At 36.7% G+C, this 54,981-nt stretch overlaps 4 protein-coding genes across 4 annotated transcripts; 3 read left to right on the plus strand and 1 right to left on the minus strand.

The window, feature by feature from the left end:
• The first annotated feature begins 26,703 nt into the window (after positions 1 to 26,703).
• LOC131957989 (uncharacterized) lies at positions 26,704 to 27,574 on the plus strand. The gene has a single exon (XM_059322869.1). The coding sequence runs from the start codon at positions 26,705 to 26,707 to the stop codon at positions 27,572 to 27,574; it is 870 nt and encodes a 289-aa protein (XP_059178852.1). The 5' UTR covers position 26,704.
• A 9,986-nt stretch (positions 27,575 to 37,560) lies between these two features.
• On the minus strand, positions 37,561 to 37,983 carry LOC131958000 (perlucin-like protein). The gene has a single exon (XM_059322880.1). The coding sequence runs from the start codon at positions 37,981 to 37,983 to the stop codon at positions 37,561 to 37,563; it is 423 nt and encodes a 140-aa protein (XP_059178863.1).
• Positions 37,984 to 42,163: 4,180 nt separating this feature from the next.
• LOC131958010 (uncharacterized) lies at positions 42,164 to 46,786 on the plus strand. The gene is made up of 5 exons (XM_059322892.1): positions 42,164 to 42,173; positions 42,406 to 42,645; positions 42,815 to 43,060; positions 45,736 to 45,800; positions 46,016 to 46,786. The coding sequence occupies exons 1-5, from the start codon at positions 42,164 to 42,166 to the stop codon at positions 46,784 to 46,786; spliced, it is 1,332 nt and encodes a 443-aa protein (XP_059178875.1).
• A 1,140-nt stretch (positions 46,787 to 47,926) lies between these two features.
• Positions 47,927 to 50,532, plus strand: LOC131957967 (uncharacterized). Its single transcript, XM_059322847.1, has 2 exons — positions 47,927 to 48,058; positions 49,444 to 50,532. Exons 1-2 carry the CDS (start codon positions 48,013 to 48,015, stop codon positions 50,433 to 50,435), a joined length of 1,038 nt encoding a protein of 345 aa, XP_059178830.1. The 5' UTR covers positions 47,927 to 48,012; the 3' UTR covers positions 50,436 to 50,532.
• Positions 50,533 to 54,981: the final 4,449 nt, after the last annotated feature.

A 54,981-nucleotide genomic window follows, 5' to 3' on the forward strand; every position in this document is an offset into this window, starting at 1 on the left:
TTTCTATATACGGTATATAAAAATAAAAGTCGATTTTGGTTTGGCATCGATTATCCGATAGGCATGAGACTTTGGGGAGTTCATTATAAAACTCTAGGGAAGGGTTCTGTAAAAAATCATTTTTAATTTCGCAAGGGCGGCGCACGGGAGGGTGCGATTTTTCTCTATATACGGTTTATAAAAACAAGTCGATTTTGGTGTGACACCGTTATCCGACAGCCATGAGACTTTGGGGGAGTTTATTAGAACAATTCAGAGAAGGGTTCTGTAAAAAAAAAACTTTATTAATTTCGCAAGGGCGGCGCCACGGGCGGCTGCAATTTTTCTCCTAATAGGGATTATAAAAATAAGTCGATTTTGGTATGACACCGTTATCCAATAGCCATGAGACTCTGGGGGAGTTGATTAGAACAATTCAAGGAAGGGTTCTGTAAAAAAAACACTTTATTAATTTCGCAAGGGCGGCGCCACGGGCGGCTGCGATTTTTCTCTATATAGGGTTTATAAAATTTTGTTTTCACACCGTTCATCCGTGTACCATGAAACTTTGGGGAGATGATTAGATCACTCAATGGTAGGGTTCTGCAAAAAATATTGTTTAATATTGCAAGGGCGGCGCACCATCGGAGGGAGCGATTTTTTTCTCTATACACGGTATATAAAAAATAAAACTCGGATGCGGTTCATCCGAGTGCCATGAAACTTTAGGGAGTAGATGAGAATACTCCCGAGAATATTTCTGCGAAAAAGAAAACTAAAGTTTCTTACGGGCGGCTCCATATAGGGTACAACTTTCGTCAATACACGGTTTTTCGCCCAGAGTTTTAGAGCGACTAAGTTGGCACTTGGCATCCGTTAATCGATTGTCCTGCATAGCGATTAAGGGGTACTACTAACTACTATATTCAGCGGTAAAACTACAACAGGCTTCTAAAAATAACTTTGTAACGCGAGGAAATCCTTCTGTACAGTTTCGTCACCTTGCCAAAAATGAAAAATAACTTTTTAAATATGGGGAGCTTACTGTAGAGTTTCGTCTATTTGCGAATGATGCAATAAGCATCTACTATTAGAAAATCCAGTCAGAAATTGAGATCGAGCATCTAATAATAGACCATTAGTAATGCTAGCATATTGCATCAGTCACACTGATGTTTAAAACACGTCACATACTTTTTACGTGTTAAAGATAAAAATCCTGTTCATTTTGTGGCACTTTAGCGAATGACGAAATCTGCATCATTATTAACAGGACGCTATTTGGCACGATGGCGCCTGTTACTTTTAAGGAGCCAGGGGTCGTACGCCGCGCCTATGCGGTAGTGTAGTCGGGGGGGTGGGGGCACTGAGAGCGCTCCTGTACTTCTCTGACACATGGGCGGTCACCGAAGTGTGTTCTAACATATTATTTCGGTGAGTGAGTACACTCAATGTTTACATGCGTTAGTGTTGGTAAACCTGTGTCCCGATATTTAGGATTTAAGCGCAGGCATTGTTTACATTTAAATAACTCACTTTTAGAAAAGACGGTCACGCGTCTAAGAACATATGATTGGTAACGCTTGGTGAAATCCTTCTAATACATTTCGTCAAACTTTTTTCTATCCCCGCGGCAACGCGCGGGAGACGGGTACGCTAGTATATATATATATATATATATATATATATATATATATATATATATATATATATATATATATATATATATATATATATATATATATGTTACGGTCAAAGCCCGAAGTCGGCCAATGCTAGGATTGGCCGGCCAATCCGCGCATTGGCCAATATCGCCTCCCATAGGTCGGTCAAAGTCCGAAACTTTGCTTGATTTCGGCCTTTGGCCGGCCAATCCGCGGACTGGCCATGGTGGACCGGCCAAAGTCTTAATTAGAAGATCATCTGATTAGGGACGACCGGCCAAAGTCCGAATTAGAAGATCATGAGCAGATTTTGTTTTTTTTTTACTGCCGTAAGGATCATGAAATTTAGTCTTTATTGATTATTAATTAAAGTAAATGACAGAAATATTCACATTTTTTATTGTACTATAGTCTCAATCTATCAATATTATCATTTGTTACAACAAGTTGAACTTTTTTGGCATTTAGGCCTGGCTTGCTTTAATCATAAAATGCCGTGTGCTACAGTGTCCATAATATACGGACGTACACGTACACGTACACGTACACGTACACGTACCCGTACACGTACACGTACACGTACACGTACACGTACACGTACCCGTACACGTACACGTACACGTACACGTACACGTACACGTACACGTACACGTACACGTACACGTACACGTACACGTACACGTACACGTACACGTACACGTACACGTACACGTACACGTACACGTACACGTACACGTACACGTACACGTACACGTACACGTACACGTACACGTACACGTACACGTACACGTACACGTACACGTACACGTACACGTACACGTACACGTACACGTACACGTGTGGCTTTTCTTGATGTCCCTCCTCCGCCCCCCCCCCAACAAGAAACAAAGAATATATGTATATGTATAAGCAGAGTAACGAAGGCGGGGCGGGGGGTGCGGACCGCACACGTTGATACAATTTGGGGGGGGGGGGGGTGACACGTGGGCCTGCTTATACATATAAATATTTAAATATTCTGGGCTCCTCCGCTAAGTTATTATTACACCATAGCAAAAATGTTATATATTATAAGACTTAATAGCTTAGTTTTTAATTTAATCTGTCATCTCATAAAACAAAATTTTTGGCTAAAGAAAATCATGTAATAGAATAAAATAATCGAAATTTTGAAACCTGAAAACTTTGATCCATCAGAGTGTTTTACTGAGATAAACAGGTATAGACAAGTAACAACACGAATAACGATTTATGAAAAAAAATTTCCTATGATAAACGTGTGTCCACTTTACAAGAAACCATATAATCTTATAACGTGGCAGTGTATAGATCAACCAGAGTGATTACAACAGCGGATTGTTATCGCAAAGAAACAGCTATGATCAATCTCCGAGTGTGCATCTTTTTCACGATCTGTACTTATTCAGGTATTACATGGAAAATTGCATTAATTTACTTACAAATCCTTGTATTTTTTTCATTATTGTTTTCTATGATTTATAGTGCTCATACAATATCCTGTTCAATATTGAATTGTTCATGTTATATATATATATATATATATATATATATATATATATATATATATATATACTAGGCATACTGCCTAGGTTCGCTTAGGTTTAAAAAAAAAACTGTTGAGAATTTGAATTGGTGATTGGATGTTATGTGAAGTGCTTATGTTTTTTTTTGTTTTTTTTTCTAATAAGTTTTTTTTGTTTTTTTTCAGTAATAATAATTTATTCGATTGATTTTACTCAGCATCAAAGACATGAAATAATCAAATGGAGAAAATAAAATGGCATAAGAACTAGACTAAAATAAGGTGTGCAAACTAGGTTTCTCTTGACTGCTTAGTTTACTGTGCTCTGTCCTTAGCTGCGGTGTCAAAAGTTCACATTGTAGCCACCCATGGACAGAAATAGAAACGACCGTTGGAGAAGTGTCTCTGTAATACACATACTGATCTATCATTCCAAAACTTTCCATGACATAAAATTGACCCTTGGTAATGAGGGCACGCCACCTTGAAAAATCCGCCAGTCCGGTTGAGTGGGGGGAAGTGTGTGTGTGTGTGTGGGGGGGGGGGGGGGTGAGGTGTGTATCTCTTTCTACCATTCAGGTTGTGCACTTTTAAAAACCTGGGAAACGGAAGACTGTTCTAATGTTAATTTACTTGAGGGCTGATCGAGTGATGTTTAGCTTGAGACTGTCGATATTAATTATGCATCTAGTTTATATGCTTCTTCTGTAGTTCCAATGTTAGTTTCCTGTAAAGTAGGATGTCAATATTGTGTTTATTTATTATGCTGTTTATATAATGTGTTTTGTCCCTAGCCCCCCTGATGTTCAATGTTGCCAGAGTTAGCATGAATTATTTGGGGTTTTCTTTGGAACATCTGTTTCTGGAGGGCTGGATGGTGGTGGTCTTTTAACGCCAAACTTTCCAGCCGTTGGTTTGCTATCCCGTTGGGCCCTGGTCACGACCCTTTGAGGTGGCTTTACTGTAGGTAATTGATTTTTACTTGAACTGGTTGCTTGACTATATGAAAGTTGACCTGATACCTTTGTTGCTGATATACTTTGTGAGCTTTTAATTTTCTTTAGCGGTTTCGTTAAATTTCTGAACTAGTGTTATCTTGGAGAATATCATTTAATGTTTCGTCGACAGCCTTCAAATGTTCTTGATTCCCATCTTTTTGAGACCCTGTTACTATGGAATTTCTGGTCGCTATTGTCTCCATGGCTTCGGCCTCTATGGTGGTTTCTGTTACGCTTTCTTTAACTTGCTGTGATGCTGCAGTAGTATGATGTGCTTCAGTTTGGCCATCTACTCCAAAGGCATCTTCTACCACTCTATGCCTTGCTTCTCTAAGCATTTCATTTTGTCTTTCTCCGTCAACATCATAACTGTCCCAATGCTTTAAGAAATTTCTATTTTTGCTTAGATGCTCCCTAACTACTTCTTTATCATTTGCATCCCAAGGCTCAATTGCCCTGTACTGTCCATCTATTAGCTGGACGCCGTCAAGAGCGCGAGTCCTCAAATGCTCACACATTTTAGGCAGGTGTCTGTCTGTGTTGCAGTGGCAACATTGCACCCTCCTCCCATTGAGGATTATAAGGACTCTGCTCTCCTTATTGGCCTCATTTGTAAGTGTAATATAGTGTGGGACACTCTCCCCATCTTCTTTCTCCAGAGAGATGGTGAATTGGACCACATTTGATTGGTGTTGAGTCCGGACTGCTTATAGATTTCAGAATCGCCATTATATCATCGTCGCCTGTCTTGAAAGGAAGCCATTTCAGCATGCCCCTTTGCCCAGATTTTTCGGCGTGGGTTATTGATATTCTCTGCACTCTGTATCTGGATGTTACCCCAGGTGGCAAATCTCTGTGAAATTCTTTCAGATGCATTTTCTCATATAGTTCCTTTGATCTAATGGTGACATACCATTTACGCAGTGTCCCATAGTTATACAGACCTTCAAATTCAGCTGGTGATAGGCTACATAACATACATAGCTCTCTTTTTAGTTCGTCAGCTGTGAGAGTAGCTAAAGAAAAACCCTCTTCTATGAAAATCTCTGGAGTTTTTGGCGCATGTCCTGCCATGCCAAACTTAGGCAGGAATAGCCGTTTGATGTATTTTTCCGACATAGTTGTACGTGAGGCCCATCCGGGACCAGGCAACATACACAAGAAATAAAAAAGAAAAAAAAAGTACTTACAATGTGTAAAATGTGAAGAAAAAAAATAACACACACACAAGGTTCCAAATGGAAATACACACGATATTAAATAAGTAGAGATGAAATTAATCCAAAGTCACTGATTCTTTAAGGCAATAGTCTGTTTAAAAACTGACCTAATTTGTAATGAAAAGGAAATATATCTAAGTTGCATTTGCTGAGTTTTATCTTATCATGATTCCAGAAGAATAAGAGTTGTATTTGAAATATTAATAACACCACCAATTCTAATAAGTGTAATGTTAATTTTAAATTGAAATAGGATGTGAAGTGCTTATGGCCTGAGATTAACAGTCTGAGTATTTTCACGTCTTGGAAAAGTAAGTGGAATATTCACATACTAATTACTCGCAAGGCTAGTAGAACTGCAAAGGCTTCCTTAAAAGTATAAATCAAATATTATATAAATTAACTTTAGATATTATGTTTTACAATTTCAATAACATTCATAACTTAACATATAACGAAATATTTATTTAAACGAATGCTAAACTTTGTGATTTTCGTTTTCTCTTTAAAATAATATAAATTTGTTTTTAAAATTATTACTTTAAAAAGTTACCTCCCCTGTACATAGGCCAAGTGACGTAATCTTTGTTTACATTTTCACAAACAAAATATAGCTTTTGGAAAAATTTAACGACTCTTAGGGTTTTTTCCGAACGGGAAATAAAGTTGTATTGTTACCCTCCAGGGTCGGTCTACGACCTCACACAAAATTAGGGGAATCGTTCGTCAATTTATTTATATATATATCTCATATAAGGAGAATTTTTACTAGCGGTGAATTTTTCGCCCTCGTCGAGGGATTTGAGTCTGACCAACAGTTCTTCAATACTCCCTAGTCATCTATAGCGAGCATGCATAAAATTCGACAATCGTACAGAAGTTGAGTACCATAAAATTTGTGTGGAAATTACCCTGTTTTTTTCCAGAAAATACAAAGATTATATAGGAAAATACGAATGGTCAGTTTTGTCCCATTTCCCGATTTTTCCCGGACATGGCGAGTTTTTATGACACCCCAAGGCGTTCTCCTACCGCCTCACAAAATTTCAAAGGGGGGTCGTCGGACGAAAGTTTTTTTTCGTAATAGAGCTCATATAAAGATAATTTTACTCGTGGTGATTTTTTGCCCTCCTCGAAGGCTTTGAGTGAAACCGACAGGTTTGCCATACGGCCAAGTCATTTACCTATAAGCGTGCCAAAAATTAGCCAGATATAAAGAGGATAAATGCCCTAAAATCCTTTTTGAAATGACCCTTTGTTTTCCCCATAAAATACAAAGATTATATAGGGAAATACAACTGGTCAGTTTTGACCCCTTTACGAAGTTTTCCCGGATATGCTGAGTTTTTTGTGACACCCCAGGGCGTTCTCCTACCACCTCACAAAATTTCAAGGGGGGTCGTCGTCGGAATTTGTTTTTCGTAATATAGCCAATATAAGGCGCCGGTCAGTCGAGGTCAGTTTTGACCCCCTCTCCGTAGACTTTTCGGCCAACCGTCACCGGCCCTCGTGTTCTATTGCCTCAAGGCACCATCGTGCCAAATTTGACGCTTCTGCGGCTACGGGAAGTGCCCTATCAGGCACTTGACTCTTTGCTTTATATATATATATATATATATATATATATATATATATATATATATATATATATATATATATGTATCATCAACAGAAGATAGAAGTTTAAAATAAGTAATTAAGTAATTATTTTTTCATCTCATGTTTTACACACATGTATTTAAATTGTTTATTATGTTATTAGGTACTGACACGATTACCACGTATCAATAGAATACTTTTTATTTATTTACTGTCAAACCAAGATCTAGAAGTCTAGATTCCAGATCTAAGCTTTGCTGGCGAAAAGTAGATTCTCGGCCGAAAATTATAAGTAATTAAAAACAAAGGAAAAATGATTATAACTTCTAGAATAAATGATTGTTTTTACTGAACTATTCAAGGCCTTAAAATCTATAACATAAAACTATGTTACTTAGCAATGGAATTAGATTTACAGGGGTCGGCAACCTGCGGCTCGCGAGCCGCATGCGGCTCTTTTGATGTCAAGTCGCGGCTCTTCAGCTCCTTGCACAAATATTTATAATTAATTTTTTTTTTAAAACTCACAAAAATATTGTTCTGCAACAGTCGGTAATGAATTATATAATAATACATATAATCAATAAACACTCGGTACTATATTAGAATATTCAGTTACTCAAGTTTAAAGAACTCAAGAGAAAGTTAGGAGAGTTGGAAGTAAAGAGAATTATGCACGTTTCGCTGCACAACTGGACAGCTCTAAAATAAATGCTGCGAGTTGAGGCATTCTTATGTGACGCATGGAATAGTCTTTCAGGATAGTACATGGAAGTAAAGAAGTTAGCATTTGGAATGCTGACGATCTTCGGGTCACTATATTCATGCGGGCAGGCGTTTTCTTGCATAAATATAATTAAAAGAAGCCAACCAGTGTTTCTTCCAGGCATCTCGTCGGAGGGGCTCGCCCCCCCCCCTCCAAAATGAAATGATGGAATTTATATAGAAAATACATACTTTTAAATAGTGTTCGTCCCCTCGGAAATTTTAGTCCGTGAAGTGCCACCCCCACCTGGAAGAAACACTGAAGCCAACCAACTAACAAATAAAAATATAGAGGCATGCTTTAAACTGAAAACAAATTATGAGCCAGGTTTAAACAAACTTTCAAAAGGCTTGCTAGTCCAAATTATTTTAAATATTATTCGATAATTATTGTTATAAATTTGATTATTGATTTCATTATTCTCGCAGAGCTAGTTAAAATACCAAAATATGTTTTGTGCGAAACGTGTATGTTTTTATATGAACAAATATTTCATTTTTAAAGCTATTTATTTTTAAAAAAATATATAGGTATATATATATATATATATATATATATATATATATATATATATATATATATATATATATATATATATATAACCCTTCTTCGTTCTTAATTAATAGTGTTGAAGGGGATTGAGATTTATCAGCCAGTGGGTTTGAACTCGAGACTTTGTTCGAATACATCAACCATGAGCTTTTTGCCGACTCCAACACAATTAAGCGTTACGTGTCATCTGGTTATGCGCCATTGAGGCCATTGACTCCGATTTCAGCCTACTTTTCTTTTTGGATTTGTTGTTTAATTTTGGAGTTGTCTCTCCTAGAAGAGTGGCTGTACCCAGCTAACTAGCCTCATCTGCCCGAGGGTTCGAACTCGAGACTTTTCGGTTTAGCAGCCATGAGCTTTACCGACTCGACCACGCCGACCCCTTATAATCCTAATCAAATATGATAATATTGAAATAAAAATATTTGTGGCTCTTTAAAAACTGGGAAATTTTGTAAATTGTATATTTTGGCTCTTCCCTCTGAAAAGGTTGCCGACCCCTGAATTAGAAGATAATTTAATTAAAAATATTATGCGTAATTTGCTTTCCTGTTACGAGCTGCTTCGGTCAGAAACACATACGGAGAGGAGTGGTATACTTCGTTTTTTATTCCATCTTACTTCTATTTCATATTTAATGTGGGTTTTTTTTTGCATATAAATCAAGCTTAAAGTAATTGATTTTATTGCAATATATATATATATATATATATATATATATATATATATATATATATATATATATATATATATATATACAATTATAGAATACAAACATTGGATACTCATTTTTGGCCTCATCGGGTTTTGAAAATAAAAATGTCTTTTTTTTCTTCATTCTTAGCAAATTACAAAATGTCATGTATGTGAGTGCTAGTCTGTTTTGAATTTATTTATGTTGTTAGATTTACAACAAATTTATTTAGTAAAATTTGCTGTAAAATAGTAAATATAGTATTTAGCCGGTCAAAAGAATGTAGTACGTGAAAGCGTTGTATGTGTAATGGTTTCTCGTGTTATGTTTATTTATTTTTTTTTGTATTTATATTATTTGTTTTAAATATATTTCCTTTTTATGCTATGGCATTCTTTAGTATGTTTTTTTTTCAAAAACAATAATCAAGAGAAGTAATTGCTTATTAATTTGTTTAGAACAAATATATTAAAAGGATCTTATAAGCACCCCTATTTAACTGTTAAAAAAAAGGGAAATAAGTCATGGAAGTGTTTTGAACGTTTGCCAATCTTTCACACTACAGCTAAGGCATATATATTTTTTACGCAACAGCATGTGTATAACATCACATCAAAAGTAGGTCTGTTTGTTTTTTACAAAAGCGTTGACTGTCAAGTCAAAAATGCAAGAACATTATTTTTTGTAACTATAAAAAATTTATTATGGTCGGCTATGGGCCCCTAAATGGCGTGGGTCCCCCGAATTGCGGGGTCTTGCGGTACCGTAGTTCCGCCCCTGGACAAAGAGATATCTCAATTTCTTTCTTGGCCAAAAGAAATTACAGTATCTGTTGCACATAGATGAGTGTCCTATATAAGTATTGGTATATGAGCACTGTATTGATTGCAGAAGTTTGTTACAATTTGTCGTAATCAATCATTTTTGCAGTTACACATGCAGCCATCAAACTCGATGTAACTCCCAGCAACATTGAGCATGGATTCACCAACACGTTTACCGTCCACTGTTCTGTGACCAACGACAGCAACGCCAACAAAATCACCATTGTATCAATAAACATCTCTAGAACAAAAAGCACTGCTGTAGACGAGTTCAAGGAACTTGCGTCAGTTACAATGTTTGGTGGAGATCCATTTGAGATAGACACAGAGAATGCTACAGTCTCTGGCGGCATCAACATCACTGGTGGATCATATCTGAGACTGGCGTGGAGAGATCCTTCGTCAGACAGGGCCGGCAACTACAAGTGTGTGGGGACTGGGATTGATGTATTGGGACACCACTATGAGTCTACCAGCATTGCCACAGTCACGGTTGAAGAACCCGATGTTAAACTCTTTGACCAAGAGGTTCAGGAAGTTTTACAGATGCAGGAGTGTCTAGGTAATATATTGCAATAAAAAATTGTTTCAAAGTAGATTATATAAAGATTTCAGATACTTAAAAGAAATAAATATATTGTCTTTTATCCTCTGTTAGAATATATAATTGTCTGAAAAATTTAAAACCAGATATTGTTCGAAATATAGTTCTAAATAGTTTCAATACGGATAATGATAAAAATATCAATTAAATATGTTAACCGTTTGTATTATTAGATTGTTTTCTTTAAAAACAAACATTAAAAGAACAGTTTTCCCGATTTTGTTTACATTTGATCGTTATATTAACAAGCTTTTATATATCTAATAGAAATAAGAAAATAAAATGATTGAATGATAAAAAAGCCATTACCTCCTCAAATCAAATACTCCCCAATATACGCCCCCCCCCCCCCTCCCCTTTCAGAAAACCCCCGTCCAAACAACTGCTGTAGGATATTAACTCACAAACAGTGACCACCCGTTCTTTTAGATAAAAAGAAAAAAAATAATTTGAAAAGGTAAAGTAACGTGTAGAGCTACAGTTGTAGGTATAGGTATATTTACAGTAATTGGTATGGGATACTAATAGCGATAGAAGAATGGAAATCGGATACGGAAATATATAGAGAAATTGATAGGGATAATGTTACGGTACATGAAATGGACAGAGATGAGGAAAATGATGTTCAAGAGAGACAGCGATATGGATAAATAAAAAGATATAGATAAGTAGTGTATAGGTAGGGATAGGAATAACGATGGGTAAAAACAAATAGGATAGAGACAGGGATAGAGATAGCGATAGCAAATGACATACGAGTAAAGATAGGCATAATTATAGGAATGGGGAGCGTGATAGAGATAGGCTTATGTTTATAATTATATTTGGGTTTTTGTTTGTGGTTAAGGTTAATGCAATGTATATTTTAAGCGTCCATATTTACACAGGCATTTAATGAAAATTGTATATATTTCCCAAAACCCATATATATATATATATATATATATATATATATATATATATATATATATATATATATATATATATATATATATATATGGTTCCATGACAAATGATCTCAGGACTAATGATCTCAGACAAAATATCTCAGACAAAATATCTCACGGACAAATGATCTCAGGACAAATGATCTCAGGACAAATGATCTCATGGACAAATGATTTCACGGACAAAAGATACCAGGACAAAATATTTCAGGACAAATGATATCATGGACAATTGATCTCAGACAAAATATCTCAGACAAAATATCTCACAGCAAAATTTTAAAAGTGTATTGGATAATTTTAGTTGATCTGAACATTTTTTATTGACTGTCATATGGTTTTGTTTACTATATTTAATATTGTTTATAGGCCTATATAATAATTGTAAGATATGTTTGCCGTATAAATTTGCCATATTGTACTAAGCATTTTAAAATCAAGATTACTTATATAGTATGCGAAGATTAAAGAATTTGTTTCTATAGACAGCGTAGGTGTGCTTGACAAACATGTGGCACTCCTACCACGTCAGGTGGACGAAAGTAGTTCAAATGGAATGAAATAACAATAAAGACACACCTTCGTATCAAGGTGGCCGCCCGCTTTGATGGCAGTGACATGCTTTATTCGAAAGACATCCGCCCTCCATGGACAATACAACTAGCATCCAAAGTCAATTGTTATGCATCGGTCACACCTTAGTGATCAGGTGACAAACGCTTATTTTAACGACAGCGGTCATCGATGAGCAACGTTTGTCGTAGTGGGCATGCAAACAAAGCAATATTAATGATGATTAGTCAGCTAAGGCCTCTTTCGTTACCTCGCAGATAGGGTATAGGGCATTAGTTTCTAATGAATTTCTGTTTATAAAAGCCATAAGTAAAGCAGCAGGCAAAGAGATTTGGAAATGTCAAGTAAGAACATGTAGGCTACAGCGAAAGTTCACACAATGCATGATCACATAGTATTGGAAATGTGTGATCAAAACAATGTACCTGCCAGCAAAGTAAGGTAAACTTTATTTTTGTGTTGATGATGAAGTAAAAACAACAGTTTTAAGTTACGAACCTGAAGACCTATTCACATTTTTTTGTTAAGTTTAAAAAATTCACTTTATAACAATCAATTATTATGCGTGAAAAGAGTAAACAAAACCATATTGACAATCAATTAAAAAAAAAGTTAAAATCAGCTAAAATCATCGTACATACTATTAAAATTTTGCTGCGAGATATTTTGTCTGAGATCATTTGTCCATGATATCATTTGTCCTGAGATCATTTGTCCGTGAGATATTTTGTCTGAGATATTATGTCTGAAATCATTTGTCCTATCACCATATATATCTATATATATATATATATATATATATATATATATATATATATATATATATATATATATATATATATATTTAAAATGGTAATTTCAAAAGCAATATTTACAGTTTTACCATTTTCAAAAACTATGTATCTCGTGGCATGGTATTTTGGTACCTGATTACGCGTTTTCCCAAATGTACATAACAGATCAGTTCGAGGTGGGGGGGGGGGGGTGGTTGGGGGGGGGGGGAGTTTCAACTTCATTCACTACTGTCGTGTCACTTAAGGTCATTTCCCCAACACAGCGTATACCTAGGTGGGACATTAATGTCGCTCTACGTAATTGTGGTGGTGGTGAAGTGTGTGTTTGGGGGGGGGGGGGGTGGGATAACCAACTCAGAGTGAACATAGCGTCAGTTTTTAAATTACTGTTCTAAACATACATATTCAATTATACATGTATACTGATGCAGAAATATATTTAAATCAGTAGCAGTGGCATTATGATAATAACTTTTTTACAGAGGGGTCCCCTAACCCCACCCCCTCCCCCTGCCTACGCCACTGTAAATAGTATAGGTGTTAGGATATACCTCCAACTAACTGCGCTTAAATAACTAGAAGGTTTAAGAAAGGTTGTGGTTGTGGGCCAACCTACATGAAAAGTTTAAGATTGTGATTATATTGTATTGGTGTTTAGTAGTGTTTCTACTATTTCCCGATGCTATACCGATGTACGCGATCGAATGCTTTTCCAAACTTGTCAAATATGTTACAAGGGGCACTGTTCCATTCCCCTGACTGCTTGCTGATCTGTCGGACAGGCAAAAAAAAATCAGAAAAGTTTTAGTTTTAGCTAAAGAGCACATGTTGTATTATTGTCTACTTATTTTTGTGTTATTATTTATACTGAGGTGTAGGCTTAGAATTAGCTTTAAATTTAGCTTTTGGGTTTGTATTGGGCTTAGATGAGTTGATGTTGAAGTCTACATTATTATTGAATCTTAAGTTATAGAAGTAGAGTTATAATTATAATGATATTTGCAGTTGATGTTAAGTTTATTTTGGACTAACAGTGCGCTTATGTTTTTTTTTTTTTAGATTAATGTTTCGTTTCATCAATGAATTTATTTTTTTAATTATAATATTTATTTAGTTGGCCAACATACTTCATCTAACAGGCAAATTTTATTAGTATTTAAAATATTTAATTTTTCCAGAGTCGCTCAAATCTGGTCAACTAATGGCAGCTATTGACGAGTCAAAGAAGTCCCTGTTTGAGACTCCCTCATCTCTCTACAACGGAACCAGATATTTCCTCTCTAAACTTGATTACTATGTTGGGATGTATCAGGCTCAGGCAACGTGTCAATTCTATGGCGGTTACCTGGCTGAAATAGACGACAGCCAGGAATGGAACTTTGTGTACAGTTATTTAAAGACTTTTAGTGGGGTGGGTTATGTAGTGATTGATGGGACAGATGAGGGGCTTGAGGGTACCTGGGTCTCTACAAGGACAAAAGTAAATTTAAAGTTTTTTAACTGGTACACAGGTGAACCAGGCAGTGGTACATCATACAATTGTATTTATTGTGCTTACAGCAAAGATCTCAAGTGGGAAGATGGAAATTGTATCAATATGGGCTATGTGAGATATGTATGTGAAGTAAAAGAAATATATTATTAATTTTCTAAATGGCAAATAAAATAAAATAAAAAATCGTTTTATTATTATTGTTACGGTTATGTGTTGCTGTGTGAGAGGGTTTGATTTACTAGACTCAGCCAGCTACCATTTCACTCGTCTCCAATACCAGGGAGAGAGTATTACACCTTGATAACCACTAGGTTATGTCACATTCAAACGAGTCTACAACGCTCAGAGATAAGAGGAGCCAAGTAATCCGTGTATAGTTCTTTTAATCTCGTATCTACAACAACACACGTCCTTCCACACCGACGATAAGGATTCAACTGCTCACACATAAACTCATAACAACCAACTATCTAACCTAAAACGTCACTATCTTTCCTATCTCGTCACACATTCACTTGTTCAATATACGGCAGCACCATCAATCATGCGCACCGATTTCCCCAGTCAAACATGCATCATAACATTACCCCCCTCTCCATTTAAGCTAATGCCATTAGCTTCAAACATTTTCACAAAGTCCAACGTATGTCTACCAACATATCATCTTCAACATACTTTTAACCTAACAATATCAACTAGGTGCTATACATGAACATTCATTCTATTTCCCAATTCTTATTACTATATTACATTGTAATTTTACTCCCACACAATTTAATTTTAATCACTCGCATTCAATTAATAGTTTCTCTTGAATTTCTCCCTCAGATAAGTATTCTTGGGTTTTCACACACTTCTCATCATCATCATCATACTCAGCAATGTCCATCTCTTGACACCAGTAGCTATAAAAGAAAAATTATACCCAACATCCCATTAGTTTAGACCAACACAACTTGTGATGGCGAACAGAGCCCCCAGTGCCACCATTTAGTGAACATCTGTGGTTGTTCCCATCTTTACATACAATATTACTAATACAGCTTAATCAACAAGGTGCTGGATCCCTCAGCTCCTGTAATAAAGTCTTATCATTACATGAAATAACCAAATCAACTCAGCATAAAGACTTCTCTCAACCTAGAAAAAGAATCAATTCAGTAAATCATTATAGTACAACATAATTTCCACATCCTAGATCAGGTAACTTAAGATTCTCATCAACCTAGAGAAGTAAACATAGTCCCATCAACACATATTATATCAGAAGCAATCAAACCCCATCAAAGTGACTATAGACATCATTAGTTCATAACATTAGTGTAATCATCATGCAACAACAAAAAAAACGTATCATATCATTATTTATCATTATCATAATTATAATATCTCTAGAACAACAACAAAGCTTCATCAACCCACATCGTCATGTATTAATCAACCAAAACTCAGAGTACTATCAACCAAGCACATCAACATATCAACATGTCTACATGTATATATATCATATCTTACAGAGTCTTTTCCTTGACAATTACCTCAGTAAAAAAAAATTCAATCACTAGCATCAGGCAAATTCGCTCTAAATATGTCAGCCCAAACACAATTTGGATCATTAATTTTTATAGTCTCAGTTCCATCAGCAGAAGTCATTAGCGCACACTGTAAGTCATTCACTACCCCATCCCCATCACTAGCCATAAAACATAGGGCCTTACTTTGTTCTGTATCATCTTTCTTACACCACTTTCTGTTTCTATTTCTATTCTGATTCCTATCTCCTATATTTACCTTAGTACTATCTACCTTGTCAGAGCCATCATACTTTATTAAACTGGTCAACTCATGTACTTTACTAACAAGTTTTCCTATTTCCTTTTCAAGGATGCTGATTTTGTTTTCTAAGTTCTGGACCTTACTACTATTATTGTCATCTCTCACCCCAGGAACATTTCCTATAATCAAGTCATACGGGCCTTTCCTAAAAACCACAGCATCTACATATCCGGTAATCTCTTTTGATCTGACAAAAACTCTAGCCACAGGCCAACTATAGCTTCTACCTCCAAACACATTCACCCGCTTCCTTTTTATTAGTGTACTGATGGGATTTCACAAATTTATCTCTTACAGCAATAATGGAGGCACCAGTATCCCTGATTGTCACTGTATTCATCCTATTCACAGAAGCTTTGAAAGTATTCATCCCCTGACAATTTTTATTTAATACTGCTATGTATACACTATCCTGGTCTTGATTATAACTATTTCTCCCTGACCCTTGGAATTCTCTACAATCTTTCCTCATATGTCCAGACCTATTACAACCAAAACATCTAACTTGTGGTCTAGTTCCTACCTCATCCCTAACTCTAACCCTATCAGGACAATTTCTCCATAAATGACCTGCCTTTTGACAATTATAACAATTATATGATCCCTGGGAAACTACATTTGGACTTGCATTATTCCTTCTAATATTCTTGTTGTCTACCATTTTACTACAATTCCTTTCTACTCCCTGAGCTAAAAACATATGACCAAATTCTGTCTCTTTCCTAATGGTTTTATTTGGATGGGCAGCCTGATATTTTTGACATAGGTCAGTACATGCAGCCAAGGTTCTGGGTTTCCTTTCTTGGAGATAACCAAATAAATCTTTATGGACTGAGGTCAAAACCTTGTTGACTAGAATAAATTCTTTCAAATTTTCCGCTGTCAAATCTAACCCCGAAGCATCATACCATTTGTCAAAACTTGTTCTAATATTATTTGAAAAAATCTTGAAATCCTCTGTGTTTTCTGGTAATAATTCCAGAAATTTTACTCTGTAGGCTTCTTCTGTTAGGTGGTAATATTCTAACAAAGTCTTTTTGAGAATTATATAGTCTTTCATCTCGACTTCTGTTAAACCCTGGCAAGCATCCAATCCCTTACCTCCTATCAAAACCAATAACTGTGTCCCCCACTGTGACTCATGAACATTGGTGGTTCGTGCTATCGTTTCAAATCTCCTTATGTATGAGTCAAGGTTGTCCTTGCACTCATCAAATTTTGGAATCTTCCCTAAAATGTTACTTTCATAATTTCTAACCTCCTTAGTTACTTGCTTGCCCACATTATCTAATTTAGCCTGTTCCAATTTTGCTTCATATTCCAACTTTACTTTTTCTATCTCTATTCTAGCTTGCTCATTAGCCTCAATCCTAACTTTCTCTATATCTAATTCCTATTTAGCTATTTCACATTTATAGGCCCTATTAGCTGTCTCCTCTACTAGTTTCATTTGCCTTGTTAACCAGTTCTCTAAATCTTCACCCTTATATTCCAGACTCTGTCCTAACTTATACATTTTCCTAATTTCTTCTGTGTCCATTCTAGATCCAACAAAAAGTATCCACCAATAGATTCAAATCAATCTAGATCTAAGCCCTAGATTCACCTGTTTAAGAAGTGACCAATCATCTTCTTACCACAACAACACAATATATGACCCTTCAACTTATGTAGATCTAGATCTACTAGCTAGATCACCATTAAATTCATTACATTAGACTGTGATTACACACAGAATCTAGATCTAGATCCAATTCCTAACGTATACAATTATTTTTATGCAACTAATATATAAATAATATATATGATAGCTCAACCAACAATGTGGTAAAACACCCCACAGATTTACTCTAAATAGTAAGAAAATGGTGGCACTTATCTTAGAAAACGAATTCACACAGATCCAGGTCCTACACACAGTGTCACACAGATCCCCTTGCAGCCGTCTTGCTTGTACAACACGTCTTGAAACTTGAAACACAGATCCCCTTGATTTTGACTTGTCCAATACGTCCCGTCACACAACACAGATCCCCTTGACTTTGACTTGTCCAATACGTCCCGGCACACAACACAGATCCCCTTGACTTTGACTTGTCCAATACGTCCCGGCACACAACACAGATCCCCTTGACTTTGACTTGTCCAATACGTGCCGTCACACAACACAGATCCCCTTGACTTTGACTTGTCCAATACGTCCCGGCACACAACACAGATCCCCTTGACTTTGACTTGTCCAATACGTCCCGGCACACAACACAGATCCCCTTGACTTTGACTTGTCCAATACGTCCCGGCACACAACACAGATCCCCTTGACTTTGACTTGTCCAATACGTCCCGGCACACAACACAGATCCCCTTGACTTTGACTTGTCCAATACGTCCCGTCACACAACACAGATCCCCTTGACTTTGACTTGTCCAATACGTCCCGGCACACAACACAGATCCCCTTGACTTTGACTTGTCCAATACGTCCCGGCACACAACACAGATCCCCTTGACTTTGACTTGTCCAATACGTCCCGTCACACAACACAGATCCCCTTGACTTTGACTTGTCCAATACGTCCCGGCACACAACACAGATCCCCTTGACTTTGACTTGTCCAATACGTCCCGGCACACAACACAGATCCCCTTGACTTTGACTTGTCCAATACGTCCCGGCACACAACACAGATCCCCTTGACTTTGACTTGTCCAATACGTCCCGTCACACAACACAGATCCCCTTGACTTTGACTTGTCCAATACGTCCCGGCACACAACACAGATCCCCTTGACTTTGACTTGTCCAATACGTCCCGGCACACAACACAGATCCCCTTGACTTTGACTTGTCCAATACGTCCCGGCACACAACACAGATCCCCTTGACTTTGACTTGTCCAATACGTCCCGTCACACAACACAGATCCCCTTGACTTTGACTTGTCCAATACGTCCCGGCACACAACACAGATCCCCTTGACTTTGACTTGTCCAATACGTCCCGTCACACAACACAGATCCCCTTGACTTTGACTTGTCCAATACGTCCCGGCACACAACACAGATCCCCTTGACTTTGACTTGTCCAATACGTCCCGGCACACAACACAGATCCCCTTGACTTTGACTTGTCCAATACGTCCCGGCACACAACACAGATCCCCTTGACTTTGACTTGTCCAATACGTCCCGGCACACAACACAGATCCCCTTGACTTTGACTTGTCCAATACGTCCCGGCACACAACACAGATCCCCTTGACTTTGACTTGTCCAATACGTCCCGGCACACAACACAGATCCCCTTGACTTTGACTTGTCCAATACGTCCCGGCACACAACACAGATCCCCTTGACTTTGACTTGTCCAATACGTCCCGGCACACAACACAGATCCCCTTGACTTTGACTTGTCCAATACGTCCCGGCACACAACACAGATCCCCTTGACTTTGACTTGTCCAATACGTCCCGGCACACAACACAGATCCCCTTGACTTTGACTTGTCCAATACGTCCCGGCACACAACACAGATCCCCTTGACTTTGACTTGTCCAATACGTCCCGGCACACAACACAGATCCCCTTGACTTTGACTTGTCCAATACGTCCCGGCACACAACACAGATCCCCTTGACTTTGACTTGTCCAATACGTCCCGGCACACAACACAGATCCCCTTGACTTTGACTTGTCCAATACTTCCCGGCACACAACACAGATCCCCTTGACTTTGACTTGTCCAATACGTCCCGGCACACAACACAGATCCCCTTGACTTTGACTTGTCCAATACGTCCCGTCACACAACACAGATCCCCTTGACTTTGACTTGTCCAATACGTCCCGGCACACAACACAGATCCCCTTGGTTTGTTAAATAAGTCCAGACACACTGGTACTTCTCGTTGTCTTCCACAAATGAAGTAATTGACGTTGATACTTGATAGAGAGTCAATGTTTATACACACATCACTTTAGTTTCTTCCTGCCGCCGCCATGTTAACGGTTCACGGTTAGAAAAACCTAAAACGTCACTATCTTTCCTATCTCGTCATACATTCACTTGTTGAATATACGGCCGCACCATCAATCATGCGCACCTATTTCCCCAGTCAAACATGCATCATAACAATTATGCTACTATACGTAATTAAATGTTTACATTGATACTCAATAAACCTTTTTTTTTGCTCCCCCCCACCTCCTTCCTCATTAAAAAATTTACACTGATCCGTATATACAAAAATAAGTTTAAGTTTTTAAACTAGCTGGTGACTTTTAACGGGGTGGATGATGCTATAATTGATGGAACAGTTAATGGTCATGGAAGAACCTGGTATGATGAACACGGACCACCGCTGCTTTGATAAGGAATCAAAAGCGGTTTATCAAAATATTGTATTTATTATACTTTTTTTAAAGACTGGAAGGGGGAGGATAATTTTTTTATAAAACTTTTTGATACCAAGCTTTTATGTAACAATGCACCACAAAGTAGAAAATAAATTCTACACTACTATTTAAATTACTATATAAAATAGCGTGGGTCACTTTAATATCTATTGTATACCTCTACTGATATTTAGGAAGAGACCCACGCTTTTCTTTATAGTTCTTTAAATAATAGTGTATAATTTATCTTCTACTTTGCATTATTACATAAAAGATTGTTATTAATCCGATTTTTATGACTTTTTTTTAGTGCATTACATGTTATTTTTACAATCGAGTTACATGACTAAAAACCATTGAACGTGATGACGCGTGTATACTAGCGCGGAATAGTTTGATGAGACAGCAAACTAATTTGGACAAAATTTTAATTAATTCATAAAAAAGGAATCAGCAACCAATTAAGTCAAATGATTTATCTTATTGCACTGTCTTCATGTCTTGACCCACGTGCCAACGCGGAAACATATCTGTCTGTTAGAAGTGACCGAAATTTCGGTCGGGCGTTTCGATCTAGACTGACGACAGACTGACGACTGACGACAGACAGAGACAGTGAGTTAAATTAAAGATTGTAATAAATTGGATCAATACAAGTTTTATCATATATGAATGTAAAATACATGTGACTTCGTTAGTATTTAAACTTTACACTTCAAACCTAATAACTTATTTAGTCCAAAAATGGTTTTTACTCCTCTTATATATTTTCCTTGGTAGATTTTATATCATTATGAAAATAATGGTAAATCTATATTGATATGAACCCTTCTCTAATCCTTTCAAATTATTCAGGGAATCGTAAACAAGAAAAAGAAAATAAGACTAAATAAACACCAATCTCAGTGATTTCCATTTATTGCAACAATAAAAATACAACACATAACGTTAACCCGCCACCACATGTAACACAATAAGAAAATACACAACTATCTACAACTACTAAAATCCTTAGTCCGACTACCCTACTTTTCCCTAACCTAGCTTAGGTCTAACAGCCTACAGTACAAACATTTCGTAGCTCGCCCCTAGCTCACAGAGACACCCCATGTATGTCTCCTCTAAACCTAGCTATCCGAGTCTCCCAGTGTGAGTGTCTCTCTCCCTCTTGTCTGCTGTCTACCCTCCTAAAGTACTCGTCCCCCGTGCGTCACAGTGGGAACAATTTTAATTAGAGCCTGACCCTAGGTCAGATCCGACCATGACCGTCCACTCGGCCCCGGTACGATCTGGAAGGTTTTACCAGCCGTAAACCGCGGACTGTCACTAGCCTAGGCCAAGCATCAACGGCGTCACAAGTTAATTTTATGGGCTGTTGGCCACGTTACTATCCGAGTCCTGAAGGTTCCAATTCTTCACCGCCCACAGCGTGGAATCCAATCCGCGGTGTGGCCGACAAGACCCCCAGAATCTCACGGCCTACACTGGCCAGTACATGAACATGCCTCCGCATTTCATTTTCATTACCCGGCCGGCTATTCAAGCGCTGGTCACCTGTCCCCTCGATGGGGCCAAACACAGGTAAAGATCTCTTGGGATCGTAACAATATTTATAATCATATACTACAGATGCCGTGCTAGCACACTATAATGTATGTATGCATGGAGATGATCCAATGAACACTTTAATGAAGCTCAGTTGTGGTAGACCATTAACGCCCTCATGAGCTGCATTCTTAGTAAATGTAAAATAATTAACAAAATAAACTAGAACACTTGCAGCATATACCAAGGTATTCAAAACAGAAACTTCTTAAAAGGAGTAATTAGCAGGTGTACAGCAGACCTACGTAAAATGCGTATAAGTAAGAAGGACTTAAGCAGATGTAGTAAAGTTCTTATTTCAATTATACAGATCCATAGGACAAATGAAGAAAAGTTCAAAATTTTTGGACATCGACAAATGAAGGTATATACTGGATGGCGTGGCCTAGATGTAGAGCGATAGACTGCTATTTCGAAAGTCTTGAGTTCAAATTCGGTTTCAATTCTGTAGAAAGTCCATGAGTTCACCCAGCTCTGATGGGTGTCTAACTCATTTAGGGAAGTAAAGGCGGCTGGGCATAGTGCTGACCGAACCATGGTCAAGATACTTTTGAGTTCTACTTCATTTACCAAACAGATTGCTAGGTATAAAGAGGAATCTTTACTTTATATATGAAGGTATGGTGTGGCCAGCATTATGCCCATCTATCTTTACTGGCCCTAACATGAGTCAGAGCTGGGTCACGGCCTGACGACACGAGTCCTCTTTAAGATCTGAACTCGATACCTTCGGCTAGCAGTCGAACTGTCTAGCTCCCGACCACGCTGTCCCATATGTAGATGCAGTTTTCAACTGTAAAGATAGACACCTTCAGTACCCAAATTAATTATAAAATTCATGAAATCAGGACGATTTGTTATGTCAGCTAGACATGAATGTAGTGCCGAAATGTTACACTGTAAAAGAAGTGCAAATACATAAGAACACCAAATACTGAGAGGAATTATTCAGAAAAAATAGGAATACTTTGATCACATTTCATTAATGATAAGTCGTAGAGAAATTATGTTAAAAATAGCCGATAAAACGGCCCCAACAAAAGCATCCATCGTCGAATCTATTCCTTCAATACATTGAGTAAAAAAAGTATATGCGTCCTTTGGCTATTTAAAGTAATGACGTGCCATGTTGTTAAGATCTAATTATTCGGGAAGTAACTGGCAACAGATAAACTCTTAAACGACAATTACATGTCCCTTACTTGCGTGCGTGGTCGTTATCAATGACGTCATACTCGTAGGGGAGAGGGGAATCCGTAATTTTGTGACGGTGTGTGATAAGGGGGAGGGGCGTTCAGATGGTGTGACGTCACACTTTTGAATTATAAAAAAGCAATGTTAGAAAACGAGTTTTAGTCGTTATTTTGCGTTTTAGAAAACTGTTTTAATAGATTGTAATAGGAATTGATTAAAATAGTCTATCTTGACAGAGTTCTGACAAGCTTTTGGAAAAGTATCAATGTTTTAAAAAAAATTCAACTGCAATTTTGAGGGGGGGGGGGGAGGGGGGTTGTCGGCTGAAGTGTGACGTCATTTTAGGGATGGGGGGGGGGTCTGGCTTTTTTGACGATGTGTGACGGAGGGGAGGGAAGAGGTAAAAATCGTCAAAAAAAGCGTGACGTTATTTATGGGAGACCCAAACCTACACATCAATCGAGATACTTTAAACTAGCAAAAAATATACAACAAATCTACTACGTTTGATTCAAAACAAAACTAAGTTTTCAAAATATTTTTGAAATGTGTTCACAATTGTTTACCTAGTACTGCTGGTTATTATGCAATTATTTATTAACATGAGACAAGATATGCACAAATTGATCATTGTATGCAGAATTAATTTCGTACTGGATTTTCCGCTATTACTGATAAAACCTGCTGTTGTTCAGAGCGAAATTGGACTGGTCTAGGGTAGTGTTGCAGACAACACATTCTCCCCCCTGTGGGATCGAATCCTTAGCAAGTGACCATGGGTGATTCTACTCTCAGAGTTTGAGGAATTAAGTCAAAAGTAAAAATAAAGTTCCTTTCATACCTGACAGTTCATTGGGCAAGTGAAGTAGAGTTCACTTGTTTCTGTGACATCAGCTTATGAAGGGATAGTGTGGTCTGCACTATGCTTTATTTTCCCTGACGTGAGTTATGGGTAGACTCATGGACATTACACTGATTTTAACCCGTATTCGAACTCGAGACTTCGGGTTAACGAGAATAGCTTCTCATATTTTGTAACTGCTGTAGAGTTGACCTGTTTACCCTGTTTCTCTTGTTTTTATTAATCAAATGGTTTAGTAACGAATTGTTTGGACTACCGTTTTCTTAGAACGCTATTCATAACGCCCACAGATCCAGATCTAGTAAAGCAAGAAGTTATGACCATCACATTATAGTTTGAGCCAGCATGGTAGTGTGGTAGAGCGCACGGTTGCTAACCCGAAATCCTCGACTTTATATACTAGGTTAGAGGCTAACCCGAAATCCTCGACTTTATATACTAGGTTAGAGGCTAACCCGAAATCCTCGACTTTATATACTAGGTTAGAGGCTAACCCGAAATCCTCGACTTTATATACCAGGCTAGAGCGTGTAACACGTCCCAGAATCTACCCACAGCTCTGTTTTGTATATGACTCGTTAAGTGAAGTAAAGGCTGTTGGGCATATCACTGACCACACTATCTCTTTTCACAGTCAGAAGTCAACACATGAACTCTGCTTAATCTAAAAGCAAGGAACGAAAGGGAAAATTCAGTTTTTCAATCTATGTTTTAGTAGATTCCCAGACACTCGATGGATGTACTTTTGAATTTTCATAATTAATATGGAATAATAAAATAATTGGGTTGTGTTTTTGAAGTTACTTCCCTTGTCATTCCACTATATTTTTTCTTGGATTAAAAAATCCATGGGTGATCATATCCTTAAAATAATTGCTAACTTAAAAGTATACAGAAACATAGTTTTTAAGATAGTATACATAACAAAATACAGATGATTGAGTTATACTTATTACTTATTAAAACTTATATTGAAATCCAGGATGAGAGAAATATTTCTAACTACTTTAACTCAAAGATTTATAAAACAGTGTTGCTAATAAACTTGAATAAAGGAATGTACACCTTGTTAAACTGAAACATACAATATCTTTCCAGAATAAAAGCAATTTATATTTTTACTTTCAACCTTAATATGCATATTTAGAAAAAAACTGCCATGAGGATTACTTGTTCGTTCCCATTGAGAGAGTGACGCAATTGCAAATATGCTGAAGTTTATTTTAATTGTTTTAAAGGTATAATTGTAATTATTGTGTAAAAATTGTTTGCTTAATTCTGATGGTAATGTAGTCTAATAGCATATTTGGTTTGGTGATACGACTTTTGGCATAAAATAACACAATCAACCGCCAGTGATTAAAATATCACATGCTCGTATCCAGAAATGGAAAGATATGAAAGAACTATCGGCTTGATTATATTTAATGTAAAAAAATGTATAGTCTTATTTTACTTTATCTTATTGATGTGTTATTCGCTCGACATCATAAGTGCCCTTATTCACAACGTAGAAATGACGCTGTTCAAAAATTCAGACAAAATAATATATTTATCGTTTATAACATAAGCTCACAAAATCGAGTAATCCAGGTAAGCATATAGTATTGCGGTGTTTTAAAAGTGGTTTTCTCATTGATGATAGTAATCATTATCTTACTCTTGACCTTGCTGATATGTTTTCAACTCTACTTGTTTATACCAGTTATAATAAATTTGAGTTTTATCACGTATAGACATCTAATTTTAATCTTTTATTGTCTTTTCTTATCATCTTATCATACCACTTGATAGTTTACTCATTGTTTTCATGAACTTTGGGACCCTTTTTTATTGTTATCCTAAAATTCATGCCCTTAGTAATGAATAACAAGGATGTTTTATCATCGGCAACACAACATGAATGGTCAAAATACTTCAGCATCGGGTCACATTATACAAAGCCCAGAGAGCCTATTTGTTATAGTCGTAACACATTTGTTTACTACCGCATATCTTATCTAAGTAATAACAATCAACATACCAAATCATTTGTTATTAATTTCCAATCTAAGCGTATCAGTAGGTATCTTCATCAACCAGGAAGTAGTGTCTATATCAAAGTATAAATAGAACTAGTTAAAGTTGTCTATATACATAGGAACTGAAATCCTAGAAACAGGTGCATATTGTAACCGAAGCTTAAATAAACTTGCTTAAAATATAAAGTGTTTTAAGTGGTAGACAGGGGACTAACTGGATACAATGTTGCTGTTCATTGTAACGTTTTTAGGGCTTCTTTTTTCCACAGGTGAGTTTTATTTCAGATTTATTTATATATTAATGATATAATGTTTATGTGTCTGTGGGTTTGTCTTTTATTAATTAATTCCCCATTCATCCGATAAGACATAGTTTTATTTAAATATAGTTATATAAAGATGTCACAGTATACATACTTCACGCAACACATTGTATTTTCCAGCCACAAGCATCCAGCTTCAAGCCACCCCACCTTCTATTGAGTCTGGTCTAACAAGAACTCTAACGGTCAATTGCTCGACGGTAATAGACGGAAGAATGTCCAGCGTGATTTCTTTGATCATCTCAAGGTCAACAGGAGTGGACGACACGACCTTCAAGGAACTCAACTCTCTCAACGGTTTTCAACCCAGCGGGCATGTCACTGAACATCTTAGAGATAACCAGACAGCAAATGGCATAATTGACAATAACGGTGTTTCATACTTGAGCCTGGTTTGGGAATACCCGGATTCAACAAATGCCGGCCTCTACAGGTGTGAGGCTAATGGGGTGGATGACGCAGGACATCCGGTTTCTATAAATAGCACGGTTTTTGTATCGTCTTCTTACCCAGACGTTAGTGTTTTGGTTAGTGAGCTCAAGAAAATGAATAGCGTTATAGAACTTTTCAACCAAACAATGACCACCAAATTAGAAGACCTTAATCAGGCTTTTCGTGCTGTTAACGTTTATCATCAAACATGGGACACTCGAATGGAGTTTGCTAAGAAATTTATATTTAAAAATTGGACAGTATTTAACAATCATCAATACCTTTTATCATATCCTCGGAGTATAATAAATATTGAAGATTTTCAAGCCGTTTGTGAGGTGTTTGGAGGCTATTTGGTTGAAATTGATTCAATAGCCGAGTTTACATATTTACACAATTTTATCTCGAGTTTTTCCGAATTTTTATCTGTAAAGACAGGAGCAACGGATGAAGCTGAAGAGAACCACTGGGTATACTTACACAGTGGTACAGTTTTCAATGATATCCAATGGGCGCAAGATCAACCCAATGAAGGGCGTCTTAACAACTGCATGAGCTTTCATCGACTAAGAAATTGGTACCTAACGGACGATCCATGTCATGCTGTGACACAAACATTTGAAAATGGGTTCATTTGTGAGATACCTCATTAAATACTTCACCCCACTAGGTATTGTGTCATGTGCAACAACGGCTTGTCTTCGAGAACAGGCCGATTGTTGATACTTACGCAGGCTTTACATAAATACACATACACCTGTTTAAAAAAGACTCGTGTATTTTTATGTAGTACTTGGTGTTTTGCATTTTAAATATTGTTAATTCAAATGTAATATTTGGCTAAAACTTAAGTAATGTATACTTCTAGATTTAAGCTATATCTTTATGTTCAATAAAATTTATATTTCAACTTATTTCAAATATACACGTTATTCTGTAATTTATGAAAACGTTAACACCATTTGTGCAAGAGTACGTTGGAATTGTATCGTTTCATCATCACTTTTTCCGTTTCGTGCCCAAGACACATAGAGCAGATGAAATAGCGTTCATCTGTTTGAAAGCCTTCGGCATCTGAAAGAATAATATGGTTAGCATTATGCCCAGCTGCCTTTGCTTTCCCTAGCGTGAGTTAGGTACCTATTAGAGCTGGGTGGACTCAAAGAAACTGACTTGAACCGGGATTAGAACTCGAGACTAACGGGTTAGCAGTCTCGCTATTTACCCCTAGGCAACGCCATCCCATTGTGTATCATTTGTGGTGCAAAAAATAGTCCATGTTTTGTTTTTAAAATTATTGTTAACAGGCGCTTAGAGAGTCAAAATTCATGTCTGTTTATGCATTCCGTGAATAAACAACGACACTTGACCTTCTGAAATGCTCTATTTTTGTAAAATTAACCGGTCGTTATGTTTCATACTTTTGGCTTAATATATGGTAGGTGAGGCGATTCAGTGTGCTATGCAGTGGTGGATTCAGATTCCGTCTGGCTATGTCATTTCTAAGGCACTGTTCTCTAATTATGTCTATTTTTGGCACTGAACACTCTCTGGTAAAGCTAACAAAAACGAAAAGATACGCTAAGTGTGAAGCGACCAATCCAGGTCTATTAGCTGATTCCACTGAATATCATCTATAATAATAGTTTCGTTGTCTGTGTATCTGTGTATCTATCTATCTATCTATCTGTCTGACAAGAACGCTCTAGAGAAAACACAAGGAAATTAAAAACTCTCACAGTGAAACGAAAACGAAGTATGACGCGGTCACATTTAGCACAGAGTAGAAAATAATCTCAAACCGGAGAGTGCACACAGTAATATGACGTCATTGATTCTCGAGTAAACATTGAATACAAAGGCAATTTGGTCTAATCTAAATGGTTTGCGTGAAGAGTTTCTTGCATACAATTCTTCGGGTAGGGGCGAAGCCCCACCCCCCGCGTAAGAACGTCTGAGCCCCCCCCCTCCCCAACTCAAAAGAAATTTCTTCATCGATACTCTATAATAAAATTACCGCCAAATTAATGTGTCTAATCTAAAAAGTGGTTTTCTTGCAATGTCTTTAATGCAATTCTTCGGGTAGTGGCTAAGCGCGACACCAGTGTTTCTTTCAGACTTTTTCCTCCCCGGAGTGGGGTGGGGGTACTTGAAATTTTCGGGGGCGGGGGTAGAATTTTCGCGGAGGGGGCTGACACTGGAAAAAAAATATAATTATATTTCGTTGAATGGGACGGTAGACATGTTTTTTTTAGGGGGGGGGGGGGTGTGGGGGGGGGGGGGAGGGTGTGTGGGGGGTGGGGTGGTTTTAATTTAGACTGTTTCCTCCCCGAAAGGGGTGGGGGGTACTTGAAATTTTCGGTGGCGGGGGTAGGATTTTTGGGGAGGGGGCGGACACTGGAAAAAGTATATAATTATATTTCGTTGAATGGGACGGTAGACATGTTTTTTTTGGGGGAAGGGGTGGGGGGGTGGTGTGTGTGTGTGGGGGGTGGTGTGTGTGGGGGGGGATTGGGGGTGGGGTGTGGGGGTGTGGGGGTGAGGTGTGGGGGGTGCTGTGTGTGTGGGGGGTGGGGTGGGGGTGGGGGGGGTGGGGGTGGTGTGTGTGGGGGGTGGGGGTGGTGTGTGGGGGGGGGGGGTGGGGGTGGGTGGTGTGTGGGGAGGGGTGAGGTGGTTTTAGTTTAGACTTTTTCCTCCCCGGAGAGGGGTGTGGGTACTTGAAATTTTCGGGGGCGGGGATAGAATTTTCGGGGAAAGGGCGGACACTGGAAAAATTATATAATTATATTTCGTTGAATGGGACGGTAGACATGTTTTTTTTGGGGGTTGGGGGGGGTGGGGGGTGGTGGGGGTGGGGGGGTGTTGGGGGGTGGAGGTGGGTTGGTTTTAGTTTAGAGAAAAGAGACAGCACTATCCACCTAGCGCCCGGTGTATCCTTCCTCAACGGGCCATTTTTCTCGTCTATAATAATAGTTTCGCTGTCTGTGTATGTATGTATCTATCTGACAAGAACGCTCTAGAGAAAACACAAGAAAATTAAAAACATGCATAGTATTTCGAAAAACGAAGTATGACGCGGTCACATTTAGCATTGAGTAGAAAATAATCTCAAGCCGGAGAGTGCACACAGTAATATGACGTTATTGATTCTCGAGTAAACATTGAATAAAAAGGAAATTGTGTCTAATCTAAATGGTTTGCGTGAAGAGTTTCTTGCATACAATTCTTCGGGTAGGGGCGAAGCCCCACCCCCGCGTAAGAACGTCTGAGCCCCCCCCCCCCCCCTCCCCAACTCTAAAGAAATTTCTTCATCGATACTCTATAATAAAATTACCGCCTAATTAATGTGTCTAATCTTTTCTTGCAATTTCTTTAATGCAATTCTTCGGGTAGTGGCTAAGCGCGACACCAGTGTTTCTTTCAGACTTTTTCCTCCCCGGAGAGGGGTGGGGGTACTTGAAATTTTCGGGGGCGGGGGTAGAATTTTCGGGGAGGGGGCGGACACTGGAAAAAGTATATAATTATATTTCGTTGAATGGGACGGTAGACATGTTTTTTTGGGGGGTGGGGGGGGGGGGTGGGTTGGTTTTAGTTTAGAGAAAAAAGACAGCACTATCAACCTAGCGCCCGGTGTATCCTTCCTCAACGGGCCATTTTTCTCGTTATTTAATGTTTTAGTATTTGTTATGACAATCTGAATGTAATTGATACAATAGTAACCGAGTTTATATTACAGAACCGAACGAGGCATGAACAAAAAGTGACTTGTTGTGGAACAGTAGGTATGTATGTATATTAATATTTATTGTTGATATAAAATTCGTGATTTCTCTACTAAATAACAAAGATATGTTATCATTGGCAAAGCAACATGAGTGTCCTACATAGTATAGCCTCGAGTAGTATTCTACCAATCACACTAAATTTCCGCGTGATTATTAATTATACGCCTATCTTATCTAATCAATAACAGCCATATCATTTAATTCTTTGTTTACTTCTAATTAAAGTGGATCATCGTTTATCGCTAGCAACCAGGAAGTAGTGTCTATATTACAGTATAAATAGGGTTAGTAAAAGTTTTGTGTTTATAAAACAACTAAAACACCAGAAAACGTTTCTTCTTGCAACCAAGGCTTGACTAAATTTGTATAAAAGATATATTGTAAGTGACAAAGGGAGTTACTAAATAAAATGTTCTTTTTCATTCAAATGGCGCTAGCATGTGCCTTTTCCTTAGGTAAGTTTATACATATCTATCTATCTATCTATCTTTATATATATATATATATATATATATATATATATATATATATATATATATATATATATATATATATATATATAAATTAATATATATATATATATATATATATATATATATATATATATATATATATATATATATATATATATATATATATATATGTATATATATATACATATCTTTGTATATTTTCAAATTCTATATATTTACGTCTACACGTATAAGTATATACAAAATCTATTCTTATAGGCTACAGATGATTACACACATATTATATTATTTATATTTCGTATTAAAGTGTGTATATATAATAATATAAAGCTCAATTCTGTATGTAACTTGTAGTGTGTAAAAAGTTTGTTTGTCGTTGACAGACTTCGATGGGTTTAAGTGTTAGACTATTATCGTGCTCATAGTCTAAATTTATGAGTTAAAAAATTACTATTGAAAGTGTTGGGAAATAATTTTCATTTTTCAAACTGATAGTAATAATTGTCGGCATGCTCATTAAACACAATTTTACAAAAATAACAAAAATTCTAATTATGTCTGAAAATTATTTATATTTAGTCCTTTAGCACTTACTTCCCTTTGATAAATTAGGAAAACACAATTACTTCCCTTTATAAAACCATTGCATTAGTGGAAAAGAATTTACTTTTTATTACTTTGTTTTGGTGTTGGGAAAAAAAATAATTACATAATTAGCGGGGATTGATCAAGTGCAAATGTTGTAGGTATTTTACAAATAAGCTTCGAGTATTATAATTGTTCATTTGGTTTGGTTTGGCACCTACGTTCGTTTAAGTGAGTGCAAAAGACTATGAATAAGTTGGGGTACTATAGTCGATTATTAAGCTGAAACAGGCGATTCTGTCCCGGGCTAGAATGTTAGCACTTTGCGTTTATGTTCGCGTTAGTGTTTTCTTTGTGTGTAGGTTGGGTTTGCGTTAGTGGTTGCGTTTTGATTTGGTTCGTTTTTGTTCTTTCTTTTTTCATTTTCGTTTGTGTTTTTTTCTTTGGGTTTGTGTTTGTATTTGTGTTTGTGGTTGGTTTTGCGTTTGGCTTTGGTTTGTTTTCGTTTGCTTTTTCGTTTGTGTTTTTTTCTTTGGGTTTGTGTTTGTGGTTGGTTTTGCGTTTGGATTTGGTTTGTTTTCGTTTGCTTTTTCGTTTTTGTTTCTTTATGTTCGTATGGTGTTTGTGGTTGTGGTTGGGTTTGTTGTTTGGTTTTTGTTTTCGTTTGCTTTTTTGTTAGTTTTTTCTTTGTGTTTGTATTGGTGTTTGTGATTGTGGTTGGGTTTGTTGTTAGGATTTTTTTTCGTTTGTATTTGTAATTGTGTTAGCGTTATGTTTGCGTTTTGTTGTTTCGGTTGGTTATGGTTTGGGTGGGCAATGCCGGGTTTATGATGATTACTAAACACACAGGTAATGGTCTTTAACAGAAAGGTTTTTCACAGAAGCCAGAGCAGAGCCTGGCCGGGACGGCTAGTATGTATTTATGTTTAAAATATTCATGCCCGGAAATGACATATTTCAGTCTCAGGCATCCAGCTCCAGGCCACCCCAACTAGCATTGAGTCTGGTCTAACAAGAACCCTTACGGTCAACTGCTCGACCACAATAGAAAGAAGATTATCAGGCGTCATTTCTATGATCATCTCAAGGTCAACGGGAGTGGACGACACGACCTTCAAGGAACTGAACTCTCTCAACGGTTTTCAACCCAGTGGGCATGTCACAGAACATCTTAGAGATAACCAGACAGCAATTGGCATAATTGACAATAACGGTGTTTCATACTTGAGCCTGGTTTGGGAATACCCGGACTCGTCAAATGCTGGTCTATACATGTGTGAGGCTCATGGGGTTGACGACGCTGGACATTCGGTTTCTATAAATAGCACTTTATTAATACCCTATTATTACCCAGATGCTGCTGTTTTGGTAGGCGAAATAAGAAACATAAACTCTAAAATGGAACTTATGAATGCTGTAGACGTAAGATTGAATAGAACGATTGATGAAATAAAAAGCTTAGTGCTAGAACTGAAGGTCAATCAACAAATCTGGAACGGCCGTATCGAGTCTATTCAAAGATTACTATTCAATGATTCGACAATGTACAACCAGCATCATTACTATCTGTCTTATCCTAGAGCTACGGTGTCATTTAAAGATTTTGAAGCTGTTTGTGAGTTGTTTGGTGGATATTTGGTTGAGATCGATTCTATTGCGGAGTTTAATTTTCTACGGAGTTTTGTAGCGAAACATGAAGAGATGAATTACGTTATGACCGGAGCGACGGAAGAGGGTCATGTTGGTCAGTGGGTTAACTTACATAGCGGTACAGTGCCACATGATATTCAATGGGGTCAAGGTGAACCTATCAATAACGTAAATACTTCCTGTATGTGGTTTTCGAGTTACTCAAACTGGTATATGTACGAAGGACATTGTAGTTTTGTTGAAAGTAATTTGATCTTTGGATTTTTATGTGAGATTCCTTAATTAAAGACAAAATTTGTGCATGTAACATAATAAGTGTAATTTGTAATATTTTTAATTTTAACATTTTCTTATATAGATCGCATAATTAAATCTCTTTCTCCTGTTTGAAAGAGTGATAAGAAAAAGGATTCTATCTACTAACGATATGGGCATTACAATACCAAATACAATAAATTCATTAGTATAGTAAATCATTGCTTTATTACATGAATATGGATGTTTATGTTTATGTCTATGTTTTACGTTTTAATAAAGTCAATAATTAACCTCTTAGTCCAATACGTGTTATCCTTGTTTTGGCAAAAAAAATATTTTTGTTTGTAACACTCACTCAGTGGGGATGCTTTTACCCACTGAGGTGTTGTGGTTAAAAGGGATGACCCTGAGATTTAGGACACACTGACACTGACAAATGTTGTCAAGTACTGGATTTATTCACTGCATCGAGCCATGACGGCGATGCAGAACAACAGTAGACGACGACTTATAGATGAATAATGAAGCAAAAACAAAAAGCAGCGAGAAAAAAAACTGTAGCCCTAAAACAAATGTAAACAAACGGTTACATCAATGATAATTCCACGTGTAGGCTACAAACATACACGGGTGCAATAAAATATGTTGCGGCCAGTACACAGTACTGCCAACAAGTACCAATAAGCGGTACAACAATAAATACCTAAATAAATACTCACCCTAACTAGTGTGCAACCTGCAGCACTAGCAGGAATACACAAATAAGTATTCTAACAATAAACATAATTTATATAACCACATTACCTTCTTAGGTCTACATTGTTATGTCTACCTCTTGGTACCGTCACCCTCTGTGTCCACAGCAGCCTTGGGTCTGACTGACACGGCTAGACACGAACTACCCATAATAATGGGATACAGGTAAAATCGTTCACAGAAGAGCATGCAAAACAACTACAGGGGCCGCAACCCAATAAATTATAACTATTCTTATCCCCCCTTGGCTGGTAACTATATGTGTTACATGTTATTGCTCTGTATAGCATGTTAAAATTGTTGCCTATGGTTTATTTTATATTTTGACCAATAACTACATCAAACAAATTTTAGTATATATTTAATTAGTTTACTATTGTGTCGTGACATAAAGCAAAGTCGCTGTAGATATGGAATAAAAAAAGAAAGAGCTGAACAATATAATAGGCTCTCTACAAATCTATATAAAATATAATTTATACTACTAGCCAAATCATCATCACATTTTCACGTAAGTGCCTAAGACACACCAAAAAGATAAAGTAACGTTCATCTGTGTGAGTAACCTCGGCTTACAGAGGATACTGTGGTCAACACTATGCCTAGATGCCCTCGTTTATGAAATACTAGCGTGCCCGTCTCCGCGCGTTGCCGCGGGGGTAGAAGAAAGTCTATCTAAATTTGTAAGAAGGGTTTCATCAATGCGTATTCTTAGACGTGTGTCCTTTTTTTTCTAAAACTGAATTTAAATTTAAATGTAAACAACGATTGCGCTTGGGTCATATTTATCGGATTACAGGTTTACCTACCGCATGAAAGCCTTGCGTGTACGTTAATCACTAACTGTAATGGTAAGGTAGAACACACTTTGGTGATCGCCATGGTGTCAGGAACGTAGAGGGGCGCTCTTGAGAGCCCCCGGTTACACTATTGCAGTGTGGCTGCGTAAGGTCTCTGGCAGTTTAAAATTAACATAGACGCCCTGGTGATAACCCAGAGCGCCAAATAGCATCTTAAAACAATGATGCAGATTGAAGTGACAAAAATCAACAGGATATTTTCTTAAACACGTAGAAAAAAAAATTAACATGTTATAAACATCAGTGTGACCGATGCAATTTATTAGCGTTACTAATTGTCTAATGTTAGAATTTCGATTTGAATTTCCCGATTGGATCGTCTAAAAATAGTTGCTTATTACATCATTCGCAAAGTGACGAAACTGAACATAAGGATTTCCTTGCGTTACAAAGTTATTTTTAGAAGTGTGATTTTTATTTTTAGATTTGCGTTGCCCTCCGGAACTTTATTTTTTACGGAAATATTTTGATTATTGGAGAAATGTAGCTTTGGAATTGTTTCGACTTTTTAATGGAGTAAAGGAAACAAACCAGTTAATAATGTAACCTTGGTTAATTTATCTGATTATTAAAAAAATATTACAGGGCCGTCAGCGGCCGATATGAGCATTTGGGGGCCGGAACTAAATTTTTTGTTCGCAACCGAATGGCACCCTACCAGGGCACCGGCGGACACGCCTGATTCAATTTAGTGAGCGACTGTAAGTAACTCCTCGTCTTATTCATTGTCTAAAGCACTGTTTAGAACGAACATAGGTGCCATTGCGCTCACTGGAAAGCCCAAGGCGCGCCAAATCGAGCCCTGCAGGGGCGCCGGGAGACGCGCCTGCCTCAATATAGTCAACGAATAGTGTTGCCCATCGTATGTTTAGTGTACAGCCTTTATTTTGAACGAACGTAGGCGCCATAGTGCTCGCAGGGGAGCACGGGGTGCTTCGAGAATTGCAATCTACGGGGCATCAACTATTGCGCCTGTTGAAGTTTTAACAATGAATATTGTAGTACCCCTTACCTGCTATGGAGGACCTACGATAAACAGATGCAAAGTACTAACATAGCCGCTCTGAAACTCTGGGCGCCAAATCGCGTACTGACGAAAATCGCACTCTCCCGGGCGCCGCCCATATCAAATTGTAGTTCTTTTGTTCACAGAAGCCGTCTTGCTTTACGGCACACGGATGAACGGTGTCGAACTGCATCCGACATTTATTTTTATATACCGTATACACAGAAAAAATGCACCCTCCCGTAGCGCCGCCCTTGCGAAATTCCAAAAAAAATAATATTTTTTTGCAGAACCCTTTCATAGAGTGTTCTTAAAACACCCTTATGTTTGATGGCGATATGATGAACGGTGTGACACAGCAATTATTTTTATATGCCGTATATAGATTTAAAAAAAACCGGGACGCCACCTCTGCGAATTTGAAACTTTGTTTTGGCAGGAATCTCCAAAAGAGTATTCTTAACAACTTCACAAAGTTTCATGGCGATGTGATGAAAGGTGTAGTGATGCATAAAAGATAGACAGACAGACAGACAGACATATGCATTGTTTTTTACATATATACTAGCGTGCCAGTCCCGCGCGTTGCCGCGGGGATAGAAGAAAGTCTGACGAAATATGTAAGAAATGATTTAAAACTAGCTTAACAGTGATTGATTTTATTTAAAAGTTTGCTTTATTAATAACGGGTAAATAAAGAAAAGTACACATGATATAACAAATTCTTATTTGTAGTTTCAGAATGGAACAAAAATTCATTAGGTCAAACATTATAAGGATGTATTTGCTCCACGTCCAAGTTAAATTTTCTATGGTGGCTGCATGACTGCATATTAATGATCTCTAAAAGTTTTTCATCCCAAATATTGTAATTAATTTCTACAGGTGAATTTGTGATGAATTGCATGCGTTGACACTAGAAACCCTTTATATAAAAATATTTTATAGTTGAAGACATGTTTTAGTAGGTACGCTAAAAGAAATACTTTAACCAAGCTTAAGAAAATTATAAAAACTCAAAACTATACCAATACTAACATCAAATGATAATACAGTTTTGTATTATTTAAGTATGTAGAGTGAAAATTGTATTTCTTCCAAGTAAAAACCCATAAATATGTTTATATTAATTGCTTCTCAAATATTGATATATACACCAATGTAAACATGCCAAACGCATGTCGATACTTACAATTATAATATTCTTAAAACTAAGTGGTTACAAACTCAACCACAAACCACTTCTCATTATGCCCACCACTATACCTACGCAGGTATTTTACACAAATATCCCAAATTGAACGAAGTACTAGTAAGATAACACGCATTGTCGCACATTTGCATGCTCCTCTCTCTCCACAAGTAAAGACAGTTGGCGCCACGACCTTCATTCGGCTCTCCACCTGCCCAGTTCAGGTAGGCCATTGAGGTTCCACTGTACCTGTTAAACCAGTGTCCTTCAATGCCTTCGTCGTTGCCTCCAGTGAGCACGAGTGTATAATCTGGGTAGGCTGACAAGAAATTTTTGAGAAACTTCATTTCGTTGTAGGAGTTGATTTCAACTAGGTAACCACCGTATAGGGCGCAGGTAGAGGCTGCAAATTTGACCTCTATAGTGTTGAGTTTGCTGGATAAAAAGTATCGATGACCAGAGTATACAGAGGACACATGGAAGAGTGAGTTCTTCATCGCTTCCGCCTCGAGTTCCATACAGTTCTGTCACTCTGTAGGTCCTGTACCTTTGTATACACTTGATCCATTCGGCTGTTTAGATTTTGGTTTAGTAAAGTCTGAAGATTTGATTCAACTTGGTGAATACGATTGTTTAGGTTCTGATTTAATAAAGGCTGTAAATTTGAATCAATTTGTTGAATACGATTGCTTAGATTCTGATTAAGTAAAGTGTGTACATTAGCATTGATTTGATTAATTCAATTATTGAAATTATAATTGTGTAAAACCTCAACCATCGAGTGAACCTGTTCGATGTAGCTGGTCAAAACCTGGACCTGCTTGACCTAGACGTCAACACTGGGACTGATGATGGTCACTGTTTGACCTGTGGTGACAGAAACCGGATGTCCACCGCGGTCCACACCGTTGGCCTCACATCTGTAAACTCCGGCTTTGTTTTGGTCAGGAAAGTCCCACACAAGTGTCATGTATGAAAGACCGTTGTTGTCAATTTTTCCAGTTGCCGTCACATTCTCCTTGGGGTCATAGATCACGTGACCAGCAGGGCTAAAAAGGTTGATAGCAGCAACCTCGATGAACGGGTTGTCGAGTACCTGGGCTCGCGAAATAATTAATGAAATTAGATTTGACATGGTTGGGTCCGTGTTCAGTGAAGTGGAACAGTTTAGCTTCAGATTTCTGGTGATGCCAACCTCCACCTTGTCAGGGGTAACATCCAGGTTCAAACCGTAAGCTACACGAACACAATTTAAACAAATAAATTATTGAAACTAAGCAAAAATTGAAGATAATGAACAGAAAATGCAACAGAACAAAAACAGCATTGGCATGTTTTCAAAAATAATACAGAAAAAACCACAGGGAAGTGAAAAAGAAGCTCGAAAAAGATAAGAAGATAATATGCGTCTGATAGCTGAAGTGGAGCAGGTAGGATGCAATGGAAATCTAAAGCAACTCTACTCTGCAGAAACCTCTCTGGAGAATTCAGCAAACTGGAAACACCTATCAATGACAAACACAAACAGTGAAACACTACCAAAAGGTTGGTCGAACAGATATAAACAGATAGGCGGAATACTTTGAGGAACTCCTATATAGACCAGTACCTCTGAACCCATCAACCCAGCTGAAGTAGATATCCCGATCAACAGCGAGAAGCAAACTAGATAGGATATTAGAAAGGCCATCTTCCACATGACGGGTGGGATGGCACCTGGACCTAACGAGTTCCTAACAGATACCTTAAAAGCATTCTTGGAAGCATCAGTAGAGATGGCACACCCACTCTTTAAGAGGGTACTGACATTACAGACGACCGCGCGCTCCTCTCCAACAACCAACAGCAGATGCAGGAGACAACAAGTGTGGTAGGAGACTAGCCAGTGCAGGTCGAACGAAAATATCAAAGATCAACACTACACACTACCAGCACTGAACAGGTTACATTAAATACAGTCCCCTTGGACGAAATGCAGTCCATTACCCACTTAGGTAGTGACGTGGACCATCAGAGAGGAACAGATGCGGATGTTAAAGCAAGGATAGGTAAAGTCAGAGCAGCCTTCACACAACTTAAGAACATCTATGCTTCCAGTGAGGAGCTTTCCTTGACCGCAAATGTGTGCAGAGACCTACGAGCAACAAAGACTACCAATGAAAAAAGACCAGACCTTTACAAACAGCTGCCGCAGAGAAATACTTAGCATATACCCGCCAGGCACAATGAGCAACGCACGGCAAATCGTAATCGAAAGAAGAACGTATTGTGGATGATAAAATTAAGAAAAGGGTATGGGCGGTTGGATAGGACACACGCTACATAGACCGCCAACCAACATAACCAGGCAGGCGTTGAGGTGGTACTCTCAAAGAAAGCGCAAAAGAAATCAACCAAGAAACACCTGGCGATGGGACCTTAAAGCCGAAACAACATAGTTGGGTTACACCTGGAGTCAGGTTGAGGAAAAGGCATAGGACAGATTATTCTAGAGATATTATTATTGTTGCACAACTTAAACCGTTAGGCTAAAAAGTTTTATACCTATGAAATAAACTTTACTAATGCTGCAAAAAAAATTGAAATTACATTGAACTTACCCGTGGATAGAGCTATTACTAATACAACAAAGATAGTGAGAAACATTTTACATATTATGTTGTGTTGTCTCAAAACTTTCTTCTCTTGTTTAAGTTGCTTCAGATAATGAAAATAAAACAACTGGCGGACGATTTAGGTCTACACCCGTTTTGTCAACACATATAAATAACATACTTGACGTTTCTTATCTACATGATTAATGGTAGCCTTCTGTAATCTCCTTGGATGAGGAGTCAATTTTGAAGAGTAATACAAAGCTATAAAACACATGCGTTGTACATTTTGTGTTGACTTTCGCGGAGATAGATCTGAAGTAATGTCATATATTATTTTATATGAGAGTATGAGAGTTGCTATCTCTTTCAAATATTGACTAAACTTTAGAAGGCTGCCTTGGTAATTGCAAGAGACCTTTGAAAGCGCTAACTCGCTAGCTAAAACAACTTGCTTTAAACTATGCTAACGTGATAAGCAAGTGCAACTACAGTTTGTTTGTAAGGACTATGTTATTTGGGTGTCTAAATATGTTATTGAAAAAAACTTTTAATGTTGATTTTGCCATTTTTGTAAAATAGCGTGTTTACAATACCTCTCGAACTAGAAAATATTTAAGGTGTATCGTATCACACGTACACTTCAATCTATTCATACACACACACACACAAACACACACACAAACACACACACACACACATATATATATATATATATATATATATATATATATATATATATATATATATATATATATATGACTATGTGTATGTATGTATGTACTAGTGTTATTGAAAAAACGTTTAATGTTGATATTGCCATTTTAGTAAATAGCCTGCTTACAATCCCTCTGGAACAAACAATTATTTCAGGTGTATCTTATTACACGTATACATAAATCTATTCATACACACACACACAAACACACACATATATATATATATAATATATGACTTTGTGTTTGTATTTATGTATGTACTTGTGTATATAAACTTCATGTTAAAACATTGTTTATTTAAGTCTCAGGCATCTCACTCCAAGCTATCCCCGCCTCTACGGTATCTTGTTTAAAAAGGACCCTGACCGTGAATTGTTTGACGACAATAGATGGAAGTTTTTTAATGTCCAGCGTCATTTCTTTTTATATCTGCTGGTCAACAGGAGTGCAGGACAAGACCTTCAAGGAACTGACCTCTCTCTATGGTTTTCAACTAAAGTTCTTAGTGATAACCAAACAGAAAAAGGCATAATTGACTATAACGTAGTTTCACAAATAAGCCTGGTTTTTGGAATACCCGGATATGTTACTAAAACATCTAGTACTTGCGTGTGACTCTAGTCGTGGGTGAAGCAGACATCCGGTTTCTATATATAGAACTTTGCTAGTATCATATCATCATTTAGATACCAATGAACTTTACAACAATGTGTACAATAACATATAGTGTTTCTTTTTTTTTTTTGCGAAATATTTTAATTTTTGTTCAAGGTAAAGTAGGAGTTAAGTGAAAATAACTCTTACGTGCAGTTAGTATATATTTAGATGAAAATTATTTGATTTGTCAGTAAGCAGCTACCCACCCATGTTTCGGCAATATTTTAGCAATGGGTAAGACTATTAGCAAATACACGATACAGACCATACTTGCCTCATACACCGTCACGTTTGGAAGGAGAACTTTATTTTTTAATTTTATTATTCTACCAATCACAAGAATTATCCTCGTCAATAATCTGAGCATCGGTGTTTACTGACACATGCATTATCTTATCTAATTAACTATCTGATAAATGACATCCTTGTTTACTAACACATTTATTATCTTATCTAATTAATTATCTGACCAATAACATCTTTGTTTACTGACGCATGCATTATATTATCTAACTAATTATGCGACCAATAACAGTCTAATCGTTTTTGGTCTATTTTAGATTTATGTGGGCCATGTTTTAACAACCAGATAGTATTGTCTATACCATAGTATAAATATCTTTAAAGAATGGATTGTGTATACACAACAATTGAAATCAACAACACTGAACATGTTGCATCTTCTTACGCTAATACTCGCACTGGCAATGTCCACGGGTAAGTTCGTTAATATGAAAAATTCAAAAATGAATATATAGTATATGTATATGTAGTTTAAAATACTTGACATAAAACCTCATTCTATAACAAGTATAATGAACAGTATTAGATATTTAAGCAGTTTGACTTTTTAAAATATTCTTGAACGTATTTGATATAACATTTCAAAAAAATCTTTAAACACTTATTGCATATCAATCAACAATTTATTTATTGATTTTATCTACAGGTTTAGGCTTTAAAATCGAGGCCTCACCAAACCAAATTACCATTGGTGTGACGCGATATCTAACGGTAAACTGTACGACCACAGCTGACAGTATTTCTGGAATGGCCAGCCTCCTGTCTCTCATCATCTACCGATCACATGGAGCAGACGACACCAACTTCATAGAACTAGATTCCATCAACGTCTTCCAGTCTTCTGGTCACGTGATAGAAAACACCCGCGACAACCAAACATCAACAGGTCTCATCGACACCAACAGCCAATCATATTTGAGCCTGGTTTGGGAATACCCGGACGCTAACAAAGCTGGACATGTGTGAGGCTAACGGTATGAATTTTGCTGGACATCCGGTAGCTATAAATAGTACAGTTGTGGTAGCACATTATTCCCCTAATATTGATATTTTAGTCAGTGAAATAAGGAATATGAACTCTAAAATAGAACAGTTGAGCAAAGTCGATGACAATCAGAACAGAGCAATATATGGAATAAACAGCTCTGTGGAAAACATGAAGACTAGACAGGAAATGTGGAACAGTCGTATAGAGTCTATTAAAAGATTGTTATTTAAAGATTCGACAACATACGGCCAACATCGTTACTACCTCTCTTACCCGAGACCTGATGCACAAATAAAACACTACGAGGCAGCTTGTGAGTTCATCGGTGGTTATTTGGTTGAGGTCGATTCGGTTGCCGAGTTTAATTTTCTACGGAATTTCTTAATAAATCATGTAGAGTATGAATATGTAATGACTGGAGGAACGGACGATGCTCAAGAGGGTCGCTGGGTCAATATACACAGTGGAACAGTTGTACAGGATATTCAATGGGCACAAGGAATGCACACTAGAGACATAAATTTTAACTGTTTATGGTTTTCGAAAGAAGGAAATTGGTATATTATTGAAGGCGATTGTTATCACGCTACAGTGTTGTTGCAATACGGATTTATATGCGAGATTTCAGAATTAACGAGTATAACTTAAAAATAAAATAAAATTCAGCTAAAGACATGCGTTTGAAAATATTTAACAATATAAATCAAGAATTTAAATACTATGAATTTTAAACTGTGTATAACTTTCTGAGATATTGTCTAGTTTTTTAATCATAATTATGTAGTCCAGCCTAAAACCATAGGCCCTATTTAACGTTCAATCTGTCACTTGTTCATTATGTTTAAATGAAATGTTAAAATTTCTAATTACATTTGAATTGGAAAACTTTTTGTTTTAAGATGAAAAAAATTTGTTATCACTTACAAATAATTGATTTTTAATTGATATATTTTTTTCATGTCGGTTTTTTGTCCGGATCCAGCAGATCCGTCATACTTGTATACACTGTTTTATGAGAGCTGCTGGGTCAGTCTGAAACATCCTGCAAGTCAAAAGATTCGTACAGGACTTAGGCTATACAGATGCTAGAGTACTTGTTGACTCTAAATAGTATTTTCAGACTTAAGTATTTAGTGCCTAGTCATAAAACAAATTTGATATTTGTTTTATGAACTTGGGCTATTCTGTCGCAGTGAATTTGTAGCTGTTGTTTGACTGAGTAAATTTATTCTGTGGTATGTGTACTATCTGTTATTTACGATAGACGTGCTAAAACTGTTATAAAGTCAATATGAAACATGTAATTGTCTTTGTTTGATTTATGTTAACATCATTATCAAAAGATTCATATAACGCATTAGTAGTTTATGCAAAGTAATATAACATGTATATGATGACAATTAAGGGAAATACTCTAACTTAACTCATGGTTCATGAGACTGACACAGATATCCCAACACGGAAGCCTTCAGTAGATACTTTTTTTCTTCTACTTCTTCATTCTGAATTTGTAATATTGGAGCTTTACTTGTCAAAATGTCATACGCTTCTGGCCCATTAAATCTGACTTCAGCTTGCTTTTTGGACCTGTTTATATCCTCCAACATAACTCACTTAAGAACGCAGAAGAAGAAGAAGTCCACACAATAAGAATTTGCGAGTTAGCAGTTGTTTTATTTTGGCTTTCTTCTCTTAGTTTTATTGATGTTTTCTTTTTGTGTGGAAATTAATAATTTATTAGTATAATTGTTTTTTTTTCTGTCAGTGAGTTTTTTTATTTTTATCAGCTGTCTAACTACTTCTTCTTCTTCGTTCTTAATTATTAATGTTGAAGGGGATCGAGATTTATCTGCCAGTGGGTTTGAACTCAAGACTTTGTTCGAATTTATCAAGGGTTCGAATTTATCAACCATGAGCTTTTTGCCGACTCGACCACGCCTCCAACACAATTAAGAGTTACGTGTCATCTGTTTATGCGCTATTGGGACCATTGACTCCGATTTCAGCCTGCTTTTCTTTTTGGATTTGCTTCCATAGCCTTTGTCCAACCAAGAACAAACTACAAGGCAGCAGTTGTTTAATTTTGGAGTTGTCTCTCCTAGAAGAGTGGCTGTCCCCAGCTAACGAACCTCATCTGCCCGAAGCTAACACATTTATACATTTCAATATACTAACATCAACAAAGTGTTTGTGAAGACAACGCTCTATTAATTGATTAAAGGCTTAGTATTTAATAAAAAATGTATGGAATTATGTACAACGCCGGGATGAGAAATAGGGCACTGGATTTAGTAATCTTAACCCTTAAAATGTTGCTCAAATGTTTTGATGATAGTAACATAATATACTTTATATACTGTGAACAAAAGTTATATGATTTGGACTCTCTTAATAATAATCAATACATTCCATAATATATTGCGTGCTTATGCTTACAAATTGGTTTAACCTGTGTAAACATGTTAAATAGAAGTATGTTTTACTTTCACTAGTGTAGCGTCACATTCTATCAAGAAATGTTACCTTTCAGTGTATATACTTGTTTTTTTAAGCAAATAGATACTTATTTATCAACAGTTATTTATTTTATCACACGACTGATACCTTATCTAAATTGTTCAAATAAAATCGCATAAAATGTTATCAACAGCAACTAGGAAGTAATATCTCTACAATAGTATAAATAGGAGTGATAAAGCATTTGTGTACAGTAGATTAAAAAAAATAAAATGTTAATCATCCTAGCCACAGTGCTAGGACTTGCAGCGTCTTCGGGTAAGATAATTGTTTTGTTAGTGCAATTAAATATTGTCGTATATTGTCGTAATTTTCCAGCGTGATAATTCACAAACTATTTTCTCCTTTTTTAAGTAATAGACAAAAATCTTAATGTCTTAATGTCTACCACTCAGTCTTACAATGTTTTTATTGTTAATGTAAGTTCATGAACTGAAAACAATCGAATATTTTTGTTTGTTCTACTTACAGTGCACGGGTTGACCTTAGATGTGGCCCCTGCCACGGTTGAAATCGGGGTCACCAGAACCTTGCAGGTGAAATGTTCCTCTTCACTGACCACAGGTTCTGCCATGTCTAGTCTAATCTCACTAATCATCTGCAGAGGCCACACCAACAACTCCACGTTTACTGAGATCGCTTCCATCAACGTGTTCGACTCGGCCACTCATGTTGTCTACGATCCAAAGAAAATGTAACTGCGACTGGATAAATTGACAACAACGGTCTTTCATACATGACACTTGTGTAGGACTTTCCTGACCAAAACAAAGCCGGAGTTTACAGATGTGAGGTCAACGGTGTGGACCGCGGTGGACATCCGGTTTCTGTCACCACAGGTCAAACAGTGACCATCGTCAGTCCCAGTGTTGACGTCTTGGTCAAACAGGTCCAGGTTTTGACCAGCTACATCGAACAGGTTCACTCGATGGTTGAGGTTTTACACAATTATAATCTCAATAATCGAATCACTCAAATCGATGCTAACGTACATAGTTTACTTAATCAGAATTTAAACAGTCGAATAGATCAAGTAAACGCGAATGTTCGAGATTTGCAGACTTACAAAACCTTGTGGAACGCAAGACTAGAAACTATGAAGAACTCACTTTTTCACGTGTCTCCACAATACGCTGAAAACGGGCATCTCTATCTTTTATCTAATAGACTTTACACAGTAGACATAAGCCGTGCTCAGGCTACCTGTATTCAATACGGTGGCTACGTAGCTGAAGTCGACACCTATGATGAAATGCAGTTTATTAGAAGTTTTATATCAGGATACACTGATATATCTGTTGTTCTTATTGGAGGTAGCGATGAAGCAGTTGAAGGACACTGGGTTAACCAACACAATGGTACACCGACCTACCTGAGCTGGGCAAACGGACAGCCGAACGCTGGAACTAGTGAAACTGTTTGTACTTATGGAGGGGAGGAAACCTACAAATGGCAGATGATTATTGTTATTTTAAGGGTTACGAGTATCATGTTTCGTTTCTATGTGAATTACCACTGTTGATGTAGATGTCTATAACGGAAATGTGTAGGCAAAGATATAGTGTGTGTGAGAGTAGCCTCACCTTGAAAGTGGTGTGCTAGCAAGACCAAAGTGTGTGAACGAGGCAGTGTGTGAAGCAATACGGCCAGCATCGTGTAGCTACATGTCAGTTTTTCTTCTTGTCATATGTTCTTGTGCTTGATGATAATTAAACTCCCATGATACAGATTCTCGTTGTGGATTGTGTATATTTACAATTTGTTACAACTGGCTCCAACGAGCCCAAAATACATAAGAAACCAAGTGTAACACCATCATAAGTAATGACTGGTGGTCCGTTGAAACTAGTAGATCTTGTTTCTATTATGCAAAACTTAATTTATATATTTTTGTGAAAATAGTTATCAAGAAGAGTAGGTTAGTTGAGAATCGCTCAAGTTGTGTACTTGTGATTACTCCAAAACTTTGACATTGGTATTGACTATTAGACTTAAAGATATATTGAAGTTAGCTACCAAAAAAATTCATTCTTTATTTAATTCTCAGAATCTATGTAGCTATTGTAGTAATTGTCTTAAATTAATTTAAATTTATCTGTTCATTTTTCAAAACAAAAATTAAAGTGAAATTAAATATGAGTATCATGACTGTTTCTTTCCGCCTCATACATGTCAGTTTTCCTTGCATGTTCGCTTTAGTATTTTAGACTACATTAATGAAATATTTTGTTGATGCTTTTCCAGGTCAATCATTTTAAAATCATGTAAATACCTTAACAATCGCGTACAATAATAATTCTTTTATTCTTTTTTTTCCTTAACCGTGTAAAACTCCATGCCTTCATTAATAAAAAAATATGTTGCATCAAAGTTTAAACAAAGAGTGAACAAACTATAAGGCAGCAATTGTTTGATTTTAGAGTTGTCTCTCCTAGAAGAGTTGCTGTCCTTAGCTGTCGAGCTGCCCGAAAGTTCGTACTCGAGACATTTCGGATTAGCAACCATGAGCTTTACCTACTGGACTGCGCCGACTAACATGGACATATCGAAGATTTACTTATCAGCAATAAAGTGGCTCACATGATTAATACTTTATCTAATTGATAGTTATCACATGACGGAGAAATTAATTGTTTCTGTAGGTAGGCGTCACATTTTATCATCAGCAAACAAGAAGTGGTGGCTGTAAAACATTATAAATAGTTTGAAGAACGTTGTTTTGTGTACAGTAGATTAGAATAGCAGAAAATGTTGCGCATCATAGCAACAATACTAGGACTTGTAACTTCTTCAGGTAAGTTGATTAAATCATTAATATCTCATTCGATAACTCCATTACATTTAGGGTGCGTAGATTCTACCGAAGAATCATATTAACATTTATTTTATTATTTAAACATACACTATTTTTATGTTAGTTTGGAAAAAAAAATATCGAGCCACAGTTACTCAAGCTTCTGTAGTTAGATCACAATCGACTTTCTAGATTTAAAAGTATTTTCGTTTGTTATGATTTGTATACCTGCCGCTTCCTCGTCACCAAATCTCATACTGTTGCAACATTCCGTAAGATTACCACACACTTTAGCCTACACCCCTTCACTAAACAACTGAAATAATGATACACTTCCTCGCTAAAATTATGAATCCCACCTCCACCCACTAATAGATATGTGTCGTCATACGTATAAATTGTCACTCATTGATAGTTATTTGATATGCGGAGACACATTTTGAAAAAGTAAAAGTTGTTTTGGAGTATCAAAAATGTAACACAAGATATTTAATCAAAGTAAGACTGTACAAAATTGATTTTAAAACTTCACGTGTTAAAATAGAAACAAATCAGTTTCGCAGTTATAACCAACAATACGTGTTTCTATTTTATTAAAAAATAAACCGGGAGTGATCTCCCCAAAACTTTCTCGAATATTCTTATATAAAATAACAGGGGATGGGAACTCGGGCTATAGACAATATTTTTAATCCATTTTAAATACTTAAAGTTTTTAAAATAGAATAAAATCTCGTAGACAAAAGAATTGCACACCAAGTGAACGCCAAATAAAAAAGTGCATAATAGTGCGCAAATTTTATAAGTACTTTAAAAATTAACATTAGTTTTTTTTAGAAATCGGAAGTAGCGTAAATTACTACTTCCGGTCAACGGAAATTACTCAAAATTTAACAGAATGTAGAGAATTAGATCTTTTACTCACATGTGAAATTTCATTTATCTATCTGAAATAGTACTCAAGTTATAGGCTTTTAAAAAATTCAAAGTAAGAAAAGTACCACTTCCGGTTATCGGAAATCGCTCAAAAGTTGATACGGATCTACGATTTTGATAAAATACTTATATATGAAATTTCATCAACCTAGCTGTAACGGTACTCAAGTAATCGTGTTTACACACAGACACACACACAGACAGACAGACAGACACACAGACATACGGACAAGATTGCAAAATTATGTTTTTCCGTATCAGTGAGCCGTAAAACGTCGAGATTTGTAAAAATCTCATTTTTTTTTTGCATGATTACAATACTTTCTCTATACTTCGTATATACGAGAAAGTAAAAATTGTTGTTATTTTGCTTTTTGTTAATTCAATTCAGTTGAGTATACAATATTATGCTTTTATTTATTGATTAATAAAACACCCATCTCTAACAGCGATTGGTCTCCAAATTGAAGCCTCGCCACACATAGTTGATGTCGGCGAGACGAGAAATCTGACAGTAAAATGTTCGACAACAGTGGAAAGCAGTTCAAAAATGGCTAGCCTTATTTCGCTCATTATCTCCAGATCCACTGATGCTAATGATACCAACTTCAAAGAACTTAATTCTATCAACGTTTTCCAGTTATCTGGACAAGTCATTGAAAACATCCGCGACAACCAAACATCAACAGGTGTCATTGATGCTTACAGCCAATCGAATCTGAGCCTGGTTTGGGAATACCCGGACGCCAGCAAAACTGGACTGTACAAGTGTGAGGCAAACGGTGTGGATTTTGCTGGACATCCGGTTGCCATAAGTAGCACAGTACTAGTAGTATCTGTACAATCTGATAGTCATGTATTGATGCATGAACTAAAGAACATAAATACTAAAATAGATGTCTTAAACAACGTCATTGAAAGTCAAAATAGAACTATAAGCAACTCGTTTGATCAAATAAACAGCTCTATTCAAAAATTAGAGGCAAACCAACAAATATGGAACTCTCGTTTTCAGTCGATAAAAAAACACATGTTCACAAATTGGACAGATTTCGAAAATCATCAGTACCTACTTTCCCATATTAGATCTGTTGTATCGGTGGAGGATTATGAAACCATTTGTGAATTGTTTGGCGGGTATTTAGTTGAAATCGATTCTATTGCTGAGTTTAATTTTCTTCGTGCTTTAGTTTCCAGTCATCCTGAGTTTAAGTATATAATGGTAGGTGCCACAGACAGAGCCACTGAGGACCACTGGATCAACATTCACAGCGGAACTATCGCACACAACATCCAGTGGGGGCAAGGGGAGCCATCTCATGACGACGATTATAACTGTATGCTATTTAGTAGGGCCCACCATTGGTATATGTATGAGTGGAGTTGTTTTTTCCAAGCAACGTATTCTGAGAATGGATTTATTTGTGAAATTTCTGAATAAACTTACACTTACTTTTACACCGACATATTCGTTTTGTTAAATATTATTAAAAAACTTCATTAACTGCTGAAGCTTACAATTCTTTCTCTTGCATTTTATATTTTGAATTTGTAGTTTTAAATAGTTTTCTTTTTATTTTTTTGGGTTTCAAGTATTTAGATTTTAAATTTTTTAAATTATTTTTTTTTAATTACTGAAAATCAATGCATTTTTTTTTCTATAATTGTCCTTAAAATGTTGTGTTGTGCAGGTAGATGTTGTACATTTTGTTAAAAGATAAATCTAAATTTTTCGGTAATTTCAATATTATTTACACACGTAAGCTAGACGTAGGAATTTGGATTTAAAACTTGTGCATTTTTAGAATGACTTAGGAGTGATCCTGTTGTGAAAACGAGTAGAATTTCATACACTATTTTTAAAAAAAATTATTAAATTGAATTTGCTGATTGGGATTGCTATGTAAGAGAAGTGTCATGAAACGGCAATAAGAATTGTTAGTAAGACAATAAAATTATTGGAAACAAAAAAAAATCTGTACACGGCAGCAACATTTATTAGTAAATGTTTTTCATGTAAACATTGCTTTGTTGAATAGTAATGAGATAATAAATTATAATAAAAGAATAATGCCCAAATTTTACAATATTTCGTCAGTTAAAAAAGCATGATATATATATATATATATATATATATATATATATATATATATATATATATATATATATATATATATATATATAAAAGCATCGAAGAAAACAGAAAACAAGTTGCCTATACATATAATTTAATAATTTTTAAATAAAATAATCCATATTAAATACGATTTTAAAAAGTAAATTTAAATTTTATAAGTTCATCGTATTATGTAAACTAAAGTACATACAACATAAGTAACACTTCTCATGTGGTTAATTGCAATACAGTTCAAACAGTTTGTTCTTATGTATGGATGTTCAACAAAGAAAAAAAAAGTATTATTTATATTTATAAGTCTAACAACATTTTTTTACATTACTGAATAAATTTGAATGTCTATCAGCTTACTCGGGAATTTCACATAGATATCTGATTTCCAATGTGCTAATAGCTAAGTAACAGGAATGGTCTGCCATGTATAACCTTGTAACAGAGGCATGGACCATCCTTGTTGGGTTCTCCAAAGGACCATAACGTGTATCCTACAGGTGAGCCGCTGTGTCTGTTTACCCACAGGTCATGTACGGCATCGTAGCTACCTCCAGTCAATGTAACGTTAAGTTTAGGGTAACTTAAGGTTAAATTCCTGGCAAATTCAAACTCATCACTGGAGTCAATCTCCAGGAGGTAACCACCAAACAACTCACACCTGACTTGAGCAGTGTCTACCTGCATAGGATTCATTGGACGAGATAAAAGATAATGGCGTCCATCGAATTCATATGACGTTTCAAACAGTGCATTTTTTATTGCTTCTAATCTTGCATTCCATAAGTTATCTTTCATTAAAATGTTTTGTTCCAAAGCATTGACCTTTTCAATCGAAGTTGTCAAGTTAAAATTTTGTTCGTTTATTTTTGCGTAAATGTTTTCTATAGAGTTAGTCAAATATTGTATCTCTTTTACTAATGCATCTGTATCGGGATTTATAAACAATACTGTTTGAGAAGTGTTAAAATTTATTGGGAGTCCTGCATGGTAGGCTTTGTTGTTCGACGATTGTGTATACATTTTCAAAAGAGTTGGTCAAATATTGCATTTGTTTGACCAATGAGTTTATATCTAGTTGAAAAAAAAATGCAGTATCTGTGATGTATTCAAATTCACCGGATGGCCTGCACGGTCAACTCCATTAGCTTCACATCTGTATATGCCCAAAATTTGAGAATCAGGGAATTCTCAATTCAGTTTAATGTATGACAGACCGTTGTTGACAATTTTACCAGAAGCTGTGACATCACTGACATCCAACATGACTTGACTGTCAGATGTGAAAACATTTATAGAGGCCAGTTCCGTGAATGACGATTGGTTGGTGTTAGACCTTGAGCTGATTAATGAGATGAGACTGGCCATGCCCGGACAATTTCAATCGATATGGAACACGTGACTTCAACATGTTTTGTCAGAACTATCACAACTGTGGTGGGTGTCACATCAAGGGATAATCCATTTGCTTCAAAAATAGATTGGTACAAACAACTAAATTAATTGAAACAATCTTAATACTACTAAAACTCAACTTTGTTTACATGTTTGAATATTTATTTGTTTGTCTGATTTGCTACTGGAGAGAATCTGCAATATGTTTAGAGCTGTAAAATAGTATGTAGGTAGAGAACAGTTTTTGTTTTCAGACAGACTGTTAATCACATATTTATTTAAAGACGTGTAACACACATGGTTACCAACCAAGAGAGGGATAAGAATAGTTTTAATACATTGAGTTGCGGCCCCTGTGGGACCGCAATTGAACTGTTGATGTAGTTGTTTTGCATGCTCTGCTGTGAGCGATTTTACCTGTGTCCCATGTCATGTTATATGGGACTATGGGTAGTTTCGTCCCTAGCTGTGGCAGTCACACGCAAGGCTGCTGTCTGTGGACACGGAGGGTGACGGTACCAAGAGGTAGACATAACAATGTAGACCTAATGAAGGTAGTTTGGTTATATAAATTATGTTTATTGTTAGAATTCTGATTTGTGCTGCATGTTGGTACGGGTGGTAGGCCTACGGGTTCGAAACACATCTTGTAGATATTTATTTTTTTTTGTAATTTTTTTTTTATAGATGTGAATGATAAAGTTGTCTATTGGGACTTGGCAGGAAACGGGGCATGTGAAGTAGAGCTCACCTGTTCCTGTGTTCTTGGCATATGAAGTGATAGTGTGGTCAGAGCCATGCTCGGCCGGAATCTTTTTGTAAACGATAAAAATATGTTGTCTGAGACTTGGCGGGACACTGGGCAGGCGAAGTAGAGATGCGTAGGTGCAGAATTCAGCTGTGACGTCAGCATATGAAGGGGTAATGTGGTCAGACCTATGCTCAGGCTATGTTAGTGTCAGTGTTGCTTCCAAAACATTTTTCTCCGGGGGGTGGGGGGGGGGGGTCGGGCGGTAGACTTTCTTCTTGGGGGGGGGGAGGGAGCTCCCCTCTCACCTCCCTCCTTCCCCCCCCCCCCCCCCCCCCCGAGATGTCTGGAAGAAACTCTGATCGGTGTTTTAAAAGACAAAAACATGTCTAAGTTGGGGGGTGGGGGGTGGGGTGAGTAGAGTTGACCTGTTTTTGTGATCTCAGAATATAAAGGGATAGTGTTGTCAGAACCATGCTCAGCCGAAATAGGTGTTTTTAAAAGACAAAAACATCTGAGGTGTGACGTCTATTTGAATGTGGGGTCTGGTGTTTTGTGACGATAAGTCACAGACGTGATATTTTTTATGGATGACCCCCGAAACCCACAGTTATCCAAGGGATGACGGGTAGTCTAGTAGAAAATTAAACCAAAAATGTAAGGGGATGTTTCTTGAATTGCTAGCACAAATTTCATCCCTAGAATGTATATTCGTGATAGTATTTGTGAGAGTATGTAATATAATGCATATAATATATATATATATATATATATATATATATTATATATATATATGTGTGTGTATACATCAATGACTTACCTGTGTAAAAAGCAGCTGCAAGCAACAGGAAGTTTATCATCTCCAGATTTCACGTGCAACCTCTGACCTTTTTGAAAAAATATATTTGGACCTAGCTTTGTTTACATGCAACCTCTTCAATGTTGCTAGCGCTGTTGTTTTATCAGTTGTTCGTCTGTGTTTATAATATCTACATCAGACCAACAATATATTTTACACTATGACTTGTTTTGATACATTGCTTCGATAAGTAAACACGTAGACCTCGTATCTTGCTACAACTTGTTGTTGTAAAGACCTTGAGACTAGATTAAGTACATGTTAAACCATGGCCTTATTGAAGTAAACTTGATAACTGATTGCGTCAAAATAATTGAACACATAAAAACATATTAAAAAAATTGTCATAAATAAAACGTTGAGTTTTTCATGAATAACAAGGATTTTACTGTTCAAATGTAAGCAGTTTCGTAATTATGCATTAATAATTAAGGGTGCAAAGTATACCTGAAGTAGAGTTTTACTAGTGAATTGAACTTGCCCTTTAAGTATCCCCCATCATACCACTAAGTAATAAGGAGTAAATTATGTTTTAATCAACATAATCGGTCCTTCGTTGAATGCTTATTAAAATAGTGTTATTAATAGTGTTTGTTTCTTCTTCTTCCTCTTCGTTCTTAAATGTAATATTGGACGGGATTCGCTTTAACACTATTTGTATTTCATGTCAACATGTTGTGCACATTTGGCCATGTGACTTTTATTTAATCCCGCTTTTTTTTTCTTTTTATGCTTTAGTGAATTAATTCATTTGGATTTTTATTTATAAATACTTTTTTCTTATATTATTATTTTTGGGGAAATCGCCAAATCATCAACTACCCTAAAATAAATAACAGCCGAATGTAGATATTGTG

This window comes from Physella acuta, unplaced genomic scaffold (genome assembly GCF_028476545.2).
Source record: "Physella acuta isolate Inbredline_101_S28 unplaced genomic scaffold, ASM2847654v3 ptg000083l, whole genome shotgun sequence".
Lineage (NCBI taxonomy): Eukaryota > Metazoa > Mollusca > Gastropoda > Physidae > Physella > Physella acuta.

Coding starts and splice junctions, on each gene's coding strand:
- LOC131957989 (XM_059322869.1), top strand. CDS start 26,705: ATGTCCAGCGTGATTTCTTTGATCATCTCAAGGTCAACAGGAGTGGAC.
- LOC131958000 (XM_059322880.1), bottom strand. CDS start 37,983: ATGAAGAACTCACTCTTCCATGTGTCCTCTGTATACTCTGGTCATCGA.
- LOC131957967 (XM_059322847.1), top strand. CDS start 48,013: ATGTTGCGCATCATAGCAACAATACTAGGACTTGTAACTTCTTCAG. Junction 48,059..49,443: donor AGGACTTGTAACTTCTTCAG/GTAAGTTGATTA, acceptor CATCTCTAACAG/CGATTGGTCTCCAAATTGAA.
- LOC131958010 (XM_059322892.1), top strand. Junction 42,646..42,814: donor CGACAACCAAACATCAACAG/GTCTCATCGACA, acceptor TTGATATTTTAG/TCAGTGAAATAAGGAATATG. Junction 45,801..46,015: donor GGGTCACCAGAACCTTGCAG/GTGAAATGTTCC, acceptor ACACTTGTGTAG/GACTTTCCTGACCAAAACAA.